Source organism: Festucalex cinctus, chromosome 11 (assembly GCF_051991245.1).
Source record: "Festucalex cinctus isolate MCC-2025b chromosome 11, RoL_Fcin_1.0, whole genome shotgun sequence".
Classification (NCBI taxonomy): domain Eukaryota; kingdom Metazoa; phylum Chordata; class Actinopteri; order Syngnathiformes; family Syngnathidae; genus Festucalex; species Festucalex cinctus.
Window position 1 is genome coordinate 16,099,491 of NC_135421.1, and position 61,242 is coordinate 16,160,732.

At 39.1% G+C, this 61,242-nt stretch overlaps 1 protein-coding gene across 1 annotated transcript; it reads left to right on the forward strand.

The window, feature by feature from the left end:
* Nucleotides 1-17,375: 17,375 nt before the first annotated feature.
* col5a2a (collagen, type V, alpha 2a) lies at nucleotides 17,376-60,688 on the forward strand. Its single transcript, XM_077537313.1, has 54 exons — nucleotides 17,376-17,591; nucleotides 45,518-45,766; nucleotides 46,638-46,657; nucleotides 46,738-46,770; nucleotides 46,863-46,895; nucleotides 47,009-47,062; nucleotides 47,266-47,358; nucleotides 47,447-47,518; nucleotides 47,652-47,696; nucleotides 47,952-48,005; nucleotides 48,083-48,136; nucleotides 48,230-48,283; nucleotides 48,370-48,423; nucleotides 48,529-48,582; nucleotides 48,720-48,764; nucleotides 48,864-48,917; nucleotides 49,037-49,081; nucleotides 49,289-49,342; nucleotides 49,434-49,532; nucleotides 49,666-49,710; nucleotides 49,793-49,891; nucleotides 49,977-50,030; nucleotides 50,150-50,257; nucleotides 50,466-50,519; nucleotides 50,622-50,720; nucleotides 50,829-50,882; nucleotides 50,965-51,063; nucleotides 51,138-51,191; nucleotides 51,282-51,335; nucleotides 51,420-51,473; nucleotides 51,610-51,663; nucleotides 51,794-51,838; nucleotides 51,919-52,017; nucleotides 53,054-53,161; nucleotides 53,293-53,346; nucleotides 53,924-53,977; nucleotides 54,058-54,111; nucleotides 54,201-54,254; nucleotides 54,369-54,476; nucleotides 54,589-54,642; nucleotides 54,945-54,998; nucleotides 55,162-55,323; nucleotides 55,582-55,689; nucleotides 55,780-55,887; nucleotides 55,980-56,033; nucleotides 56,108-56,215; nucleotides 56,432-56,485; nucleotides 56,563-56,670; nucleotides 56,760-56,813; nucleotides 56,890-56,997; nucleotides 57,218-57,527; nucleotides 57,745-57,926; nucleotides 59,127-59,369; nucleotides 60,202-60,688. The coding sequence occupies exons 1-54, from the start codon at nucleotides 17,507-17,509 to the stop codon at nucleotides 60,346-60,348; spliced, it is 4,509 nt and encodes a 1,502-aa protein (XP_077393439.1). The 5' UTR covers nucleotides 17,376-17,506; the 3' UTR covers nucleotides 60,349-60,688.
* Nucleotides 60,689-61,242: the final 554 nt, after the last annotated feature.

Here is a 61,242-nt window from a genome sequence, read left to right on the forward strand (position 1 = left end):
AAAAAAAAACCACTCAATTATAATTTAGGTTGTTTGACTGCATTACACATGAAAACAATTATTGTTAAAAAGCTGACAGTGTTTAAAAAAGCAGAGCAAACACTCCACAGCTGGATGGTCATCACGATGGGAGGAACGCATTCCCATCACTTTGAAGAATGTCAGAAATGAACCCTCCAGTTATGTTTGTTTGAGAGGAACAACAATAACGTCCTGGGTCAAAGTGACCCAGGACGTGATTTGTCATCCAAACGTGTCGTGAATATGTATTATCCAAATTCAGTACTTCGTTTTAAACCAGTTTGTTGTGTTCATTTCTCTGGAACAGCAATAATGTTTCTGGGTCAAAATGACCCGGAGGCATATTTGAGTGTCACAAACTCTTTTGTTGACACACACTTGCTAATAACACAGACAAACCTTAATATCAACCTGTGTGTTAGGTTTGTTTCTCTGAATTAGTAATAAGTTAACATCCTGGGTCTATCTGACCCGGGGGCCATGTGTAATTATCCAAAAGTATCAGGATTGGGGTTTTTGTAGGTAATCCTGCCCAACAAAACTGATACTCATTTGCACTGTTGTGATACTTTTTCATACTTTATTTTTTTTTTCTCAGGAAAAGCAATAATAATCCGGGGTCATTTTGACCCAAGTTTTACTTATCAAAAAACGTTCCAGAAATGTGAAAAAAAATGCAACATTTTTTTTTTTTTTTTAGGTGTTAGGCTTGTTTCTCTGTATTAATTATAAGTTAACATCCTGGGTCAATTTGACCCGTGGTCATGTGTAATTATCCAAAAGTATCAGAATTGTGGTTTTTGCATGTAATCCTGCCTAACTAACAAAACCAATACTCATTTGCATTGTTGTGATTCTTTTTCCTTTTTTCTCAGGAAAAGCAATAATAATCCGGGGTCATTTTGACCCAAGTTTTACTTATCAAAAAACGTTCCAGAAATGTGAAAAAAAATTCAACATTTTTTTTTTTTTTTTTTAGGTGTTAGGCTTGTTTCTCTGTATTAATTATAAGTTAACATCCTGGGTCAATTTGACCCGTGGTCATGTGTAATTATCCAAAAGTATCAGAATTGTGGTTTTTGCATGTAATCCTGCCTAACTAACAAAACCAATACTCATTTGCGCTGTTGTGATTCTTTTTCTTTTTTTCCAGGAAAAGCAATAATAATCCGGGGTCATTTTGACCCGAATTTTACTTAATTATCAAAAACGTTTTAGAAATGTAAAAAAAAAAAATAATAATTCAACAGACTTTTTTTTTTTTTTTTTTTTTTTTTTTTTAGGTGTTAGGTTTGTTTCCCTGTATTAGTTACAAGTTAACATCCTGGGTCAATATGACCCGGGGTCATGTGTAATTTTCCAAAAGTATCCAAATTGTGTTTTTTGTAATCCTGCCTAACTAACAAAACCAATATGAATTTACATTACTGTTGTGATTTTTATTTATTTATTTTTTTAGCTCAGGAACAGCAATAATAACCCGGGGTCATTTTGACCCGAGTTTTACTTAATTATCAAAAACGTTTAAAAAATGTAAAAAAAAAAAAAAAATACATTCAACAGACTTTTTTTTTTTTTTTTTTTTAAATCTCTGTTTAAGTCCACTTAAAATTTCAACTACTATAATTGAATTTTCAAATGGGTCAATTTGACCCACAACACTGCACATTTGAATGGTTGTGTGCTCTTTTTCAACAAACTAGCTTCCTTCCTTGATCTTTGGTGTTTTTACATCAGTGGTTTTTGCCACCTCTGGTCCCCCATCCGAGTCAGGCAGGTAAGTATTACTCTGTCAGGTGATTACAGGTCTCCCTGAAAGAAAATGGCCCTTCAAGCCCACTGCTCATTCGGGCCATAATCTTCCATCCACCCGTACGTGCATACACACCAACCAAGCATAACCGAGAAATTTGTGTGCCCCCGCTTAAAGAGGCGTGACTCATTGAAGGCTGCACAAAGTAAATCCTGGAGCAAGGGAAAGATTTTTCTTTTCCTCACACTTGTGAATGTAAAAGAAATCCATTTGGAAAATAGCACCGCTGAAATGTGAAAAATACCTCCCGTAGTGGATGCGTGCAGTAGATGAAGTGATTTGTTTAGTTTACTGCGATCTCAGAAGTGGAAATAGTGCAAGCGCCGAGTGATATTTTTCGTCAATCAATATGATATAATGTTGACATTCTGCCGTCAATGTCAAATGGTAAGGAATCGTGACGGACATTGGTGTGTTCTGCACCGTCATGTTGCCGGGTGGTTGGTACCGTATTTGGTAAGGGAACGCCCACATTTTTATATTTACTCCACCCAGAGTGCGTAAATGACACATTTTGAGCAGATGGAAGAAGTCGAGCGGCTGCCATCACTGTCCAGTCATTCTTTTTTTTTTACAGCGTTGACTGTACACAATGATTTTTAGTTTAGCTTCGTTCTCAGCTAGCCGGTTTGATGATATGAAGACATGTGTTTTGTTCCCAGCTAAACAGCTGTTTCTCGTGAAAATATTTCTGACCCAGCCAAAGATTCAACACGGGCCTGAACATTTTGGCCGCTGAGCTTTCGAAGACGAGGAAGACTGCATTGAAATTCTCTTGCATTCAACTTCAACCGCTTCTGATTCAGTGCTGGGATGAACATTTCTCAAGTGAAAAAATAAAAATGTTGTAGTTGAAAGTTTTGTCTGAGACGATCCTGTTTTTTGAGTCTTGGGTCCCGCATCCCAGTGGATTTTGCCAACCTCATTCTTTTGTCCCAATATTACGCAGGTTCCGTCCCGGCGTCATGTTTCTTTTTTCATTTGTACTGTATGTCAATCACCCAGTTGTCAAAGGGATTCATACAATAAACCCATAAAAAAAAGTGAATTGAACAGTTAAATTCTTTTCTATTTTCTTCTACATTCACATTTGCGTCGTCCGCACATAATCAGTAGCAAGCAATAGATTTTGACCAGAGCTAGAATTATGCTGCATTCGAGGATGGTCGGAAGTCGGACATTTCCGAGTTCAAACCAGGAAGTGTGTATGGGAACGCCCCCTTGAACTCGGAAATTCCACTTCCGAAGTCGGAAAAAAAGAACGACCCGACTTCACCGACGGACTACAAGTAACGTTACTCTTCAATGGTTTCCACTTTGGAAACACTGACTGTGCGTGAATGGTAAAACACAATTTACTCGAGTATAAAAGTAGATAGCTTTCTTCATTCATAAATATTCGACATAACTTCACGTAACGTACGTGACAGGATGCCGCTATCTCCCTGCATGAAATTATACTATTTAATTGTATGGAATGCTGATGAAATGCGATTAAAACAATAAATGAAGCAAAATTGCCAATTTATCACTATCCGCCACGTTGGTTGTTTACTTTTGCCTCGAACGCTTTCAGGTCGGAACTGGGAAAAACCAACTAGGATATATCCGACTTCTGACCATTCTCAAATGCAGCACTACTTCCTGCTTTCACAGGAAATGTAGTCCTACTATCAACTCGCCGGTCATGCAATGCAAGCTAAGCTTTCTACTGGTATATTTCCAAATGTTATAATGTGTGACCGGCGCTAGGTAACAGGCACAGCCAGCTTCCAATAATAGCTATCGGGACAGAGCAAAAAAAAAAAAAAAGATAATGGTGAATAGGGATGTCACGATAAGGGCAATATCGTGATATCGTGATATTAAAACTGCCACAATATCGTGGTCGTCATGTTCACAATATTTAAAAGGAACACTTCTGTTCAAAAAGTCAGGTTGATTTCCATTTGTGCAGTTCCAGCACCCTCTAGTGGCGAGTTTATTAGTGCAATTTAATTTTCATTAGGTATGTTTTGGCCTTCTATGTTTAAAATCTATGCTAATTGTCAGATGAAGGGGAACCTAATTGGTTGTGAAGCGATCAATGTGTGCTTGCATGACCAAGTAAGTGTCTCAATATTGTTATTAGAGATTGTAGGTGGTTTATATGCATTGCTGTTATGTACAAAAGCACAATATTGTGCTTCTTTTTTTTTTAGTATGAGCTCTTTTTTATAATATTGTGACCTTTTTTTAAATATCGCCAACGCCCCCACAATATCGTGATAATTATTGTATCGTGAACTTCATATCGTGATAATATCGTATCGTGATGTTTGGATATCGTTACATCCCTAATGGTGAATGCATTAACTGTTTAGCGCCGTTGAACCGTCACTCAAGATAGCATTTAGCATTAGCGATTGTGAAAGTTTCACGTGTATATACAGGAATGTATATATGATTGACTGGCAAGTCACAGATTTTTCTTCAATTGGTTGGGCCTGTTGGAACTCGCAACTTTTGAAATAGGAAAGTGCGGAGAGTCTAACGGGGTATAACAGAACACGTTTGTTCAGGTGATGGATTACTGACGGAGTCCCCGTGTTGAAGCACCATCAGCGAAATAAAGGGAAGAGGATTTCATCTCATTCCATTGGCAATCATATTTCAGGACATTCATATCGAACCGAACGATAATATGTTGAAAGTAAACACGCCTGTGCTGGAAAATGGCGCAGGACATAAGCCAAAGCCGACATTTTGAAGGGAAGTTGGCAGGCTCGAGACCACAAGTGTTCAGATGCTGAAAAATCATAACTCATGGGAGCTCGCGTCAACTGATTCGAACTTCTTAAAGAAACAGTTCCACAATGTAAACGTGACTAAGTTGTGACTTCTGAATGTTAGTCTCATTCAACCATAAAACTGGACCGTGATTCTTGGGTGAAAAAAGTTGTGTGGCTTCAAGCGAGGACCAGCGTAACAAACCTTCCGCTGTCCAGATGAGTTTGTGCTTGTGCCCGGCACGGAACACACTCGTTTATCTGAACAAAGATAAACAAAGAGTTGAATTACTGGCTTACAAGAATCCCAGATGTGAGGTTTTGCCACCACTTTGGGATATATGACTCAGCAGTTTAAAGGGTTAAAGCGATCCAATCTCAGCAGACTGTGGGGGATTCCAGGCCGGTTGCATCTACAGGAAACAACGATAATGACTCTGCCTTTCCCAGTCTAATGTGGTGAATAGATTTAAGCAATGAGGTCATTGTTTGACTTGAGCTTCAGCGTACATTCGGTGCACACGAAGGTAAAAAGCCAGAATAGCAGATTTTGTGGGATTTCACTTTGTTTTTAATTACTGTTGATGAACTACAGACCAAAGACAAAATAATGTGTATTGTAAATTACTTCAATCGTGTGTGCGTGTGCACCTACTTATATATCATTATGGGAGTTGAAGATCCACCTGAAAAAAATCGGATATAGTGGGACTCCGATTAGCGAACCCCGATGTAGCAGGGGATTAATGTATTGCATTTGACATACTCTAAATCTCAAAAGACAAATTCAGCCTTGAACATTACAACTGAACGTAGTCTCACATTTTTAACTGCATATTCTCCAAGTCAGAGACAACAACGTTGGATGTCAGAAGCAGGATTCAAAGATCGACCATAGAGAAACGTCTTCTCAGGAGTTCCTGCCTCTTAGCTAGAGTGACCAGATTTTCAAAATGAAAACCCGGGACATGATCATTCCGCTGACAATCAAATATGCCCTAAATTTTCACCAGGAATTATTTACAACAAATTTAATTGCTCGTCAATCTGGTGACTGTTGGTTGTGTTATTTTAGCTAATGCTAAATGCTATCCTGGTTGATAGTTCGACAACGCTAAACAAGGCTATGCACTCACTATTATTCAACCTTAATTGCTCTCCCCTGGCAGCTATTGTTAGCTAGCTGTGCTATTTACCTTGCACCAGTCCCACATTGTAAATTTGAAAATATTCCGTCTTAAAAGTTCAGCCTGCTTGGATCTGACCGACAACAGCATTAATCCAGTAGGACTACATTTTCCACGATTCTTTGATACAGAAGCAGGAAGTAGTTCTAGTTCTGCCATGACCAAAACGAGTCTGTTAGCGATTAGGTGTAGTTACATTAGTCCGAACAATTGAGGTGGTGACTGGACTAACAAACAAAGAATAAAACAGGACGCCAGGACGGAACCTGCGTAATAGTGAGACAAAGAAATGGGATTGGCTGGTGAAATCCACAAGGACTTGTACTCAAAAGTCTGGTCAGCCTACTCATATGCTGCATTCGAGGATGGTCGGAAGTCAGATTTATCCAAGTTAGTTTTTCCCAATTCCGACCTGAAAGCGTTCGAGGCGAAAGTAAACAACCAAAATGGCGGATAGTGATAAATTGTTTTTTACTTTGGTCCTCAAAACTCATTTTGACAATTTTGCTTCATTTATTGTTTTTATCTTATTTCATAAGCATTCCACACAGTTCAGTAGTTCACCGTATAATTTCATGCCGGGAGATAGCGGCATACTGTCAGATACGTTGCGTTAATGTGAAGTTATGTCGAATATTTATGAATGAAGAAACTATCTAGATTTATACTTAAGTAAATTGTCTTTTACCGTTCCCAAAGGAGAAACCATTGTAGAGAGACGTCACTTGTAGTCCGTTGGTGAATTCGGAGTCCTTTTTTTTCCCCCCGACTTCGCAAGTGGAATTTCCAAGTTCAAGGGTGCATTCATACTTCCTGGTTTGAACTCGGAAAAGTCCGAGTTCCGACGATCTTCAAATGCAGCATACGTTCCAGATTTGAGAATGGGGGCTTGCCAATAGTCGGGCATGAAACAGTTTGTTGTAGATGTGGAAAACATTTTCCACAACATTTGGCTTGAAACACACATCGGATCCATCAATTTCAACCTAACAAACCAAATGTGCTTTTTTCACACTATGGGACAACTCACTTAGCTTTTCCTTTTTTTTGCAGCTAACAAGTCCGTACACGATAAGAAAGTGAGCTCCACGAATTATTGTCAAGGAAGATTAATGCGCTGCCAGTGCCGCACTAGTGAAATAAAGAGATAAGACACAGACGCGCGTCACTGCAGGCGCTGCTGCTCGCGCTCCTTACCTGTACCGACTCCATGCCGACAGAGTTAAATGAATGCCTAAGTGAGGAGCTGTCATTACTCACCGATCAGCTATTTGCAACATTACCTGCCTGAGGTCAGGTTTGCTTCCCCGTCACTCAGCTCTATTCCAAGGCAAGTTTCAGGCCTCCGTCCGGATGCAATAATGGTTGTCTGAACAGGCCCGTCGGAGACAAAGACCATATCATTGCAAACGTTTATGTAGACTGTTGTTACGGGACAAAGGATGGTGGGAGGAGAGATCAAATGTCAAACTGCTCAGTATCCTTTGTGATTAAAAAGAATGAAGCAGCAAGAAGACATTTCGTGTTTCTTTTTGAATCTCTGCCAATAATAAAGCATAATTATGCTGATTTTTTTTTTTTTGGGTACAGAAGCGGCATTGTATTTTTGCATTGAGCAATGAATGCGCCTTGCAGATTTTAACAACCTTTCCTTGGAGAATGAGACATCTTTACTTTAGACCTCAAAGAGTGATGAATTACACATTCCAGTTAGGACTGGAGGAAACCCCTCCCAGACACACCGGGGGGACGTCTGCCCATCTGCAGAAGCGACTGGAATATAACCGTCATGATCCCACCCACCTCCAAACACCCCGCCCCCTGCCGACCGTCTTTGGCCGTGAAAACCAAAGAACACACGATCCCACCAATAAAAACGTGACATCACTGGAATACTCAATTTCGTTGCTAGATGCGTTTTGAGTCACTTGAATACAGAAGTTATCCCTCCATTCAACGAGAGAGTTAACATGAAATCCACATACAGTACTTGCATTAGCAAAAAAAACTACAGATGTGGGTTGACTTCATCCAGAACGCATTGTAAGAGGAGACGCCGTTATTACTGAAGCTCCATGAGGCCTGGACTTTTTCTGCCTCCGTTTGCAGAATTGCTTCCAAGCTTGTGGTTTTCAACGCGCTTGGATGAGTTCTGCATTTGCGACTCACTCCACCATTTTCAGCTAATTGAGCCGGTGTTGTGCAAAAGTGTCTCATTGCGGAAGCTGTTGTGATGATAAGGGAAAGGGGTTTCATTGAATTTAAGTTAGTGGAAGCTTAGATTTGGGTAGACTGGTTAACAGGTTTTGTTATGGCCTCGGTTAATTTATATTAGATTGATACTAGAGAGAAAAAGTCAGAGGAAGAATTGCAGATGTGGTCTTTGGGTTAACCCTAACCCCTAACCTAACCATTTGGTTTGCGATGGAGTTCCGTATCGATGGCCTTGGCCATGGTACCTTCTTCTTCCCGGAATTGTACATAACTTGTAACGTGCTGTAGTCTAGGCTCCGTCGTAACACATATTTAGCAACGAGTTCATTGTGTGCCGTTTGTAGTCTTAAAAGTTTGATTTAAGTTAGCCTCGTCATAAACGAACCTTTACCCACGCCCCAATTGTGCCATGACTAGCCTGAGATATCTCACTCTTATATCTCCACACTCATAATCAAACTACAGGTTTGTGAATCTAAAACACAGAAGCTTTTTCTCTCGTGGTTGGTTTTCTCTTGTTAGTTTGCTTAAGTTGTCTGAAAAATCCTCAGCTCAGAGTATGTAAGATTCACCCGGTATACCTCAAGGCAAAGATTTTCATGCTTAACTAGTGGCCTTAACATAGCATGGAAACAGGAAAGAATATCATGAATGGCAAGTTGGAACGGCTCCTTTTTTTTAAGTGAGCTGAGGTTGTGTTCCAACAAGCGGGGGATCATTCTCCTCGGATTTCCGAGGAAAGTCTAAAGTCAAGTCTATCATCAGTCAAACTTTCGATTGAGTAGTAACATTCCAGTTTTAGATCTGGTTATAGAACATTGCCCAATAACTCAGGCATTGGAAGCTTCCAACCTTTGATTGGTTTACAAACTGCAATATCACAAACATCTAGTTGTGGGAATGCTGAAAACCATCCATCCATCCATCCATCCATCCATCCATCCATCCATCCATCCATCCATCCATCCATCCATCCATCCATCCATCTTCTTGACCGCTTATTCCTCACAAGGGTCGCGGGGGGTGCTGGAGCCTATCAGCTGGCTCTGGGCAGTAGACGGGGGACACCCTGGACTGGTTGCCAACCAATCACAGTGCTGAAAAGCAACATATGTTTTTCTTATTCTTTATTATTTCATTCACATTTTATTCTCCACACTTTTTCGATGTGCAAAAACTCCCACATAATACATCCAATTTACATTGTTCAAATTTCAACTTGCTTCAAAAATTCACGCCATCTTGGGTATATATCATCTGTTTCGACATAACTTACAGTAATCGCACAATTTAACATTAAATATACACTTTTTCCCATTTATTTTCAATGGGACTAACATTGAACTTTTTCCAAGTCCCACTTTCCACGCTCACTTCCATACATACAACTTCTCATCATTACCAGCTCTCTGATACTGCTCAGCAAATCTCACTTGGGAAATGTTTTATTAGCTTTCAGCATTCCCATGCAATTTCTGCAGAAATTGCACATTGTCTAGTTTGACAAATAAAATACCGTTCGGATGCGTGTTCATGTGTGTGTTAAAGTCTCGACATTGTGGACCCTTAAATGCACTGAAGTCAAGTCAGTGCTTTCAGCGCATGTGTTTAAAACCTCAATCTCATTGTGTTGTCGTCTCAAAGCACTCAAGTGTGACCACTATGCAACTTTAATCACTTTTAGTTTCAACCCATCCTTACTCCCCTTTTCTTGTGCCTCCCAAGCGCTCCATCTGAAAAGTAAACAAGTCCATCTCGCCAAGGCAAGACTCCCATCCCCCCCTCAAAGATAGCTGGCCAATGACTCATGCTCTGTGGGCTCAGTCCTCCTCACATTTTCCACAAGGTGCAAATCATTTCCTCTCTGCCATGTAAAACAAAACCTACATGTGGATATGCATTATTAAAACCATTATCCCCATTATTGTCTGGTTGATCCATTTGAAAGACAAAAACTGGCTGGTTGCAAATACAGTACAAGGAAAAGCTATACTTTCCATACACTCACCTGCCCTAACTGCAGCAATACCTGCACCATCCAAAAAATCTTATTCAGCTACAGCAGTGCAAAATATAAGATACAACTCTTTGTAATGCAGTGCTACAACTTGGACCTTTTTTCATCATTAGGTTGACACAAAAATGGATCAATTGACTCTTTTTGCTTATCTTCCATTTCTTCCTCCCACATTGCTGAGGAAATCCGTTCCATTGGTCGTTCGCCGATAGCTTGGAGGAGCTTCCCAAGTCTGTGAATGATGACTGCAGTGTTATGGGTAAGCGATATCATTTGTCACCCAGCATTCCTGTTTGTCGCCGTGAATGGGAAGTATGCCGGGACTTGTTCTGTTAACTTTCCGACACCCTCTGCTAGCGCATCCGTCATTATTATAAAGCGGCTAGCATTGCTCTGAGTAGGAAAGGGGCCAAGAAAACATGAGCTGACTGCATGCAAATGTCTTTTTATGGGAGTCGACTAAAATGTGAACGCGATGTCACACTTTATTTAAAGGAGTAGAGGAAGATTAGACTTTAACCCAAAGACACCAACAGGAAGTGGATCGCCTTGAGCAACAATCATATGAATTTGGTGCTTCCGATGGGATGAAGACAAATTCCCCCCAGAGACTTGAACAAAAAGTACACAGGCAACACCAGAAGGCGCAAACCACTTGTTAGCAAAATGACGATCAGGCCGGAAATTTCTGACCGGCAGATGAGTTTCGAGAAGTTGAGTAGAAAAGTTTGAGAGAGTTGAACCTTGAATAAAGCGATTGGAAGGCTAAAGCTTTGAGGTCTTGCTCATGATCCAAAACATAAATGTTCATCTGTGTAAGTCAGTGGAGGTCACGTCATGGGCAACTTATTCCGCAGTGAAGATGTAACACGTGATACCAGCAGCAAAATGATGTTCAGATTTTTTCTGCTAATTCAAAGACAAACAAACTGATTGGCTTATCATGTAGCAAGATAATTCCCACAGCAACAAAGAGTTCTAGTTCACTAGAGGAAAGAAGTGAAAGGAACAAGTCAATTTAATCAAACCTGCATGCATTCTTGGGTCTCACCACCCAAAACAAACAATGGAAAGAGGCTGTGGTGAAAATCAGAACGCATCACAAAAGAAGAATCTTACATTTTCGAAAATTGTGGGTATGTACTACAAATAATGCCATCTAAGTTATGTATAAGGAGAAGGTGCATGTACAGGTAAATATATAGAAGAAATCTGCAATGCAGATATCGTCACTATTGCAATATTTTTGGAGTAAAGTCCCTTGACTCAATAGCGCACCTTGAAAACAATTCATTTCTCAATAGTGCAAAGCCGAGGTGTGCAATATGAGACCTTCGTAATAGTAACCGAATAATGGACACATCAATGGTGTCAAATCCAGGTCCAGAAAGTAAAAACTTTCACCGTTTTGGCTTGAGCCACATCTGCTTCTACTCAACCGGCAGGTAAACAAGCTGCCGGCAGCTTGTTTAGTAGAAACACTTGTGGCTAAAACCAAACTATGGCAGGTTTGTACTTTCTGGACCCGGATTTTGACACCTTGCTCTGGTACACATTGACTAGCCACAACATTAGAAACACACAGATATTGCTGAAAACATGTTTTATTTACGTTGTATATTCCAAATGACGATTCATTTCTTCTTTCCCAAGTTGTGTTTTGTTATTGTCTCTATTTTATGTACCTCAGATGTCTTATCGGGGGGGAAGGTTGGAGTGGGAGTACGATGACTTCAGCAGATGAGAAAAAGAAACTGCGTGTTCAGAAATCACATCCTTGGCAGTTTAAACTCGGTGAAACATGTAACACAAGCGGCAGAAAGTTTCCATGAAGAAGTCACAGCTAACCTTCTCCCTTGTAGGCATTTTCATTTTCCGATTAGAAAGACACATATAAAGCTTCACTGTACTTTTCATTCCATTCAAAAGAAGGTCATGACATTTCACCAAGGGTCAAACTTGGGGTTTTGTCAGAAAACTGATTCAAAGTAATTTTTATCCCCATCTTTCAACTTTGGAAATGGACTTTTTACCTGACCTTTGCCGGTTTGCTCTTTGCCCGTTTTCTCTCCCATAATCGTTTCGAAGGTTACAAAAAAACAAACAAAAACAAAACCCTGACAAGAGTAGCACAGGCCAAAGAAAATGCAATTGTATTTGGGGCTGTTCTTATAAAAATAGCATTTTTTTTTTTTTCTGCTACTGACCCAAGCTCCACAGAGAACCCCTTTATGTTTTCTTATACATTCTTTGCCGCACAGTCCAATAGTTTAGTAGTATACACAGACTCATTAATTTTACATATTCCTAAACGTTTTTTTGATTTGTGGGGTTTTTGATATGGTCCACCGGTCTCGTGAGATTAAGTGATGATCGTTTTATGAAGGTATTCATGGTATTTTTTCTAAGTATTGTTTGAATATTTATTTTTTATTTTTTTTGGTGTTCCTATTTCATTGTCAGGGTGTACATCGCATTATTTCGAATGATCCAAAAATCATTTCCTGCGTGTCCGTTTTCTTCAAAAAATGAGACTGAATAAAGACTCAATTTTGTATTGTTTCTCCAAATTTCATCAAGAATACAATTCATGACAATTCAAGATTATCCCGGGCATGTTCTCTCAGAAGAGTCCAGCGTCGTTCTTCGGTTCTCGATGTCTTTTTATGCGGTCTGCTTTAGGGATGTAATGATATCCAAACACCACGATACGATATTATCACGATATGAAGGTCACGGTACGATAATTATCACGATATTGTGGGGGCGTTGGCGATATTTAAAAAAGATCTCAATATTGTAAAAAAAAGAGAGCTCATACTAAAAAAAAAAGGCACAATATTGTGTTTTTGTACATAACAGCAATGCATATAAACCACCTACAATCTCTAATAACAATATCGAGGCACTAATTTGGTAATGCAAGCACACATTGATCGCTTCACAAGAAAATTAGGCTCCCCTTCATCTGACAAATAGCATAGATTTTAAACATAGAAGGCCAAAACATCCCTAATGAAAATTAAATTGCACTAATAAACTAGCCATTAGAGGGTGCTAGAACTGCACAAATGGAAATCAACCTGACTTTTTTTTAACAGATGCGTTCCTTTTAAATATTGTCAACATGACGACGACGATATTGTGGAAGTTTTAATATCACGATATCACGATATTGCCCTTATCGTGACATCCCTAGTCTGCTTGTGGGAGCCCGTCGATCTGGTCATGATGACAAGGTCAAGCTGACCCATCAGAAGGCCCAGGAATGCCAGTTGTTCTGCCATCGAGTACACTGATTGGTTGAATACTCCTAGCCTGTTTTCCGCACCTGTTAAACAGAATTGCAGAAACAGCTCACCGTGCCCTAAATAGATGTTGAATAAACAGTGGCACTTCTGCAATAAACTGTCAAGGACTAACCTCGATCAGCGGTATATGCCATATTTCCAACAGTATCAATGTGGTAAGCACTGAAATTAGTCCCTGCAAACATTTGAGTGAGCATACAAGGGCAGAAGTTTAGGACCGAATTCTGTTCCTACGGCAGTGACGAAACTCAGACGTCCGTAGCCCAGATGTAAGTCAGAACATGTCGTAGTCTTTCACGCGGGGTTTTTGGTGTTGATGCCTCGGCCCGTAAAGGTTCTTGATAGAAGTGCGAGGGAGAGTCCATAGAGGATCCAGTTACAGCAATCTTGACAAGAGGTGACGAAACTCTGGACCAGGAAGGCGGAATGAGGCTTGGGGAAAGGGGCGGAGTCAGTTGATGCTGCATTGATTGAAGAATGCTGACTGGGTTATGTTGTTGTAATAGTATGCTGTTCAAGATGACACTCAAAATGGGCAAGTGAGGATTGGGATTTCAAAACTGTCAACTTTAGATTTGGTATCAGAGAGGACTTTCGCTGCATAACTCAAGCACTTTAACCTGCCTCCAGCACTTCTCTTCCGTCTTTGTGAACATGAGTTTGCTGGCAGTCTTTGCAAAGCTGCAATGTGTCTTTTTTTTTTTTTTTTTTTTTTAGATGCGGCGTCTTTCCAGGGGAAACGCAACTGATGTTTCACGAGAGGACTGTCACTGGAGGAACTCTGGATTGGCTGATTTTGGGTTTGGGGGTGGGGCTGACTTGGAAAAGAAAACAAAACAGCTGTCATTCTCATTACTTCGCTTGACTCCCCCGCCCCTCCTCTCTTTTAGACACAAACACACAATCATGCAAGCAAATTGTTTCCTGACAACCGGCTCACGGATGGTGTGGAAAGTTTAACAAGATTTTTTTTTTGCTGAATCATTGTAAGATCAATAACTGTATCACTCTGCAGAATCCTAGTTGGAGTGTTGTTTTGAGGATGCCACTGGTAAACTTTAGAGGCAGGGGATTCGAGTCACGTGACTTGAGTTGACAGTAACTTCACCGATTTGTTATTCATGAGGCTTGACTTGAGCTGTTGACATTTCAAAAGCTGCACTTTGAAGACACTGTTACTTTTACATTTTTTAACAAAAAGTTATTTTTTTGTGTGTGTAGTGTGTAAACCTGTTAACTTCCAGGTAACCTGGCAATAGCCAGATAGATATTGCGCTTCACTCAAGTGAGTTCTCCGCAATCTGGTACTTCTCCACGGTAATTTGCTCGGGAAAGGCGGGACATTCTGTACAATAATTTGAGCTGATTGTACAATCACGGCCACGGGTGAAAATTTCGTCTTGATTCTTGTTGGGAGGGTGCACAAACATTTTATCAGCTAGAAATGCACAAAGCGCCTCAAACTGTTCAACATTCAACAAGGAAATGATGAGTAATTCTGCAAAAATATAATTAATTGTAGTGTCCATTCATCCATGTTAGGTTTGTTTGTTAGCCCCAGCGTCGGTGTTGGCTTCCTGGTTTCGTCACAGTTGCATGTCCCACCCCAAACACAATGTCGCTCTGTGATTGGTCCGAACAACCAGTGGTGGAAATCAACGGGAGCAGTACAAGATGTATTCTCCGGAGTTTGTGAATTAATCTTGCGAGAGCAAGGTTAACCTCCACGATGCAATGATACAAAGTGCAGAGGTCATTTCATGAAGCAAGTATCATGGAGCGAGTTCCAAAGATTACACCTGCATCCAGTTAGCTGGTCGAGCATGAACTAACCTAACATTGATTGTGTGTTTATTTGAGAAGACAATCAAGATGTAGACAATACAGACTGGTTTGTGAATGAGTTTGTGTAGCTAACTAGGTAGCTAGCGCAAGCACAGATACTGCTGAGTGCAAATATGCTAATTTGTGACTGAACAAGATTGTATGACGACTTCCTTAATACAAGTAATGATTTGATTTTGCTTGTTTGACATTCAGTGAGGACTTGACTTGCTTGTAAACTGCCACAGTAACGTGGGATTCACTTAAAACTCAAAGGCTAACACTTGAATAGCAAGTTTTAAAACCATATTCCGCAGTATTCTCGTCCATCGGTGATACATCAGATAAAGAGAAATCAATGGCATGTTCGCAAGTCGTGGCATGCTTGACATGAACTGCTTCATCAAACCAGGTGACATGCTTCACGATGCTTCACGTTCAAATCCATTTTTAAAATGTTCAACCCTCTGAGTTAGTAATTTTCAACTAAAACAGGGAATTTTATGTCAGCGCATCGGACTGTGTCACGGATTGATTTGGCATCACCTCATGTAAAGCGTATTCAATGTCCCCAGTACTCAAAGTCAAGGGGTGAAGACCTGCACGTTTTAAATTTAACACCCTGGATTCCTATATCTTGACCACCTACCATGACGACCACCCACGGTGACTATCACAGCGCTTGTTAGCTTGACGTTTACCTCACATTCAACAACATGCTTGATTGTCAGCTCGAGGCCATAGTTCTATAGTCTGCTGTGTTTGTGCGCAATAAACTTAAAAAAAAAAAAAAAAAAAAGCTCACTGTTTGTTGTTTGGTGCAGCAAAATACCCCATTAAAAAGTTCTTTGTGTGCTTTTAGGACCCTGAGCCTTTTTCAATGGGTGTTTTTTCGATTCAGTTACGTTGTTGCTAGCTCGCAAGAACAACAACAAAACCCGTTAGCCTAGAGTTACTTGTTAACCTGATTGGTTACGTTATAATGGCTCGGCAGAGGAGCCTTTTTGGAAAAAAAACTGGCTGAATAAATTCATGGAGAATTATGGGGAAAGAATAGAAGACAAGAAAACGGACAAGAGCACGGTGAAAAAGAAAAATACTGCTTGGCAGCTGTCTTGACAGTTGGCCCCGTCTTCCTGTTCAACTTCAAAATGTTTTCCATGGTAAACTTAAATCTCACCAAAAAAATCCTCATCATAAAATAATAATAATAATAATAATAATAATAATAATAATAATAATAATAATAATAATAATAATAATAATAATAATAACTTTGTTTTTGCTCTATCCACCTCAAAAAGTTAGCATGTTAATGCTAATGGTAAGTTAGCATGCTAATGCTAATGGTAAATTAGCATGCTAATGCTAAGTTAGTATGTTAATGCTAATGCTAAGTTAGCATGTTAATGTTAATGCTAGCTTTGCATGCTAATGTTAAGTTAGCATATTAATGCTAGCTTAGCATGCTAATGTTAAGTTAGCTTGTGAAATTCAAAGCATTCAACAGTTTTATTTCACTTTAGGGATGATTTTGAGTCCATTAGCTACTTGATTCATCAAACATTATTCCATTTTGATCACCACATTTTTGTTTTTCTGCTCTAATTTCTTCATTTATAGGCCGATTCACACTTAAATTTAAACTTTCAATTGTTCAGCTCTTTACAGGTCATTCTGCATCATTCCATGCCATTCAATATCATTCCACGCACTTTCCCCAGAAATTGCGTTCTCGAGTTTAATCTGGTTTTATAGTTAAAACTTGTTGCTGCAATCTAGCCTAAATGTCTGTTTACATTTCTTTCTGAAGAGCAGCAACAATGTTTAAAGGTCAGTTGAACCCGGGATAAAGTTTAGTTATCCAAATGTTTCAGAAACAAACATTGTTTCTATCTATACTCTTTTAAATAACTTTATACATATGGAGGATGGTTTACTTGTTTTATTGTTGCATGATATATTACAATGATAAACTTTTGTTTCCTTATTTATTAAATGTATCAATTTCAATCCCAAATGATCAATAGCTGTAAAGTGTTGAACATGCGTGTAGTTCTCGCAGCCAGTGTGAGAGAGGGATGGGAGAAGGCTGACAAAAAGGGGGAGGAAAATTAGGCTGGCCAGCATTCTTCTCATTTAAAGCTGTAAGTACTCAAAAAAAAAAAAAAAAAAAAAGGCACTCACTCGCGCACGCAGTCTGGGCTGGGTCTGCTTTCTGCTTTACAAGGAGACGCTCTTTGCTATCCATGCAGTGATAACCTCTTCTTTTTCTCCCCTCTTTTTTTTTAAATCCCTTTCCCCCCTACTTTTTCACTCACACAGGGGACTCTCATGTCTTTCTTGTAGACATGATGGACTTTGTACACTTAAGGATTTTCCTGTTTTTGGTGGTCTCCATCTCTCGGGTTTTGATTGTAACATGTCAGGATGATGGTAAGTGGAACCAACACCCCCCCTCCCCTCCTTTTTTTTTTTTGCTTGCTGTTTATTTGAACTCCTGATTGAAAAAGCTGTCTCTAAACTGACCGAGCGTTGTGCTTGTTTTCGTTTCAAACAAGACTTTTCACGCCTGGTTGTTAATGCGGGACAACAATCTCGGATGATGACTTTTGTTGGATACGCTGGGCAAAAAAAAACAAAAAACAAAAAAACTTCACAGTTGGCTTGGAATAGAGAATATGTCCAATTAATAGGGAGTGAAGGGTTCGAATTTTGGAGATATGTTGGGCATGCGATGAGCAAATGCGGACATCTGTCAGTGATTGCGAGTGACGTCACCTTTTGGAGGAAAAAAAAAAGTGCAAAGAAGGAAACGAGCACCTTTTGCGGTTTTCCATGACTCCTGCACAACTTCCATTGGAACATTCATTTTGTGTTACCACAAGACGACCCCCCCCCCCCCCCCCCCCCTGCACTACATTGTGCATCTGCAAAGACAATTTCTGGCGTCTGAGAGGGAACACGGACTCACTGCTATGTTAATTTGGGGCAGATGTGAAGGGACTTGAGGATTGGGGGGGGGGGTTGATCCTGCATGTCGGAGTCTCTGAGTCACAGGAAGGCCCAAGAGGACACTTTGGGCTGCTAAAGTCTTCAGCTGGCAACCCGATGAGTTGGAACACCTGAGTTGTTCTTGTTTTGAGTTGACCTGTACGTGCTTCCCCCGCCGTTTTTTTTTTTAATTTTACCTCCTGACGTCACACAATGATGATGTCACTGAGCGTTGCAGCTCATTTGATTGGCTCCTACTATGCTGGTTGAATATTTCTTTTGATCAGATTTTCACTTGCCGTTAAATGATCACGTTGACGGACGTTTTTTTTTTTTTTTTTTTTTTTACATCAAACTGATGAACACGGCAGAGCGCCACCTTGTGGTCAATGTTAGACTATTTAATGATGCACGATTGCCGTTCATTTATTTACCCTTTCTTGTTAACTTGTTCACTCCCAGCTTTTATTGGATTTTGACTGATTTTGCAAGGCGCACAGAATATTGTGTTCTACTGCTATAAAAACATGGAACCTATCAAAAGAAAGAGTTTCTTCTTTCATCGGGAAAAAAAAAGTATATTTCTCTCTGTTTCCGTTTTTTTGCAGCAATTAGTATGAGAATATAGCTAAGTTTCATCATTTGTTCACAATTATTTTGAACTGTGGGCAAAAGCTTGTTTTTCAACATGACCCTGGTTGATCTCATATATTCTGCTGCCACCTGCTGGCCGTTTTTGTAACCATTTTTTTTTCATCCGTTGGCTGCAGTTGAGAGGCTGCATCAAAGCCTTCTGTATGCTCTAGCATAAAAAAAAACAAAAAAAAAAAACGTATAGCTACGTCATTGGGACATTTAAAACATTTAAAATAAGTCGTATTTATACGTTTTTGGGAACAAATGAGTTAAGATTGCTTCTTGGTTTGATCCGAGTCTAATGATCCAAAAGTATTGGAACCAACAAGACCACAATACAATAAAAAATAAAATTAAATAATAAAAAAAAAATCTTATTACTGTATTTTACTTCATTGCAAACAAATTTTCTGCATATTGTTAGCATCAGGCGGAAACCTCCAAATTTGGTCAGTTTCACATTTGTTCTCACTAAACAATGTTATTGGTCACTTTTCCCATTGGTCTGTTATTCACAAATTATTTTGAAATTTGTTGAAAAAATTGCTCTCTTTGAGAATCAACAGTTTCCTAAAAGTTTTTTGGAGGTGCAAAAGAGAATTGTTGAACCAACTTAAGATTACAAATTGAATTGTTGACCAATTTAAAAAAAAACAAAATGCTTCAATTGGTAACAGACGATTGAATTAAGTTAATCCAAAGTGAATATATTAAGTTTAATTAATTATGGGTTCACTAAACTGAAGATATTCACCTGAATTACCATAAGTTAGTCCAAAGTGACTCCCATCCAAAGTGTTAAAGTTTAGTGAAGTCACTTCACTTTGTAATCTTAAGTTGGTTCAACAATTCTCTTTTTTTTCTGCGAGATGTTGATGGAGAAAAAGTTGCAAACTGAAAAACTAATCTCAAGTTTAAAGTGGGTGAGTCTGACCCACAACATCACAGGAGGGTTAACCAAATTGAAATTTTATATATATTTCTTTTTTTTTTTTTTGAGGCACCATCTTTGCAGTATTTGTATTTGTATATATATGTATATATTTTTTTTCATGATTTTAGGCACCGTCAATTGCAGTATTTGTACAGACAAGCCGTAAAGCATTAGCTTCAGTGAGAAACAATAATAATAATTAAAAAAAATAAAAAAATAAAAAATCACATTTTAGTCAACTGAAGATTCCCAACATGTTTTTTTTTTCCCAACCTTGAAGCGCAACAAAGCTGCCTCTGTCGCTTCTTGTTCACTTTGACCTTGAAGTATCGTTCCACGGAAATTTGCTTTTTTTTTTTTCTCCTGTAGGAAAATATGTTTCACTTTTTTGAATTCGGTTGATCCACCACTGCGGACGCTTATTATTATTATTATTATTGGATGGAAAGAATATGAAAAAAAAAATGACTAAAGTTGTTGCAGCAGTTGGATGATGGCACTTTTGTAGATGGAAAATTTTGGTGGTGCGGTTGGCTGTCGATGAGGCCTGCTAGCTGACACATTTCTGTCCTAATCGTTTTGGACAGAAAAGTCAGCAAGAAAAAGAAGAAGAAAAAAAAAGTTGTCTGGAGGGCAAGTGGGTTTTTGCTGGAAAGATTTGCGAGGAACCTGGTGGGATTGGAGAAAGACGCTTTGAAGGTTCAGATCACGTGGGATGGAAGCCGTATGCTTGCACATGTGTGGACCGTTTGTATGCACGTGATTGTTTTTTTATTTGAGGGCGGGGTTCGGGGGGGCGAGAAAGTGGCATCACAATTTTTTATTTTTTTTTTTTTGCAAGGCCAACAGAATATTGTGTTTTGCTATGAAAACATGGAGCCTACCAAAAGAAAGATTAAAGTCTCTTCTTTTATCAGGGGGAAAAAAAGAGAGGATATTTCTATCTGTTTCCGTTTTGCAGCAATTAGCATTGGAATATAGCGAAGTTTCATCAATCACAAATCTGCTTAGAACTGTGGGGAAATCAGCTTGTTTTCATCATGGCGCTGGTTGATCTCTTATACTCTGCTGCCACCTGATGGACGGTTTTGTAATTACTACAATTTTCTTCACCCGTTCTCAGCAGTTGAGAGGCTGCATCAAAGCCTTCTGTATGCCAAAGCATAAAACATAAAAAATAAAAAAAACAAACGTATAAATACGTCTTTTGGACAGTTAAAACATTTAAAATAGAACGTATTTATACGTCTTTGGGACAGTTAAAACATTTAAAATAGAACATATTTATACGTTTTTGGGAGAAAATAAATTAATATTTGTTGATTATTGCTAGCTGACCGATGCTAACATCATGGCTGCGCACATTGAGAGGAGCAAATTTGCAGTCAGTTTTGCCAACTTTGGTCGTTTTATTTTGTCAGACTTCTCTGGCAATTACTAAAGCTAAAAACAACAATAATAATAATAATAATAAGTTTAATTCTCACTCAGAAACAGACCAAGATGAGTAATATAAATATTTTGTTGAAATATTTTTTTTTTGCATTTTTTCCATATGACAGGCACTTAGACGTGGTCTCAGTAAGGTGTAAGTTTAGATGGACTTTTTGCCACCACATGATGTGCCGTCTCTGAAAATATGGAGTCCTTGGTGTCCATTTATAGGTTGGAAAAGCACAAATGTATACACATTTTGGAACTTTTGACCTGACATATTTCATATCAGAGCTTTTAATTGGCCTGAAGCTAAGGTATAGGAGGTGCACATGTATTTTTATTGAAATGATCGGCAAGTTAAGGCTTGTGGACCCCCAGGTTGAGATCCTTAGACTTCGGAGATGTGCTTTAAAGTACAGTTGAGCCTTCATTGGCCTCCTGTTTGAAAATGCCTACAAATAACGTTGGAAGTTGAGATTGTATTCTATTGCTATCAAAACATGGAACCTACCAAAAGAAAGATTAAAGTCTCTTCTTTCATCAGGAGAAAAAAAAAAAGTATATTTCTAATCTTTTCCGTTTTGGAGCAATTAGCATTAGAATATATCTAAGTTTCATCATTATTCACATCTATTTAGAACTGTGCTTGCTTGCTTTCAATCTCTTATACTCTGGTGCCCCCTGCTGGCCGTTTTTGTAATTACTACCATTGCTTCACCCATTCTCTGCAGCTGAGAGACTGCATCAAAGCCTTATCTAGCTCTAGCATTAAAAAAACAAACAAAAAAAAAACAAAAAACATATGAATATCTCTTTGGGACACTTCAAACATTTAAAATAGAACATATTTATACGTTTTTGGGAGCAAATAGGTTAAGGACTAAAGAAATTAGTCAACAATTACTGTTGATATGCTGAAATCAGAGGATTTGGACCATTTTATATTAAAAATGGCTCCAAACGATTACTTGATTATTAAAATAGTTGGCGATGCATTTGATAATCGATTACTTGCTCATTTATCGATTTAATCTTGACTGCTCTACTGCGATGGGTGGATTAAGCCTCCCGTAGCGTTGTGATTGACGTACCACTAGAGGGAGCCCACTGGTGATGCTTGTACCACACATTGCGAATCACCAGCTTCAACAATTTTATTCATATTTTTCTTCCGAGTTGGGATGTAACGATACCGGCGATATCGTGATATTGCGATATTAAAACTGCCACAACATATCTTCCTTGTCATGTCACAATATTAAAAGCAGCAATAGAAATCTGTAAAAAAAAAAAAAAAAAGTCAGGTTGATTTCTATTTGTGCAGTTTCTAGCACCCTCTGGTGGCTAGTTTGTTAGTGCAGTTTAATTTCCACAAGGCATGTTATGGCCCTTCTATGTTTAAAATCCAAATGAAGGGGAGCGTAATATACTTGTGAGTCAATATTAGTAAGTGCCTCTTTATATTATATTTATAGTAGGGATGTAACGATATCTAAACATCACGATACGTTATCATGAAGGTCACGATACGATAATTATCACGGTATTGTGGAGAGGTTGACGATATTTAAAAAACATCACAATATTGTAAAATAAAAAAGAGCTCATACTAAAAAAAAAATATATATATATATATTGTGTTTTTGTAATTTGTGTACACCTTCTACTAACACTTAATTTGATGCACTTACTTGCTAATGCAAGCACACATTATGTTCCCCTTCATCAGACCATTAGCGTAGATTTTAAAGATAGAAAGGCCAAAACATGCCTTGTGAAAATTAAACTGCACTAAAATCCTAGCCACCAGAGGGTGCGAGAACTGCACAAATGGAAATCAACTGAACTTCTTTTTTTAACAGGTGTGCTGCTTTTAATATCGTAACATGACGACGACGATGATATATTGTGGCAGTTTTAATATCGCGATACCGTTATTGTTACGTCCTGAGTTTATATATTTTGTATACATAATATTTTTATAATATTTTTCATTGCTGTAATGTACAAAAGCACAATATTGTGTGTATTTTTTCTTTAGTATGAACTCATTGTTTTACAATGTTGTGACCTTTTATTTTGGATCGCCAACTTCCCCACAATATTGTGATGATTATCACATCATTTCATATCATATATCATATCATTTTTTTCTTTTTTTTTTCTTTTATTATTTTTTTGAACATATAAACAGATGAACAGCAGAAATAAAACAGAAAACAACAACAATCAAAAGAGAAGAAAATCCCAATAAAATAATCATTCAATCAATCATAACTTACATGTTCAAAGGGGAGTAGGAAGAAGTTAAAAACTTATCTAGTCCTACCCCTTTTACTCAATATATTTAAACTTATTTCATTATTAATATAATTTTAATTTACTAATTATTAAAAAAAAAATAAAAAATAAAAAAAGAATAATAAATGATATATATAATCCAAGTTATATATATATATATACATATATACATACATACACACATATATATATATATATATACATATACATATATATACACACATATACACAAGTGCACTTAACATATTCACATTTACCAAAAACATATATACATAAATTTACTAAACATATACCATAATACCTATCTAGATCATTTACACATACTCACATGTACATTTTTCATATTCTGGTCTGACATAGATAATTTTTTTTAACTTTACTTTTAAACATTTTTTTAAACTCCAGCATTGAGTCACAATTTTTCAGAGCAATTTCCAAATGATTCCACAGATCAACACCTTTTACAGATACACACCTTTGCTTAATATTTGTTCTTATTTTGGGTTTTTTGTACACACTTGTACCCCTTATATCATAAGGACTGTGTCTAATTTCAAATAACTTCTGAGTACTGTGGCAGAGTAAATTGTTATAAACTTTATACATTATTTGTGCTATTTTAAAATCCACCAAGTCATAAAATTTCATTGCATTTAATTTAATAAATAGTGGATGTGTTGGTTCTGTATATTTTGATCCATTAATAATTCTTAGAGCTTTCTTTTGCAATTTGAAAACGGTGTTAGTATTTGTTTTATATGCCATTCCCCATAATTCCACACAATAGGTCAAATATGGTAATAATAGTGAACTATATAATATATATAATGATTTCATGTTTAAAACATCCTTACTTTTATAGAGTATCCCTATGATTTTTGACATTTTCCTTTTAACAGTTTCTATGTGTGGCTTCCAACATAATTTATCATCGATAATAACTCCAAGGAATTTATTTTCATTCACCCTTTCTATTTCAATTGAATTCACCATAATTTTAACTTGATGAGTGATTTGTCTAGTGCCAAAAACTATGAACTTGGTTTTATTTAAATTCAATGATAATTTATTTACATCAAACCATTTTTTTATTATATTCAATTCATACTCCACAGTAGTCAGAAGCTGCTTCAGGTCAACCCTAGTCATCAACCCTAGTTGCATCCCTATTTCCCAGCACAAATCGAAGGGTTAAACGAGTTGGCATGTCTTAGCATCATCTGCTTACTGCCGAAAAGAAAAAAAAATCCTTCCTTCAGAGAATTAAACAGCCAAAAGGCTCGAAAACTGCTTTCCCACATCACAAAAAAATCCACATGAGCTCACTCCAAATTGTTTCCAGTTGTTTTTCGCCACATCAGCGACACGGCAACAAAAAAAACGGGCTGATTTTCACCGGCAGGAGAACGCAAGCGGGTCCCATTAGAAGCGCATGCCACGTTTTTCAGCTATAAGATTCGATTTCACGTGTTTTTATGGGTGTTTGCTTGCATACGTTCGCGTTGGGGCTCCCCGTTTGAAATGGACGACGTTACCTTTCGCTCGTCTCAGCGGCGGAAGCAACAAGTCGACGTGAGCGGCGGCCGCGAGGACTTCATGGGAACTACTTAGGAATGAAATGATTGCAGTCAGCAAATGGAGGCCGGGCGGGGGTTGGGGTTCGGGGGGGATGCATTCCAGATGTTATAACCCATCGTCGCTCTGGCCCTATTTGGAAAATATGACAGAATTGGGCCCCCGTCGCCGGGCAGATACGCTCAACTTGAAACGGACGATTTCAGTCGAGTCGACGACTTGCAGGATGCCGTTTCTTAGATGTTCTTTTGATCGTTTAGTTTGGCCTTGAAATGCCACTTTTTTTTTCTTTTTTTTTAAAGAATGAGTTGCTGTGCCCCTCACAACTCTGAAAACATTCAACTAAAGTGACACATTTTTCTTATGGTTGCTTTGACCACATTCAAATGCTGATTTGTGAAATCAAATCACTGCGGTGTCGTCTTACCAAAAATGTTCATGGGTCAGTGTGACCCCCTGCACTACATTTAAAACTCATTTGCTCCCAAAAATGTATAAATGTGTTCTATTTTAAATGTATATTTAAATAAATACGTGTCCCAAAGACGTATTTATACGTTTTTTTTGTTTTTTTTGCCTGCTAGACGATAAAGACGGCTTTGATGCAGCCTCCCAACTGCAGAGAACGGGTGATGAAAATGGTTCTAATTACAAAAACAGCCAGCAGCTGGCAGTAGAGTAAAAGAGATCAACCAAGGCCATGATGAAAACAAGCTGTTTCCCCACAATTTTAAGCAGATCTGTGAATAAAGATGAAACTTAGCTATATTCTAATGCTAATTGAGGCAAAACGGAAACAGAACTATACTTTTTTTTTGCTGATGAACGAAGAGACTCTAATCTTTCTTTTGGTAGGTTCCATGTTTTTATAGCAATAGAACACAATATTCTGTGAGCCTTGCAAAATCAGTCAAAATCCAGTAAAACAGCTGGGAGTGAAGGGGGTTGCTTCACCCAAAATGGCTGCCAGTTAATGAGTTAAATGCTTAAAAATGTAACACAATGCAAATTGTATTTTAAATGAAAAACGAATGCCAAAAACGAGGCCAGCAGAATTTGTTTTCTAATCCATTTTCCATTTCCATTTTCAAATGGGTCAATTTGACCCACAGCATAAGAGCGTTACACAAAATACAACTCGAGGCAATTATGCCAGGCGTGTCAAACATATGATAAGTTTTGTGTACGTAGATCCCGTTTTTTGCGTTTACAGGGTTTTGGCATGATTCTAACTAGAAGTCGGAATGACTCGATTATCACACTTGAGGTTTTTGTGTATATGCGAAACGTGAGAAAATGTCGTCGGATACGTTATTCTGAATAATGCCGAGCAAATGATACGATGACTTTTGAGAGAGAGAGAGAGAACATACTTGTGACAAGTGTGATAATGTCCAGCGTCAGTCAGCAAACACGTCAAGCTCACTTTGCTCAACGCCGCCACAAAATGGTGACTGGGAGGCCATAATTGCAGGTTGTGGCCAAAGTCAAATTCAACATTGGAGCGAACCACTGCGGAGGGTGAAACCAGCGTGGCCGGCGGGCGGCTTGTTGGTGGCCCACGAAGGGTTTGCAATGCGGTTCGGCTCTTCGCGGCATGTTGGACAGAACCTTTTTTTTTTTTTTGCTTCATTCACACAAGGCCTGCTGATCTTTTCAACATTTACATTATCAAGATATTTGCTTCATTCATTAAATTTTTTATTAAAATGTTTTGGATAAAATGTGTTTTGTTTTTTTTAACATTTCAAAAAGTGCTTAATGTGTCACTCGTATAAGACATTAGTCAGTATTCAATATACCGTTGACATTTTTTAAATTTTAATTCAATTGTTGTTTGTATTTCTTGTAAATAATCGAATGACAAATGGTCACAAATAATTTAACTGCCATCTAAGAATAATTTTGTTAAGTTTTTCTACCGAATAATGTGCCTATTTTAAATACTGAAAGAAAAATATCGTAATAAAATAAAAATGTAACCCATGCATGTTAAGTTTAAAAATAATAATAATAATAATTGGCTGATTAATTTATTGTAAATAATTCAATGATAAATTGTCAAGTAAACAACAAATTTAACAAATTGAATTGATATTGTTAAATAACAAATTTATTCATTTGTTTTGAATAATAAAATTAATAATAATAATAATAATAATAAAAAGAAAAAGTTTTTTTTTTACAAATACAACCAGTATTTTTATTTTATTAATTATCTTGCTAATAATTTTATCATATTAACGCATACTTTTTTTAATTTTAAAATTATGCAAATAATCAACTTTCATTTACATAATATGAATAATAATATTACTACTAATAATAATAATAAAATTTGCAAATACATATATAGTTTTTTTTATTTCATTAATTATTTTGTTAAGAATTTTAATAATTAAAATAATAAAACATTAACTTTTTTTTTCCCAAATGGCCATCTGTCCTATTTGAAACTCCAAAACATTTTCACCCCGGTGTGACAAGCTTGTACTGCGATGGACATGAATGGATTTGTCCTGTTCTCAAGTTTTTTTTTGTTTTGTTTTGCTGCAAAGACTTCCAACTGAATTCGATACTCGGCTTGACTGAACCGGAGCACACGTAGCAGAATCCCCCAGAGTTTCGTATATCTCTTCGCCGCATCAATAAAAAAAAGTTACACTTTACAGTATTTTCCCTTTTCTGTCGTGCTGTAATATTGCAGATGTTCCGTGCGCAATGTCGATGATGAAACACGTGCAAAAGACATTTCATTCGGAGCGGGAGGATTCCCTCGTTTCAAGTTGACGTCTTTGCAAGACAATTGGCACAAACGAGGAGCATATAAATCGAAAACATCGACGGCAATCTGGTGCAACCGGATAGATACGATTTCCGTAAGGAAAACCGTTACGAAATGTTGCTGGCATTTGGGGTGCAATTCAACTGAAATTTGCATATGGAACCACAATTTGGCGGTCAATCTTAACAATATTAGTCAATAAATAAAATATCCCTGTATATATTTAATGCAATATTTTCTATTATTATTATTATTTATCTCATTTGCTCCCAAAAACGTATAAATACGTTTTATTTTAAATGTTTTAAGTGCCCCAAAGACGTATTAATATGTTTTGTTGTTTTGTTTTTTTAATGCTAGCTCATACAGCCTCTCAACTGCAAAAAATGGGGTATTAAAAATTGTTGTAATTACAAAAACGGCCAGCAGGTGGCAGCAGAGTATAAGAGATCAACCAGTTTCATGTTGAAAAAAAACTCAATTACTCACAATTCGAAATGGATTTGTGAATATACTTTTTTTTTTTTTTTTTTTGATGAAAAGAGAGACTTTAATCTTTCTTTTGGTAGGTTCCATGTTTTGATGGCAATAGAACACAATATTCTGTGAACCTTGCAAAATCAGCCAGTAAAACAGCCGGGAGTGAAGAAAATGGCTGGGATGAATGAGTTGGTATTATTATCATAATTATTATTTTTATAGATTTTTTTTTTTTTTGATAAAGCATTGGTATTATGAAGCACAAGTTAGTGTGTTATTTGGCTTGGAAAGGAATTATTGAGATGGTCAATTGGTTGGTTAATTATTGAGAATTAGGCCTATCGATTAGTTGATTTGATAGTAGCTAGTTAGTCATTTCTTTGCATGACATACATTGATCTGCATGAGAAATTATATTTGGGAGAGTCAGAATGAGTGATGATGTCATCGTGATGGACCGCGAGTGTGTCCTGTCAAGATGTGAGTTAGTGTGGAGAGAAGGGATTTATTATTTGAACACAAAAGCGTTTCTATGCTGCGGCTGCCAGTCGATGTTCCCGAACAATCGTTTCTCACATTGTGTCGGACCAATGAGATGTCCAAATGTGTCTGCTGGCGTCGGCCGGCCTCCTCCATGACGTCATGGCCATGAATGAATCCAGCTCAAGTTGGACAGGGAGAGAAAAACTTTGGAATAAGAGTAATGTTACCATTAAAAATAAATCTTTATGCAATGAAGTCTGGATTGGGAGAAGCATAATTTATGTTTCGGATTCATTTGAACGCAATGGAAATATTTATAGTTACAAAAAATGTAAAGTTCAGTTGTAAAAGCTCTTCCTCAGAGTGTTCATGAGTTGATGAGATGATCATCTCAAACACCTTCTCTTAAGATCAGATTTATTGATTTACTCAGTAAAAATTGAACAAATAAGAAATACTATATACTACTATAATTCGAAATGCTCTTTGTTGAAATGAAAAGATTTCTTTTTGGTGAAAAAATTTTACTGGAACGCTGAAATAAATGACATAAAATGGCAAAAAATAAATAAATCTGCATTTCAAATAAAATAAGATAACTTCAATTTAAAATACGACGTAACATCCTTGCAATAATTCACTTTCCAAATTTACTGACATAGATGAAAAATGCACCTTCTTGCACAGTTGTGCATTTGTTTTTGTGATTGCGCTGTATTATCAAAATTTTGGGAGAATTTTTTTGGAGATTTTGAAATGTATGTATGTGATAAAATTGGTCACATCATTACAGTTGATCCAAAAGCTGTAATTACAAATTTCATGCATGATAACAAATCTCGAGCCTTTGGGATCAATCTTACGCTCTTATTTGGCAAATTTTATTTGCATAAAAAAAATAATTCACAAATCACTTCCTAAGTTTCATATTTTTTTTGGTGGAATTTAATTTATGTATTGATACCTTAAAGTTCACAAGAAAAAAAAAGTACATATACATTTAAAATTCTTGGTGAATTGTATTTTATTGACCTTAATTTATTTATTTTTTTTGTGCCTTGTGTTACTTTCTTTATCTTCATTGTTTAATTACATTTTTTGTTGTTGTTTTTTAACGTAGAATTGTTGATTGATTTTTGTTTTCAATACTGTGGATGTAAACAAGGTGGATCTGATGTTTGTTGCAATGCTGTGAATGTTAAATGCAAAGTTTCAATAAAAAAAAAAAAAAAAAAGGAAACTAAAAACAACAATAGTTGGCCAGGGAGAACTCGATGCTCGCTTTGAATCCAGCAGCTCTCACCGTCCTTTTCTCTTCGTTTCTCGGGAACAACATGAATGTGGCGCGCTCTCAGCTGTTAAAATTTCAAACCGACCGACTGTCAGTCACGTTTCGTCACACTTGTCCCGTCGACATCAAAAATCCCTTGTCGGAGCTCGACATTTTCGAGTCTTGATTTCTGTTTTGTGGTAGCGACTTGTAACATTTGACTGACGTGGTCATCATTTGATGGTATGACAGAAAGTCGAATGTGGGAATGTGGACGTCTTCGAGGAATGCGTGGTAAAAACAGTTGGGTCAAAAATAACCCACCTTGGGTCATGAACTTTTGACTTTTGACCCAAATTTGTTTGGCTTAAATGCATAACCCAAAAAGCTGGGTCAGTCCCAAAAGTTAGTTTAGTTGCTTTCTAAAAAAAAAAAAAAAAAAAAAAAAAAAAACGCTGCTCTTTTAATCTAACTTTTTGGTTTAAATAAATAGCTCAAAAAGTTTTTTTTGTTTTTTTTTGTATTATTATTATTTATTTATTTTTGTGGCTTATTCATTTAACCAAACCAAAATGTTGTCAGGACCTTTTTCACACTTTTTTTTTTTTTTTTTTTGAACTGACCTTTGAACTGTTTTACAGTGATGTGGTTTACCTTTGAAAGAAAGAATAGAAAGAAAGAAAATGTGTCAGAAAGTAGATCTCGCCTTACAAAATGATGTCATAGGTTTGAAATGTTAGCCCGTTTAGTTGACTGCAAATCTTCTTTCTGTCGTATGTAAACACGTTCATTGAACTTTCTGCCATCTAGTGGATGAGCGTTTAATTGTGCGGCCTATATGTCGCTTAAGTGGAATTTCCTTTGGGATTATTACCGATTGTTGCATACGACAGCTTTTGATTCTGCTTGGAAGGAAGCGTTGCTGCTGCGGTACACGCAGATGTGCATGACATGTTGTGTAAAGTATGCAGTGTTTGTGAGAGGGGGAGGGGCTTCCAACAAATGCGAGGCTGCACAATCTGCAAATTAACACGACGCAGACACGGACGTTTTGAAAGCATACGGACTCCGTAGTTGCATATTTTGTGTTTTATTTCGTGTGTGTGATTTATGATCAGCATTTGGTTGATCAATGAGTCCAAAAATGTATCATGTGCCTCGTCCAAAAGTCAATTGTGATGGACTCCGGCTCGCCCGCCACAGTATTGACAAGGGATGTAACGATATCCAAATATCACAATATGAACCTCACGATACGATAATCATCACGATATTGTGGGCAGGTTGGCGATACTGTATTTAAAAAAGGTCACAATATTGTAAAAAAAAAAAAAAAAAAAAGACCTCATACTAAAAGAAAAAGCATAATATTGTGCTTTTGTACATAACAGCAATACATATGAACTAGTTAGTGTAGATTTGAAACATAGAAGGGCCAAAACATCCCTAATGAAAATTAAAATGCACTAAAAAAGTAGCCACCAGAGGGTGCTAGAACTGGACAAATGAAAATCAACCAGATTTATTTTTTTATTTTTTTATTTTTTTTTAACAGATGTGTAGCTTAAGTATCGTGAACTTGACTACCACGATATTTTGATATCGCAATATCACGATATTGATTATCGTCAGGGCTGGACTGGCACAGAAAAATGGGCCCTGGCATTTTGACTTATGTCCACCAGCGCAGCTGTCAACTAACACATTGTTCTGCCACTGATATTTTGACAGATGTTAGTTCAGTTTGCTGTCCATATTGAAAATGACTGAATGGACGAGTCCCTCTAAATTGTGGGCTAGGCTCTTGGGATAAAATGGAGGAAAAGAATAAACTAGAAAGCACAGCATCAGCCCCCAAAAGACACCGGCCCACCGGGCATCTGCCCTGTATGCCAGATGGCCAGTGCAGCCCTTATTAGCGTTACAACCCTGATTTTGACAACAAAGAAACAATAAAATGATGATACAACTTTAGGAGTTCTGAAGATTTTTGTTTGCCTTGACTTGAGAGCAAACATTTGAGATACAAGCACTGCACGGAGGGCAGTGAACGTGACTCAACTCACAAGACGCGTCAGCTTGACAGACAATTCTTAAAAAAAAAATAAAAAAAAGCTCCCTGTTGAGGTTTAGTACGGCAAAACAAAACAAAAACAATCCAGCCTTGTGTGTTTCACTCAATCAGATAACTTTGCCTTTAATTGAAGTCAGTATCGCACCTCAATTCGTGGCCAACGTTTCATCAGGGTTCGTTAAAGGTTGAAAACGGTGACAAAGACGTTTACAGATTTTCTTTCTTTCTTGCCTTGGTTTAGCTAGTGCTGGCTTGCAGATTATTTGAACATGTTTCAAAATGTCGTGGAAACCTTTACGACCATTAAAACTGTTTGCGAACGTCTGGCCAATGTCTTTGCAACAGTTTACAACCTTTTAACAAACCCTGATGAAAAACCAAATATTCATTATGTTTGCAAACATTCGCAAGCCTCGCCGCTCAGGGAGATACATACCTTTAGCTTAATGCTAACAAACGACGCAAAACGTCATAGACAGGCTAACAATAAGCATTAATGTTAGTTGTAAAACTCATCTTCTTGTGTCTCTGTCTGTGTTATGCTGCCCCCGTGTGGCCAAGGTTCACACACCGGAAGGAGCAGCACAACTTCCAGTGAACTAATGTAAAAAAAAAAAAAAAAGTGGAAAAAATCATTAAATTTTCTTTTACATCTATTTAATTATGTTAGTATGGTATATTTTACTGTATAAAATATTAATAAAAGCATATAAACTCATAAAAAATAATAAATAAAAATAAAAGCAGTTATATAAAATATTAAACTAAATTTATAACATTAGTACCACATTTTTGGTTTTCTTGTCTGATGTTTTAGATTTATGGTGTGTTTTTTTTTTAAAGATGAAATTAACTACATTTATTTATCATAAAAGCTAAGTGAGAATATAAATCCCTTTCGTATTTCAACCTTACTTTTTATAATATTTAGCAGCTCATTCATAGTATACATTAAATCTATTAATGAGCTTCATGAACAGGATATTAAAAAAATAAAAAAAAGTTCAAGATAAATGCTGAAAACAAAAATGCATGCAAAATTTTTTGCAGTTCTGCGACTTAGCGGTGATCAATTGTTGGTAAGCAGATGGATTTATTTGGGTTCAGCCCAAGGTTATTTTAGTTAGCTAAAACTAACGAAAAAACTAAAACTAAATTTAAAAAAAACAATTTCTTTGACGAAATAAAATAAAAAGGAAAATGCTTTTTTAAAAAAAACGAAAACTAACTGAAACCACATTTTATGTTTACGTACGATAATTACAGCAAAAATGTCCTTTGTTTTAGTCTTTGGTGATTAATTTAATGCATGAGCCTTGGGGGATGATTTTAAATATGAGTTTAAGCAGATTTATTTTGATATTAACCGGAAAAAGGACATTTGACGGTGTGTCGCGCAGAAGTGACGTCATCTCAATAGAATAGTACCGTCAGATGACATCGCTCCCATGCTATTTTTTTTAAATAGTAATACAAATAAAAAAAAACTAAAACTAATACTGAAACTAACTAAAACTAAACTAAAACGAAGCATTCATTCAATAACTCAAACGAATAAAAACTAACAGAACCACCCTGAAAACTAAAACTAAATTTAAAACTCAAAACGAAATCAAAATCTAACTAAAATGGGAAAATTCCAAAACTATAAAAGTCACTTGGTGGTACGCAAATTAAGATGCATCACCTCTCGTCCCGTGTGTCGCCTCGCATTCAGGAAAAAAAAAAAATGCAAGCCACACTTAAGGGAGGGAAAGTGATGAATGGGGTCTTCATATTGACTGAGGCAAGAGAAAGAAGAAGAAGAAGAAGGCCCTGCGACGCCAAAGCACCTTTTTTTTTGCTTCCTGAATGAAGGCCAGCAGAGGATCACGAGATAATGTCCACGTTTATTAGTTCAGTTGTTCAGGAAATTTACGATGGATATCAGTGGGACTTATGCCTCAAACCAGATCTAATTCGATTCCATTTCAGAGATGATCCGGCAGACTTAAGCCAAACTATCCACTTGCGGTTTTCTTTCCAATCCCATCAAGCGCGTCGGCTTTTGTTGCCTAACAACAACAACAACAGCAAGGTTGTCTTTTGGAATCTTTTAAATTCATGGAAATCTCTTCACATTGATGTTTGCTTCTACGGAGAATCAACCATAACGTTGCGGGGTCATTTTGACGCGTCATTCAAAAGTGTAAGAAATTTACGATTCTTATCACCGTATACATATCATATATCATGTTTCACTGAGGATTTTCATGAGTAAAAATGCATCTTAATTTTTTTTCAAGGTAAGTAGGAAAGTCCTACATTTAAAATACATTGGTTTTACAACCCTAGTTTTAGTTTTTTAGTTTTTTTTAGTTTATTCATTTTTTCCTTTCGGACACATTACAGCTTACATCAATCACATCACATCATTTGCAACATTGGCATCCGAAAGAAGGGCTGACGGGTAGAAGCCGAAGCTTATTCGAGACCCGTCCCCATCGACCCATTACTATAACGCATCAATCATATACATTATTTAGAATAGTCATTAATTTTTATCGTTATCCATCCCATACTATCTCAGACACTGCTCGCTCAGTTCATCTTGAATGTCCGTGTGTAGATTGTGGCTAGTCCCAGTCATTTGGAACTGGTGAGTCGGTTCCCAGAGCAGGCCCACCCCGCCAGGCGAGCAGCCAAGGCAAGCGCAATTCTTCTCTTTCACCAGTAGGGTCTTCGCTGACCTCGGATCAGCTTTCAAACATGTTGTGCTTTCCAGAAGAGTAGATCGGCTTGCATTCTGCCCATTGCGATTCAAGCAATTTCAACCTCGATTCTGGTCAGGTAGCACCACTGGTTGCTCGCACGTTGTTGATCTGATGATTCCTGTGCGCTGCCCAGCCTAGCTCACCCAGCAGAGAGGCCCACGTCAGCCGCATTCCAGGAACCATATATTTTACAATGCCTTGCGAAAGTATTTGCCCCCTTTCTGACCTTTTGCCATATTTCAGGCTTAATTATTGTTCAGTATTGTTTGGGAGTTATGCTGCATTCGAGGATGGTTGGAAGTCGGACTTTTCCAAATTCAAACCAAGAAGTGTGTACGAGGACACCCCCGTGAACTCGGAAATTGCACCTGCGAAGTCGGAAAATAAAAAAAAGACCCGACTTCACCGACGGACTACAAGTGACGTCACTCTACAATGGTTTCCCCTTTGGAAACACAGACCATGAATGGTCAAAAACAATTTACTTGAGTATAAAACTAGATATCTTTCTTTATTCATAAATATTCAACGGCATGAAATTATACGGTCAACTACTGAACTGTATGGAATGCTTATGAAATAAGATAACAATAAATGAAGCAAAATTATGAGATGGTAAGTTTGCTGGAGGTAAAAAAATTAGTTTTAAGAACCAAAATAAAAAACAATTTACCACTATCCGCCATTTTGGTTGTTTACTTTCTATTCGAACGCTTTCAGGTCGGAACTGGGAAAAACCAACACGGATATATCCGACTGGTTCCAACCATCCTCGAATGCAGCATAACACCTACGGCAAAATGAAATACAAACAACAAACGTGAATGCAGTCTCGCGCTTTTCAATGATAGCTCCTCAAGGACAACATTCCTGGCCTGCAGGGGCGGGGCTTGGACAGAGAGCTGGGGGGTTATATACGGTAAATTGCGTAGAAGCACTAAATCCAAGCAGCTGCATTTCTTTCTCAGAACTATAAGAATAACAAAATGGAGACCGAAACAGCAAGTGTGAAACGGAGAAAACGGCTTGTGAAAAACACGCCTGTGAAAATAAAAAAAATCAAGGAGGAGGGGCAATGTGGGGGCACGTGTGTTTTGAAGGCAATAAAGAGAATGGGAGTCATGCGAGATAGTTGAAGATATGGACAAAAACCTAAAAAAGAGCCTCTGGCACCCAATTGTCAGCAAGGATGAAGTGGCCTTCAAGAGGTCAGACAAAATGTGCAGGCTGCTTTGCTTGAGGGGATTTCATCTGTTCTCGTAAAAAAAATGACTCACAATTCCTCTTCCGACGAAAACTAACACTGGCTAAACGTGTGTTTCATCCGTTGTCTTTGACATTTCCACATTTGAGACAAGGCATCAAGCAAATTGAGCACCTGAAGGCCCTCTTGGCATGCATTATTCTGAACTAGTGTTGTTCCGATACCGATACTGGTATCGGCAGAGGTGCCGATACTGCATTAAACCAGTGGTATCGGTATCGGTGACTACTCACAAGTAACATGCCGATACCATTAATTCCAACACTAATATATAATTTTGGATGCAGCATCTTGTGTCTTGTTGGTGCACGACATTCACTGGTATGTGACATGTTCACTGCATGCCGATCTAAGATGTCCTATTGGCCCTTGAATGCTCTGAACCAATGGCAGGACAGCTTTTTCATGTTGAGGAAAAAAAAACCTTAAGTATCGGTATGGTATCGGTATCGGCCGATACTGCAAAGCTGGGTATCGGTATCGGTGTCGGGAGACAAAAACGGTATCAGAACAACACTATTCTGAACCCACTTGAGTTCTATGCAGGACATGCCCCCGCTGCAATGTGATTGGCTGCTGCATCATTTGTGGGTTTTTTTTTTACGATATGTTCTGTCAAAGCCAATAGAGGGAAACATGATGAATTCTTTCTTGTCTCAGCAAAAGTATGTTGTACAACTTTTGGGAGAGTGAGGAATCTTTGGCTTTATAGTTCCACGTCTGGCTGTACGCCCTGTTGATGTTCTGGCAGTGCTTTTAGGTGTACTGCAACTGTTTTTTTTTATGGATATGCCAGCTGTATGTAGAATTGTTTACCCTTCACAAATGCAAGAATGCTGTGCGTACTTGAACACAATGTATTGCAACACTTCAAGTTTTGTATGGCGACATTGCCACAGAGTGACAATGCTAACATCGACAACATTTCCCAGCCAATATCGACAAACTGAATTGAATTCTTGACACATTTCATTTTAAAAAAAAAAATGCAGGAGTTTCAGCCCATCGCACATATGCAGGACAGTTTGCAATTTCCCTTATTTGAATCCACATGTTCTGGATCTGATTTGGGAAGGATACGAACACCACATGTTTGACATTTGACCAAAAAAAAAAAAAATCATCTCTCAAGTGGAAGTCAGTTCAGCCTTTTGTTCTAGACAATACCAAAAATTTTGTTGTGTCCTGTTGTTCTTTTTGTGAAATAACTAGTTTGACTTTTCATGTGTAACCGTGTCTTCCTGGATGGAATATTTTTGGTCAAAGAGCAATGCACATCAAACAAAATAACCAGAGAACATTAAAGACACATGCTGCAGTGAACGTGAGAATGCACCGTGTTTTTTTGTTTTGTTTTGTTTTTTCATTGCAAATCCGTGCAATTATTAAACTTGACAAGTTCCGCTCACGTTCGATGGTGTGGGCAAAAATTTATTTGCACCTGGTCACCAACAGAAACTGTGATTTGGCTGAATTCCTTCGAAATCCATCATAGCCTGGAACTTTGCCGAAATGAGCGCTTCAAACAAAATTGACGACTTCCTGCTAACCATCACGCCTGAGTCCTTGAGACTTTTTCGTCCAACCATTTCTTAACACTTACAGTTAACATAAGAGAATCTACTGTAACCCCCCCCCCTTCAGTCACAATACCTCTCCCTCCCCTGGAGGAACTATCAAGGGCGGTGGATTTATCTTTTCAGTTTATCTTTCTTCCTCAGAAGAAGAAAGCAATTCCGAGAGGATAACCCAAAAAATAAATAAAAGGAATGAAGCCTTGCAGTGGTACAAGCCTAACAGAACAGGGCAAGAGACGGAATGGTCCCTCATGAAACCGAAACCGTGTCAACATGTGAGGCATCATAAATTTACACGAGCATTCCTATGCAATTCAGTTAGCCTCCCGGTTTGGGAGCTGACAGCCAAGCAAAAGAGGGTTCAGCATTTAGTGTCTCTCCGGCTTGTATTTTACTTTTTTGGATGCGGTTCCAGTTTTGAGTGCATGGATGGATGGATGGTATCTATGTTTAAAATTTCAAGTTTTTGTCTCAAATCTCCTCAAAAGTGCACTTTGCAATTGCCTACAGGCACATTCTCGTGCATTTTCCAGTTAAAAACACAAGTTGGTGCACATCTGCGTTTGGGGCTCTTGTAAGTTGGAGCAGCCTGGACATGTAAGCAGTCCACCATTTTAACTTTCCTGGACGCAGTCTGCACGTCTCCTCCCTTTTCTTGAGAGGCTGAGCCTTTGTTTGAAGAAGCCAAGGCGAGGAGCGTGTTCAAACTCGAGCCGTCCCTTAGCTTGTAAGCCTCATCAACACACAGTAATGCAGCAAAATCCTGAAAGTATTTATGAAGATAAACGGGCAGGAGCTTTTCTTGCTTGCTTCAAAACAAAGCAGAGTTCAGCAAATATCGGAAAACGCTGTGTTTGCGACAAGCTGGCGTTTGACCCTTTGTGGCTCGGGGCATTTTGGGTAAACGGCCTTGTCCGGAATGAAAGCTTTTATTGGAGCTGTACGTCAGTGAACCTTTCACATAAAGGTCTCCCTGCGAGAGCAAAGATTTGTGTGTGGCCGTGACACCTTGGGTCTTAGAGCAGGAAGGAGCAGCTGGTGCGGAGCCACCCGGCAGCAGCTGTAAGTCATCTGACTCAGCTGCGCTCTGCGCGACTTTCCATCGTCTTCGGCGGGGAAAGTTAGTCTCGCAAGCTGGACTGTGGTTAGTGATGGAGATGAGGATTTCTATTTTTTTTTTTTTTTTTTTTTTTTACATTCTGAAACTGGGTCAAATTGACCCAGGAACGTTTTTGCTGTTCCTAAGAAACAAACAAAACCGGAAGGTTAAACGGATACTTGACTCATTGAACAATTTTCAGCATTGAAAAGTTCATATTTTGTCCAGAATGAATTTGATAACTACATTATTTTTCATGTACAATTAATACCTTTATAAGTATTTTTTTCTACTCTACTGATCACCTGTGCTGAGGAAGTAGGAAACGGCCAATCATGGCTCACCTGCTTTCTGGGTTTGGTCAGTAAACTGAGCCATGATTGGTCGTTACCTACTTCCTCAGCACAGGTGATGTCATCATCAGTCGACAGCAAGTAGAAAAATTACTTTTTAAATGTATTAATTGTGCATGAAAAATAATGAAGTTACCACATGAATTATAGGCACAGTGAATGACTAGTTAGCACGTGTGCTGAGGACACAAGATCGAGTCCGGGCTCCGGCCTTCCTGGGTGGAGTTTGCATGTTCTCCCCGTGCCCGCGTGGGTCTTCACCGGGTACTCCGGTCTCCTCCCACATTCCAAAGACATGCATGGTATTAATTGGGCACTCCGAATTGTCCCTAGGTGTGCTTGTGAATGTGGAGGGTTGTTCGTCTCTGTGTGCCCTGCGATGCCAGCTGGGATAGGCTCCAGTGCTCCCGCGACCATTGTGAGGAGTAAGCGGTGAAGAAAATGGATGGAAGGGTGTTAACTTTTTATGAAAAAAAATGTCTCAATGAGTCAAGTATCCCTTTAATGATCGAATATGAAAAACCTATACAAGTTACATTCATTACATTTTTTTAACTCTAAAGTTTGTTTGTTATGATGGATGTCAATGGATGTTTTCTGGCATAAATTTGTATTTACAGTCCTTTTGCCATTCTATCCGATATTAATTACATGCACTTGATGTATGCAAATGCTTGAATCCATTGTTCATGTGTCCATCTGTCCAAATATAGGGTTCAAATAGACCACCCCAAAAAACGTACTAAGTAGCAGCCCATGGAATTCTAGAAAAAAAAACACACTATTTTTACACAATTTTTACCAATTGACACAAAATTGGGTGGACATGATTCATGAAAGTCTCAAGGATCCATGTCCAAAGGTGAGCAGGAAGTCATCCATTGTGATTTGATGCAGTCATTTTTGGGCCAATTTGCTAATTTACCCGGGCTCCAACTTTGATCAAATCAGACCGGGGAATTGGTCCTACTCATCCCCTGTCAAAAGTACGGTTCAGCCAAACTTGGTACTTCACAGCTGACACCCGACACTTTGGGGAATGCAAGCCCAGAAAGTCACAATTTAATGATGACTGCTGGGTTTAGAATTGAATTGTGCTCTTTGATTATGATAATCTTCTGGTCCCACATCCGTTTTGAGATTCTCTTTTGGGGACTAAAAAACTTTTTAAAAAAAAGCACTTGCATGACAACATGACTGGCAACACAAGAGATTTCAGTCTTGTGTGTGTGTGTGTTTTTTTGGGGTCAGGATTCACAATAAGTATTTTTGCATTTAACTCATTCAAACCCCAAAACGTGTAAATATGTTTTTTAATGCTGTGGCCTTCACTCCCAAAAACGTATTTATACGTTTATTTATTTATTTTATGCAAGAGCATACGGAAGGCTTTAATGCAGCTTCTAACATGGAGAGGTGGCTTAAAGCAATGGTTGTTGTTACAAAAAATGGCCAGCAGGTTGCAGCAGAGTATAGGAGCTCAGCCAGGGCCATGTTGCAACAAGCTCTTTTTGTCAGTGTTTTCACCAGGAATGTGAATAATGATGAAACTTAGCTTAGCTTAGCTATTATGCTTAGCTATATATATGCAAAACGGAAACAGATAAAAATATACTTTTTTTCCTGATAGAAGAAGAGACTGTAATTTTCATTTTGGTAGGTTCCATGTTTTTATAGCGGTAGAACACAATATTCTGTGGGCCTTGCAAAATGAGTTCAACATGTCCATTAATGTATGAGCTGTTGATTTGTGGGCTAAATGTGGGATGTCACCCTTCCTGTCCTTCCTGGAACTGTGAGTGTCCTCGAATTAGGTCTCGATCTGGCAGCTATTGTACATTTGTTTTCAATTTTTTTTTTTTTTTTTGTGGATCCTCTCTTGACACATGGCCTTGAGCGTTGTAAATCTCTGTCAATCACTGGTGGTGCGTATGGCTAAGGTTAGAGGCTGCTCGTTGAAAAGAGTTAGGGTGTTGATTAGGGTTAGGTACCGTAAGTATTTTGTTCAACAAGTCCTCCAACAATAACGACCATTTTGGTCATTTTACCATGCACCAAAATACTGAGACTCGAACCCGGATCTTCTGTGCAAAGGAATAATGGTTGGGGTTAGGATGAGGCTTTCAGTGAGGTTGTACAGTACATGTTATGTCTTTTACAAGGTTCACTAATAGTTGAGATTAGGAAAAGGCACAGTGAGGTTGTAGACCGTTAGAAAACATTTACTCAACACTAAGAAAATATGTAGTCGACACTAAAATAATCACTGGATGTCTTTACATGGTACACGAATGGTTGAGATTAGGAAAAGGCACTGTGAGGTTGTACAAAAAATGTACTCAACACTAACAAAACATGTACCGAACATCAAAACAATCACTGAACAAATAGCTCAGTGAGATAAACACTCTTCTTTGGGCTAGAAGTACTGGGTTTGAGACACTCTTTGGTATTTTTGTGCTAAATAACATGGCCGCTTGAGTTCACTAAACTAAAATACGTAACATTTGGTCGTAATTTGGCACCTTGTGGTCATATTTATTGGAGGACTGTCGCATTTTGTTTAAGTGTTGTTGCCGTAGCTAGCTATCCAAAATGGCCGACCAGTTGTACTTGTTTTTTTTTTTTTTTTTTTTTTTTTTGACCAGTTGTACTTTAGCGTCTTCCTGTGCATAAGAAAACATGCCGCAGACTCCATGTTTTTTTTTTGTTCAAGGCGGAGAGGAAAATGGCTTCTCTGTGAGCTGACTGCTGGAAAATCCGCATCATGCTGCTGACACATGGGAAGGAGGATGGCTTTTGTTCGTTTGTCATTAGCAAGCTGCGCTTTCATATGTTTATGGAAAAGTGAGGGACGCTCGGCGGGTGGGTGGGGGGAGTGAATGTCTGTCTACTCCAGATTTGCGGTTGGGTTTTTGAGACCCCACCGAAAACCACGCGATTCTTCCATGAAATAGCAAATGCTCTGGAATACTGAGAATATGTTTAATAAAAAAAAAAAAAAAAAGCCAACAGGAAAATTTTTCAGCTGTGCGGTTAGACATTTTCATGTGATGGCAGTGAATGTCATTAGTTTTCAATACTTGCCAGAATTTGATTGCACAGAAGACACAATCCTGACGTTTTGGGGATCAAAATAATTTTGGGGTAAAACAATGATTAATCCTTCTGTTGTGCGTATTTCTTTAGTACACTGAAAATGCTCATGGGTTATTGTGACCTGCTGTATGTTTTGTCTTTTTTTTTTTTTTTTTTTTTAAACGATTTTCATTCATTTTGAAATTTAAGTCATTTAGACTCACTCTAAATGGCAAGGTCAAAATTGATTCCTATGAAAATTAATTAATTGCCTCGCATTTGTGTGTATGATCCTTTGTTCCATCAGATATCACTTTTGAAATGGGTTGCTTTATCGCAAGCAGCTGGAATTGTCTAGTTTGTGTCAATTGCTGACTTTCTTCATTCTGGTACGACATGGGAAGCGACTGTGCCAGTTTTATTCTCTAATTGTACTAGTTTGTCGCGTAACAACTCCCACATAATACTTCTAATTTACACTGTTCAAATTTCAACTAGCTTCAAAAATTGATGCCTCTCGGGGTATATATCATCTGATTCCGCATTACTTACAGTATTTGCACAATTTAATGTTTAATATCAACTTTCAGCAATTCGTTTTCAATGGGACATATCACTTTCCACGCCCACTTCCATACGTGTAACTTATCATCATTACCTGGTGTCTAATATTGCTTGGTGGCACAGTTGGTAAAGTGTATTGTCCAGTAACCGGGAGGTTATCATTTCATAATTGATCTCTCAATTGACTTCATAAGCATTCCACATGCATTCAAATCTTAGAATTCTGCTATTAGCATTCAACGTTCAGCATTCCCACGCAATTTCTCCAGAAATTGCACTTAGACTAATGTCAATATCAGATTGTGTTTTTGGTTGTGCATGTTAGACGCATTGGTGTGAGTACAACGTGTGTGTGTGGTTGACTGTTGTGGTCTGACCTGACTTACCTGCGGGTAAGGCCCGAGCTGCCCTCTGCTGTTTACGGTGGGGAGAAAGAATCAGGTAAAAAGGCTTCACATTTTCTGACAAAACTTATTCAAAACATATCCTGTCAATTTAAAAAGTCAGATTAATGATGATTTTTATGAATGACAGTTTGTTTGTTTGTTTGTTTGTTTTTTTGTCCAAATTGTGAACTTTTTTGGTCATCAGAGGAGTCTGTCGTACTTACCTACGTGCACTCTAAAAATAGTTGAGTCAAAATGGGCCCAAATTGCATCAAAAAGGGAACAAACCAACTTTTTGGCGTTATTTATTTAAATTAACCCATCGTTTTGGGTTATTCATTTAAGCCCAAATAATGGTCCAAAACAGCACCCCATGTATTATTATTATTATTATTATTATTATTATTATTATTATTATTAACGATTTTTTTGTTTATTTTAAACTTCAACTTGTATTTTATAATTGTGATGTGTTTATGTTTATATGTTCAGTAAACTCAATCAATCAATCAATCAATCAATCAATTTATTATTAGTATTATTAGTATTTTGATTTTATTTTTTGCACAAACAAAACAAAAGTCAAGTTGTTTCGTATAAACCATGTTTGGGTTATTTATTGAAACCAATTTTTCATGTGAGTAAATAAGCCAAAACAAACAACCTGAAACAACACAAATGTTGAATAACCCAAAAAGTTGGGTCAAATGAATAAATCACAAAAGAATCAAAACACCACAATTTTTTTGGGGTTGTTTTGTGGGTTATTCACATGAGCCAACTGGTTAGATTCAATGAATAACCTAAAAAGTTGGGACGGTTCCCTTTTTACATGCTTTTTAATTGAATACTATGACGTAAAGTTTATGAACTTCTAAACACTTGATCAGGTTTTTCTCTTGCACGCTTCAACGAATTCAGTTGAGAGACGAAGCATTCGGGAGGAAATGATGTCATGTCTAACGGCCGGAGACATTGCTGAAACAAAGTATCACATTTTCCACAAGTTCATTTGTCGTGTTTGTGGTTGTCGCGTGCTGCAGTCAGGTTCCGTCTGTTCGATGTGAGCGTGGGTGGCCGAATCGAGACAGCTTTTGTTTTTATTGCACTACAATCTGCCTGTGTCACGTTTTTTGATCATTTGACAGAATTGATTGTAAAACACAAGAAGCCAAGTTGTGACTTTTCTGCTCTTAAGTGGCAAACACTCGCACAAAAAGATGGCAAAGAACTGAATGAATTGTCATTCTTCTTTGACATCAATTTTGGGTTAGCCTTGGCAGTTCTGAGCACTCTCGTATGGCGTTCCGCAGGGTTCAATTCTGGAGCCTCTGCTGTTTTTATTATATCTGCTGCTCTTGGGGTCATCTTCAGAAAATATGGTATCTCCTTCCGCTGCTATGTCCCGCCAAACAAAAAGATACTTTCTCATCGAGGCCACTTTTGTACTGCCTGGAGGGAAAGAAAATTTCACTCGTGGAGGCAGCACTTCATGATCACAGACTCATGGCCGAATACAAGCACCCCCAAAACCCCTCATTGGCAACTTACATGAATAATTGTGTGTGCCTATTGACAAGCAACATACTAATCTGCGCTAACACTAAGTATGTCACGATATCCAAACATCACGATACGATAATTATCACGACATTGTGGGGTGGTTGGCGATATTTAAAAAAGGTGACAATATTATAAAAAAAAAAGAGCTCATACTAAAAAAAAAAAAGCACAATATTGTGCTTTTGTACACAACAGCAATGCATATAAACCACCTATGATCTTTAATAACAATATTGAGGCGCTTATTTGTTAATGCATGCACACATTGAGTTCCCCCACATATTGACTCAGTTCACAGGCATATTACGTTCCCCTTCATCTGACAATTAGCGTACATTTATAAACATAGAAGGGCCAAAACATCCCTAATGAAAATTAACACAAAAAAACTAGCCACCAGAGGGTGCTATAACTGCACAAATGGAAAGCAACCTGTTTTTTGTTTTTGTTTTTTTTTGACAGATGTGTTGCTTTTAAATATCATGAGCTTGACGACGATATTGTTGCAGTTTTAATATCACGGTATCATGATATTGCCCTTATCGTTACATCCCGAGCTAACACTGCAGCTTTTGCTGACCTTTTGCCTTTTATATGGTTGTTGTCTAACTGTAGCTTGAAAGTGGCCGAAATTTTTCCCAAACTAGCTTTCAAGTCATGAGTGGAGACAAGAAGCTTTTTCAAATGTCGCATTCCTCCTCTCTCACGCTGGGCTGATAAACAATGAGTTTGATCCACTTTTTCCTGTGCTCACAGGAGACGATGGCAGCTGCAAAGCAGATGGCCAAGTGTACCCCAACAGAGACATCTGGAAGCCCGAGCCGTGCCGACTCTGCGTGTGCGACAACGGCCAGGTCCTCTGCGACAACATCCAGTGCGATGAGCTGACCAACTGTGAGAAGATGGTCGTCCCCGAGGGAGAGTGCTGCCCAATTTGTCAGAGCGAAACACCCAGCCGCGGTGGTGGTGGCGGCGGCGGCGGTGGCGGCGGCGGGGGTTCTTATGGTGAGCCATAAAAGATCTTCAGTTGATCTTTTCAAACAATTTCAAATGTGTTAAAATTTGGGTTTGGGTATTTGGGTCACGACAAATGACAGGGCGGATAATGAAGAAGAAACTCTGAATCCTATTCGTCGACTAGGATGTGGGGACTCGTGGGGGTTGTGCTTAGGCCTTGCGGCTAATAAAGCACTGACTGAAACGCTTGGTCAGTAAGACCCATTCCAAATCTTAACTCATTTGCAAGGCCCACAGAATATTGTGTTCTATTGCAATTAAAAATGGAACCTACCAAAAGAAAGATTAGTCTCTTGTTTCAGCAGGAAAAAACAAGTATAGTTCTGTTTATGTTTTGCAGCAATTAGCATTAAAATATAGTTAAGTTTAATCAAACAAATCTCTTTAAAACTGTGTTTGAGCCCTTTTCTCAGCATGGCCCTGGTTGATCTCTTATACTCTTCTGCCACCTCATGGGCATTTTTGGAATAACTGCCATTGCTTCAACCGTTCTCCTTCAGTTCAGAGGCTGCATCAAATCCTTCTGTATGCTCTAGCATAAAATAAACAACATAAATGCGTCTTTGGGAAACTGGTAATATTTAATATAGAACGTATTTATATGTTTTTGGGAGCAAATGAGTTCAATAAAGGAAAAGGCAAGTTATTTTGTTTTAAAATAATTTTAAAAAATCTCTAACTTGAACCAAAACATAATGAATGACTTTCTTTTACTATGTACCGTTCAAAGAACCGTAAACTGTTTATAATCCTGTTTAAAAGAAGCGAAACACTCCATTTTCACGACAAGTGATTTCTATATACTTTTTTCAGTTTGTAAAACTTAATAATGTATGATTTTGTTTTGTTTTCTTCGTAGGTGGGGGCACAATTTACAGGGTAGGCAACCTCATTTGTACGACGAGCATAGAACAAATTTGGTTTGGTTGATTGTCTCATCTTTCTGTCTTTGTTTCCAGGGCCAGAAAGGAGAGCCTGGTGATGTCCCAATTGTGAGTATGGTTTTTGGTCAAAGTTATATCAGAACTTATCAAACCCGAAAGGGGAAAAAAAACACAACAAATCTAACTCGGTGTCTCTGCAGGTGACTGGTATTCGAGGTCGTCCTGGCCCGATGGTGAGCATCTCGGTTAACAGGCTATTGGCCAGAGATTATGGAATTTAAGAACTCTGTGACATCATCAAACTTCATCATTAGCTTGCTCATTTTTACGTCTTTGGTTTTCCTAGGGACCGCCTGGTGCTCCAGGAGTAAGAGGACCCAGAGGAAACAAAGGAAGGCCCGTAAGTTACACCCATTTCATACAGGAAACTTACCCAAACATTTTCGGACTTAAGTAAGTATATTTTCCACGTCTGCCCTGGAAACAGTAGGTGGGAGGGGGGTGGGGTTACACCCTGGACTGGTCGCTAGTCATTCACAGACCGGAAAGTCTGTTGCACACAAAATGACACAAGTATGAGAACAGTCTTTCTTTTGCTTCCAGGGGCTGCGAGGCTCTCCGGGTTACGACGGAGAACCGGGAGTTCCGGGACAGCCCGGTGAACCCGGACCTCCAGGACACCCGACTCATCCCGGAGTAAGTCATAACCACTACCAGCCACTTACTCCAAACAATCATTTTGCTCGATCTTTCTGTCAACACTAATTGTCCGCTTCAAACGCAGGGCCTTGGGGCGCAAATGGCCGGAGTATTGGAAGGAAAAAATGCACCTCAAAGCATGTTAAGCGGCCAAAGGGTAAGATGTCAGCACAACATTCATATTTCTCCTGAAACGTATGATTGCTGTTCACCCTCCTCCCTGTTGAAATTATTGTTGTTGTTTATACCCTTAACATTTGCAAGGTAATTTGGTCAATTGTTTGTTTTAGGGTGAATCTGGAGCAAGAGGACCTCCTGGGCCAACTGGTTCCCCTGTAAGTCCAATATTTTGACAAATGAATCACCTTTTGGGGGCCTTGGCAACCCCGAAAAAAAAGTCACTAATTGTTGCTAGTGCTACATGTACCGCATTTTTTTTTTTAACAATAAGTCACTCTGGAGCCAAAGTCGCATTTTTAAGGGCAATATACAAAAAAATGAGACCAACAACAGTGGATCTCGGACTTGCATTCAGGGTCCCTGTACCCTAATCAGCTTTCATGAATCTTTGTTTCTCTTGATTCTAACAGGGTCAGTCTGGACCACAAGGACCTTCTGGAGATGTTGGCGATCCAGGGCACATGGTATAACATCCTTTGCACTGTCGATCATCAGATACGCATTTTCCCAGCTGTTTAGAAATGAAAATTTGCATCTTTAGGGTCCGTCTGGGCAAAGAGGACCTGAGGGCCCCCCAGGGAAACCAGGAGAAGACGTACGTCATGCCTGGGCTGTGGGCAGTGAAATATCTCACTGCAAACTGCAGCAGTGTTGCCAGTAATTGTTTACCTCTTACGTCCTCGCATAGGGTGAATCAGGCAAGGCAGGAAATACGGGAGAAGTTGGATTCCCCGGTTCACAAGTAAGATCATTTGTCCCGTGGTGTGACCCTGTTGTATCTTGTTGACCAATCCTTTCTAACTGTAACAATGTTGATTGATATGTTAGGGAGCAAGAGGATTTCCAGGTACACCAGGGCCTCCTGGGCTAAAAGGTCACAGAGTGAGTGAATGTTTTCAGCAGTCTGTTTAACATTCAGTCTAAAGTTTGGAAAATGTTTTTCCTGCATTTATGTCAAATAAGGCAATGTATGATCATTTTTATTAGGGACATGCAGGGCCTCTTGGGCAAAAAGGAGAACATGGAGCCGTTGGATCCAAGGTAAACCAGACTGGTGTTGCTTTATAGTATAATGGAGAACCTTCTCCATAGTAGCAGCAGGCCTGAAAGGGTCATCTTCATTTTTGAGCCTCCAACAACATCATACATGTTTTTTTTTCCTTCTCATGCTTCCTCAGGGTGCCACAGGCCCACCTGGTCCAATGGGAGGACCTGGACCAATGGTCAGTATTTTCTCAAATTCTCCAATGATCTGTATACTCACGAGTCGATTGGCTGTAGATAAAACACTTTGTGTGACCAATCATGTTCTGTCTTTACAGGGTCCTGCTGGGATGCCTGGAGAAAGGGGCCGCCCTGGACCTGGTGGTACAGCGGTATGCAACAAATCAGTCCTGCGGAAATTTTGCTGCCATGATAACTGCAGACCTTACTGAGTATGAGTTCGATGATTCTAAGAGATTTTTGTTGTTGTTGCTTTGTTTTTTTGCCTTAGGGTAAACGTGGTCTACCTGGTAATCTTGGAAAGCCAGGTCCATTGGTAAGTCATTGAGAAAGTTGATATCCAACACAAGCTTTAACAGTGGATTTGTTTCTTAGAATGACTAATCACAGTGCTCAACTCATTCACTGCCATTGACGGAAAAAGACGTCAAATGATGCATTTTTTTTTTTTTGCTGGTCTGGCAATGAATGTGTTAAAAGGAGGTTAATGATAACCGTGTTTGTAATTTGTGTTGGTTTCCAGGGTCCCCTGGGTCTCAGCGGCCCACCTGGGTATCCAGGAACACCAGGCATGAAGGCAAGCATAGTCAAAGCATCCCTCCAATGATATGCTCAAAGAGATTTTTTTTTTTTTTTTTTTTTATCTCATCTGTGTTTGTGTATCATAGGGACAACCCGGCCCCACAGGTGTTCGGGGTCCGGAGGGTCCTCAGGGGCAAAGAGGAGAGACTGGTCATCTGGGAAGACCTGGAGCTATTGGCCTCAGGGTAATATTTTCTTCATGTCACACCACAGGAAACACTTGCAAATGTCCTTTTATTTAGTCAATTATAAAGACATATATGTATATGCAATATTGGTATGACGTAATACCCGAATGGTTGTATTCTGCATCCAAAGGGACCCATGGGTACAGATGGTGGCCCAGGAGCCAAAGGACCAGTGGTATGTAAAACAACATAATTGAAATAATAATAATGATAATAATAATAAAAAACATTGGGATTACAAGGCTGAATGACCACAGGGAAACCTTGGCCCACAAGGCCCAGGTGGGCATCTTGGACCCGCCGGCCCTCCAGGACCTCAGGGAAGCACCGGCCAGCCTGGCATTAAAGGACAACTGGTACATTGGCTCCATAAGTGTGGATTTCAATTTCAAAAATTGTTGCTAGTGACAGCTTTTAATTCATATTCTGTCTTCATTAAAGGGAGATGTTGGCGTGCCAGGATTTAAGGGAGAGGCTGGACCCAAAGGAGAAGTTGTAAGATGACAATAAGCAGTACATTGTATTGTTGCTACAAATGCAATGTCACAGAAGTAAGAACGTGTTAGGTTCTTGCATTCTGTCATTCATTTGTCCCCAATGTGTCATTTTTCTAGGGTCCCCATGGATCCCAGGGAGTGATTGGACCTCAGGGTGAGGAAGGGAAGCGGGGACTTCGAGGAGACCCTGGAACTGTTGGGCCCCCTGGTCCTGTTGGTGAGCGAGTGAGTCATCGTTTATCCTCAAGCCGTAACTTTCGACATTTAGAAGTCTGTATATTAGGGACCTGTAATGTTAAAATCCATGTGGTCAATGACTTAGCGCCACCACTGAAAAGCTACACTGTAGTTTTATTATCAAAGGGTGAGTCGAGGACCTATTTTGTCTTGATGGATATCGAGCCATGGTATTTGAACCAGGCTCTGTTTACAGGGTTCCCCAGGCAATCGAGGATTCCCAGGTGCTGATGGTCTGCCTGGACCAAAGGTACAGTTAATTATTCTTTCTGATTAGAGGACTTCAATACGAGATATTTTATTCACATTTCTATATGTAATATGTAATAAAATGCCGTGTTGATCTCTGAAGGGTTCTCAAGGAGATCGTGGAACATCAGGCCCCTCAGGACCAAAAGGTTCCTTAGGAGATCCAGGTCGTACAGGAGAACCTGGTCTACCAGGTGCAAGGGTAACACTGACAACTTTGACATTTAACTTGTTAGAGACAGTCTAAATTAGTTCACGCACTTATGTCTCAAACGTTTCTCTTGCTAACCTTGGAATCTCCTCATCAAAGGGTCTTACTGGTACTCCTGGAGTCCAGGGGGCAGAAGGAAAGCCGGGGCCACTGGTACGGCAAAGTACTTTATCCTTTTTGACACCAAATACATGAATTGGGTTCAGTAAGGGTTAAATATTTGCACGTCATTTAGGGTGCGCCTGGTGAAGATGGCCGCCCAGGCCCCGCTGGCTCCATTGGCAACAGAGGGCCTGCAGGAACTATGGGAATTCCTGGCCCTAAAGGATTTAATGTAAGGCCCGCTTTACCACAGCGATTTCACATACACGTTGGTCTCTAATTCCATATATGTTTTGAATTTAAAAGGGTGATCCAGGAAAGACAGGGGAACAAGGATCTGCGGGAGTACCTGGTCAAAGGGTGAGGAATCTTATATTCTAATGTCAAGTAAAAAATATATTATCAAACTTTTAATATTTGCAGGAATGATATTTGTCTTTTGTCCTTTAGGGTCCTCCTGGAAAAGATGGAGAGGTTGGGCCAGCTGGCCCACCTGGCCCATCCGTAAGAACTGTCACCTTAAATATCAAAAATATGTTTTCTGTCCACCGCTGTGATAACTGACGAACGGGCTAACTCAATCAACAGGGTGTTGCAGGTGACAGAGGAGAACAGGGACCTCCAGGTGTAAATGGATTCCAGGTGTGTCATTTTTTGTGTCAAGTATGAAATTAAACTGCAGAAAGCATCTCACAGTTTTATGATGGGAGCTCCATGTCAGAAGATATGATATTAATTAGAACGTATAAGGTATTGATGCGTCTATTGTTTTTATCAGGGTTTGCCAGGAAATCAAGGTCCTCCTGGAGAATCTGGGAAACCAGGTGACCTAGTGAGTATCAAAAAAAGTTAGAAATTGATGAAAAGTTGTTCCTTATCTATTAGTGGTTCCAATAATAAAATATTCTAAGATGGAGTGATAAAAAGGTGTGTTTAGCAAGCATGTGATCTTATTCTTTTAGGGCATTCCTGGAGAGCTTGGTGCTGTTGGTCAAATTGGACCGAGGGTAGGTAGAGTCCACTTCTCTGCATGATGTATATCTGTGATTAACTATGAATATGAGAGCTACTGTGGTTTCTTCCGCAGGGTGAGCGTGGAATTCCAGGGGAAAGGGGCGAGTTGGGTCCAATTGGTCTACAGGGACCCAAGGGAATCCCTGGAGCTCCTGGTCCTGATGGCCCGAAGGTAAAACACACTGTAGCACAGTCAGTTAATATGTAATGTGTAACTGTTGAAAAAAAAAAGATTCTTAAATATAGTTCGGTGTGACTGATAAAATAGTTGGTTAATGTATTAAGCCGTATACCATTGAGGGATTAATGTTTGCGATGCTAGCGAATGTAGATTTTACGGCAGGGTTCGTTTGGCTTTCCTCAACATTCTCAAAATAGTCCTAATGGTACTCTAAACAGTCGTAATGGTCTTCATTGTCGCAAGGAAATTTTGAACAATTTTGAACTAAATTTCCTTGCGACAAGAAAGAGCTTTAAGACCGTTTAAGAAACTATAAAGACTGTTTAACTCTTTGACCGCCAAAAACGTTTAATAACGATTAGTAAAATCACAATGTATGCTGCCATAAACGTTAAATGACGTCGTCTACGTTTTTTTAATTAGTATTATTTTTTAATCAATGGGTAGTACAACGTCTAAATACAGCGCTGCCTGGTTAATGGGTTGTGGAATCAAAAACACTCACTATCTATGGCCAGCAGATGGCAGCATTATGTCTCTTTTCAATGGGCTGCCGGTGTATGGAATTACCATGAAATGTGACGGAATCTGATTAAATCTGATGAATGCTGGTAATCGGCGAAATCGGCTGACACTGTGGGGCTTGTTTTTTTTTTTTTTGATAACGTGTAGCAGTAAAAGAGTTAAGAAACTATTAAAATTACTTTGAGAATGTTTAGGAAACACTGCAACTTCTCTTCATAGGCAAGATCAGTTGAAACCACTACACTTGCTAAACACCCATTTCGTCTTGAATGATTGTCGATAGATTCCCAGTGGATGCTTTACAATCTGCACTTTAGCCAAAAGAGAAAATTACACAAACACAGTCAAGTTTGTCGAGGAACAAATGTGATTGTGTGTTTAGTGAGCTGTTTTGTTGACGTTTAGGAATGAATAAAAGAGCCACTAGGATTTGATATGGAAATGACCATCATCCAGCTATGAGCTAAAACAAACAAATAACAATCTCTGCGTGTCCCTGAAGGGTAGTCCTGGTCCTCCTGGTGCCCTTGGTGATGTGGGTCCTCCAGGTCTTCAGGGGATGCCGGGAGAAAGGGGCATCTCTGGACCATCTGGGCCGAAAGGTGACAGAGTAAGTTTTTTGTTTTTGTCCTTTTTCTCTTGTAAAGAGTTAAAACCTCATGTTAGAATGAATGAATGAATATTGTGACTTGAATAGAACCCAACATGGACAATCCCAAACTTGTGGTGTCTTTTGTACAGGGATCCATCGGTGAGAAAGGATCAGAAGGGACGCCTGGAAATGACGGCGCAAGGGTGAGCAATTGGGTTTTATTGAGCATAAAATCGGTTCGGCGCAAGCAAGAATAGCGAAGTAGAATTTGTAAACCAAAAACACCTCATTCTCCTCCAAAAGTACTGAAAAATGAGGCTATTTATTTGTGATTTTTGCTCTAGACAGAAAACATTTGAGTTTGATTTCACACTTTATTTCCACAGTTTTATTTCCACACTTAGAAAGGACGGTACTCCTCTTTAGCGTGTAAAATGTATACTCTTTCGGGTTTAAGTCTGGATATTGACTTGGCCGAAGTAAAACTTTGGAGTCTTTTCACCTGATGAACTCATTTACAATTTGACGAAAGTGTTTTGGGTCATATTGCTGCACAATTAAGGATCTTATAACCAATCCGGTTGCATTTTACTTTAAATCGGTCTATATGATTTTTCTGTAAACTCCAGAGTTCATTTAGCTTCTTTTATAAATGGAAAGATAACGAGCCAATCCCAGAAGAAACCATGCAAGCCCAAGTCATGATATTATCTCAACTGCGATTTACCACTGAACTGACGACGATAAACCTAAATGTCTGTGTGTTTCCTCTGTTTCCAGGGTGCACCTGGACCTGTTGGCCCATTAGGACCTGCAGGGCCCAGTGGTGAAAAGGTATTGTTTTTTGAAACCTAAGCCTGCTTTTCAAACAACAATCTATCAAGGGCGATTTTAATAAGTATGACACATTTCAGGGAGAACCTGGACCTAAAGGACCTGCTGGACCTCCAGGTTCTAGAGGAGTACCTGTGAGTAAACGTGACCAGTGTTTTAATTGTATATGTGCAATACACTGTATAGTCCTGGTTACTGCAGACTATTTAATCATCCTCTGCAGGGAGCAAGAGGTGACCCTGGCCCAATCGGTGCAGTTGGTTTTGCTGGACCACCTGTGAGTTCTCATCTGTTACATCAAGAACGCAGGGACACAAACCTAAGATAGATGTAGGAATGCTTTTCAGTGATTAGAAATAGTTCTAGTCCCTCTTGTACTATTCTATGACAGGGTCCTGATGGCCAACCTGGAGTAAAAGGAGAGACAGGTGAACCTGGCCAGAAAGGAGATGCTGGATCCCCTGGACCTCAAGGCTTAGCTGGTGCTCACGGTCCTCCTGTACGTTGTAAAAAAATAATAGGTTCTATGAAAAATGCCTTGCAACAGCGTTTGTAAATGTTATTCAAAGCATTTTTGCATAACAGTGAAATGATTTTGTTTCCCTTTATAGGGGCCAATTGGTGTTGCTGGACTAAAAGGCGGAAGAGGAACACAGGGAGCACCAGTATGGATATTTCATAATAAATGTTTTATCAGAGACCTTAAAGCCATCAATGAGCAAAGGGACAGACTGGACTAGACTAGACCAGACTAAACTATAGACCAGACTAGTAGACTCAACTAGACTAGTCTAGACCATACTAGACTATAGACTAGACCAGTAGAGTAGACTAGACTATACTAGACTAGACTAGACTAGACTAGACTAGACTAGTAGACTAGAATGGACTAGACTCCCCTCCTGGGATTACTTAAGTTAACATTTACCTTTTTGAAGCGTGATCTCATGTCATGTTTTGTTCCTAGGGTCCCACTGGTTTCCCTGGATCTGCAGGAAGAGTTGGCCCACCAGGTCCAACTGTAAGTATGGTCATCAGTGTAACATATTCTGACAAACTATATTTCAGAGACTAATCTGCTTTAGTGGAGGAAGTATACCTCATATGATATATTTTCTTAATATGTTTCCAAGTAAGGACGCATAGAGCATAGTAAAGTTTTTTTGCGCAACTGATCCCCTCAGGGTCCAATCGGTGAACCTGGACCAATAGGAGCCCCTGGAAAAGAGGGTCCTGCCGGTCTTCGTGGTGACCATGGAGCAAATGGAAAGCAAGGAGAGCGAGGACCACCAGGACCTCCAGGAAGCCTAGGGGACAAGGGAGATTCTGGAGAAGACGGCCCCACGGTTGTACTGACTCTTTTGTTGAGAAAACACTCATGATGGAATTGGACATCTTCGCTTTGCACGTTCTCGACATTATAAGATGTTATGCCATCCAGGATTTTTTGTTTTGAATCTGAATTGAGATATGAGACATTTAGAGTTCAGGGTACAAAGAAAGCACATTTCGATACTCTTTCCAGTTAAAACCCACACAAATCTCAATGAGTTAACATTGAAGTTTCTCAGTATTTAATATTGGTTTTATGAATTCTGTAATAGGGCCCTGATGGTCCTCCAGGACCAGCAGGAACTACAGGCCAGAGAGGCATCGTGGGTCTTCCAGGTCTGCGAGGAGAACGGGGCATGCCAGGTCTCCCAGGGCCAGCGGTCAGTATCCTTTTTAGTCATAACTCTTCCATACAAATGCATTCAACACTTTCTAATAGTCCTTTTTTTTTTTTTTTTTTTTACTTTTAGGGACCACCAGGAAAACAAGGAGCCCCTGGATCAACTGGAGACAAAGGCCCTCCAGGACCAGTTGGCCTTCCAGGTGCCAATGGGCCACGTGGTGATCCTGGTCCTGATGTTAGTAGCTTTTAAATCTACAACTATGCTTGCCATTTGACCTAACTCCAAGTGTGTTTCTTGTGCCTTAATGCTTGTGTCTTGTTCCTCAGGGCCCTGCCGGCTCTGATGGGCCACCAGGCAAAGAAGGAGTTCTTGGACAGCGGGTAAGAGCAAAACATGACGGAAATTGTAAATTGCTTTAGATGTTGCAAGAAACTGATTGCGGGTACTTTTCCAGGGAGACAGAGGGGATCATGGTCCAGAGGGTTTGGCTGGTCCTCAGGGACTTCCTGGTCCTCCAGGTCCTGTCGGTGTAGCTGGGGAAGCTGGAAAACGAGGGCATGCTGTAAGCATTTTTATACTATTTGTTTGTACCGTGTTTACCCAGATTATGAACCTGGCTGACACACTTACAAAGAAGAAATAAGTGCATTCTGGGGACACGTTGGAGCGTGAATGAACTTGGCGCTACATGCTGGAAGGGCTTGGGCACTAATAATGTGGGAGTAGAGATGTTGGCAGACACATTTAGTCCCTGAGGCCTTTTTCTTGATTTTTGCAGGGTTCCAGAGGTCCCGTCGGTCCTCCCGGTTCAGCAGGAAAGAGAGGCCTAGTGGTGAGTTCTTAGCTGACTTGAGGTAGACGTCCTTGGAAGGGCGTCCTTCAGGCTTAATAGCATAACTTGTATCTCAGGGACCTCAAGGACCACGTGGAGATAACGGTGATTTAGGTGATCATGGAGAGAGAGGGCAGAAGGGTCATCGTGGGTTTACCGGGTTGCAGGGTCTTCCTGGACCTCCAGTAAGTCAATGTAGTTATTCTATTCCGACAAGCTGTTTTAAGAAGAAAAATGGAAGCCAGACAACAAAACAAATCTGTTCTTTGTTTAGGGCACAACAGGTGAACAGGGAGCTTCCGGAATTGTTGGACCAAACGGTGCACGGGTAAATACAACACTTGCTCTCATTTCTTATTTTTTGTTTTCTTTTAGGACTTAAAAGGTAACTGTTTGTATTTCAGGGGCCACCTGGTCCTATCGGGCCCTCTGGAAAAGAAGGATACATTGGACAGCCTGGGCCGATGGGACCTCCTGGAACACGTGGAATCTCGGGAGAAATTGGACCAGAGGTATTATCTCATTAGCCAATTAAGAAAGAGACGTTACCCTGGTAACATTTGCTGCTTTGACTTGGGAGGAACTCGTAAAAATAAAAACTCCCAGACTTATTAAATCGCTGAACATCTTTTCAGCAGATGTTTGGTGGGCTCAGTTTTTGTGTGCATCTTGTGTTTATGAAATCAAGCAAAGAAAATAAAGTATAAATAAGGAGGGTTTCTTGATACACAGGGACCCCCAGGAGAACCAGGACCCCCAGGTCTTCCTGGACCCCCGGGACCTCCTGTGGCAGCTATGGATGATCTGTTTGGAGGTCCTTACGACTACGAAGATGCCCCCCCTCCTCCGCCGGAGTTCAGTGAGGATGAGGCTCTACCCAACACCAACGCCTCCACCATCTTACCGGTGGATCCTGGCGTGCAGGCCACCCTGAAAGCCCTCAGCAGCCAGATTGACAGCATGAAGAGCCCAGACGGCAGCCGGAAGCACCCTGCCAGGACCTGTGATGACCTCAAGCGATGCTACCCAACTAAAAAGAGCGGTGAGTGATGAAAGATTGTACTTCCAAATAACTGAGGCGAAGTTATAAAACCTGAACCCTCTCTTACAAGCTAAAGATATATCCATGCTAACTGGGAGGGCCGCCGGTGAATGTTAAAAGCAACATAGGCTAACTCGGTGATGTCGCAGAAGTACATAATGTTTCAAAGCAACACTAATTGCCTGTATGAACAAATTTGGGGTACTCTGTCATGCAGGAGAATTCTGGGTAGACCCCAACCAAGGCAGTGCAGAGGACGCCATCAAAGTGTACTGCAACCTGGACACCGGGGAGACGTGTATCTCCGCCAACCCGGCCAGCCTACCTCGTAAGAACTGGTGGAGCTCTTCCAAGAACAAACCTGTGTGGTTTGGTGCTGACATCAACAGAGGAACACAAGTGAGTGCTTACATTTGAAAGGAAGATGCATTTTTCTTTTTTCGCTGTTAAAAACAATTTTATCGGGTGTCTTCAGAACGTATTTGCGGAATGCCTTCGTCTTCGTCAAAGTACCACAAGGATTTTATGTTGTGGAAATTAGCCTGGTTTGAGGGCGAGACATTTTCAGAAACAGGCAGCTATCAAAAGGATTTACTTAGCTGCCATTTTACATTTCCATGTCACAGACCCAACTACAGTAAACCCGACCACCTCCTTTGCGGGTTCCGTGTTCACGTATTTTTTTTATTTGTTTATTTTTTTGGGTACAATTTATAGCTATATTTTTTATAGTCCCCCGTTTATTTTGGGTGTAATTCCACTGTCGACCACTAGATGACGGCACACCATTTTGCCACATTATAAATTTGAAAGAAGAAGAATGAAAACAGGAAGTATTTTATCTCACTTTAGTTTTTGCTGAAGATTACAGTGGTCAGCAGCAAATCTTAATCAGAGATGGCCTTAACACTTTGATGCTGTTTTCCCAAAATGTCTCGAGCAAATCAGTTTATATATATATATATATATATATATATATATATATATATATATATATATATATATATATATATATATATATATATATATATATATATATTTATTTTATTTTTTTTTAATTTTTTTTTCTCGTTAAAGTTTGACCTATAAAAGCTAGCACAAATACAAATTTTACCAGTTGTAATTTACAGCGATGACGTTTCAAAATAAAATTCCAACTTTTGTTGAGCCTAATTAATTCATAAAGATTACTAAATATATTACAATATTACATATTATTATTATTATTATTATTATTATTATTATTATTATTATTATTATGAAAACCTAATATGCTATATAAAGAAAACGGGGGTAGATTTGGAGTCAACGCAAAAATCAAAGTAAAAAAAGTTTACTTGTGTCTCTGATGAAAAAGCGAAAAATGTAGTAAAAATGTGTTGATCAGTGTTATTGAATATTAACTCCTCTTCAATCCTGCGTCTTACACCTACAGAAAGCTGTAGGTTCATTTTACAGTGTACATCTCTGGTGCTGATTTTGGGGTGGTCTGGAACGTAGTACCCTCAATGGATTACTTTGTTTTTGAGCAATTCAAAGGGACATTGTCGTTTAATAATTACTTACTCTTAATTATTGTATCGTGGTATACATTTGCAGTTCACGTACGGCAACAAAGAGCAGTCGCCAAACGCCCTGAGAGTGCAGATGACCTTCATGCGCTTGCTGTCCAAAGAAGCGTCTCAGTCCATAACCTACCACTGCAAGAACTCTGTGGGCTACAAGGACCAGAAGACGGGCAACCTGAAGAAGGCCGTACTCCTCAAAGCCTCCAACGACCTGGAGCTCAAAGCGGAAGGAAACAACCGCTTCAGATACACCGTGGTGGAAGACTCCTGCACCGTAAGTTTCCGTCATCGGCCTTCCGGCGCCGTCTCCGAGCTTGCGTGCAGTCGTATTCATAGCATTTAAAAATATACGGCATACGGAATTAAAATCCTACTCATACTATAATGTTAAGCTAATGCTAAGTTAACATGCTAAACTAATGCTAATTTAGCAGGCTAAGTTAGCATACTAAGTTTGCATGTTAAGTTAGCATGCTAATGCTAAGTTAGCATGCTAAGCTAATGTTAAATTAGCATGCTTAGCTAATGCTTAGTTAATGCTTAGCTAATGCTAATTTAGCATGCTAGGTTAGCATGCTAAGCTACTGCTGATGCTAAGCTAATGCTAAGTTAGCATGCTAAGCTAATGCTAAGCTAATGATTAGCTAATGCTTAGCTAATGCTAATTTAGCATGCTAAGAGCACGCTAAGCTAAGGCTAAAGCTCAGCTTTAAACAAAACAATTATCGGCTTATCGGTTATCGACATTGGAACGTTCTAAATTATTGATTTATAGATATCGGTTGAATAGCATTATCGTGCATCCCTAATAAAAACATATTTCTAAATGCACTAATACACAACTTATATAGAAATATTACTACTCCTACTACTACTACTATTACTACTAGTAATTACTAGTTATGTAATTACTTTGTAATTTTAACATAATTTTTACTTCAATTTCTTTCATAGGCATTCAGCTTAGGATTCAGCTATTAGCATTCAGCTTTCTGAATTCCCACGCAATTTCTCCAGAGATTGCACTTTTATACATTTATACATTTTATACATACATTGAGTATTATAAGTATTGCCGAGTATGACCTTTTTACTTCTTTTTCCAGCAAGCAAATGGCAACTGGGGCAAGACAGTGTTTGAGTACAGGACACAGAAAACTGCCAGACTTCCCATTGTGGATCTCGCCCCCGTGGACATTGGTGGCCCCAATCAAGAGTTTGGCATCGATATCGGGCCAGTGTGCTTCTTATAAATAAAAAAAAAGAAAAAAAGAAAAAGAAAACGTCATAGGGTATATGCACATCCCGAGACTTTTGAACTGACAGCTGACCCTGATCAGCCCCATTGTACATACGAGTACTGAGGACTTTTCTGGCCCTGTGGCGAGATATTTATTGTGCCTTTCAACTTCAGAACACATCCAAAGATTTCAAAGTTCCTCGTAGAATGTTTGGAATTGTACTTAAAAATTAGGTCATTCGAATCGTTCCCTTTTTGTTTTACGATGTATGTCTTCACTTCTTGCCTCATTGAGGTCCAAAGTTTTCCCTCTAAAACATAAATTTCCAAATAAAAGATTTATAAATTGGAAATGTTTATTATCTTGTTTATCCCAACGTGGATTTCATATGCCACTGAAAGGAATGGACATATTTTGCAGTTCCCCTTCGAAATGTCCCAAGAATTACGGCCAGAAAATGTGCCGGATCTTAGCCTGTTTCGAGGGGGCGGAGTCAAGCTTTCGTTACCCAGGGGGTGGATCGAGGGGACTGAATATGAAGGGGAGCCCAGAGATTGCGGGGGGGGGTGAACCCTTTAGAAAGAAGCGCAATTTCACTCATGGATGCAGCACTTCATGCACTTGCTAAAAGATTCGTTTATCACCCAAATGCACACCCCCACTCTGTCCACAAGTTCACTCATGCTAATGCTAATCTGCGTGCCCAACTCATTGCAGCTATGCTTACCTTGACGTGATAGTGCTGTCGTTCGGAAATGACATATCTTCACCCAGCCTAAACGCAAAGTCATGGGCGTGGTAACGGAATCAAAATGACTCACACGGAGACAGAAAATGATGTTTGATTTCACACTTGATGGCTTGAATGTTTGTATAAAAGCAATTCAAAATTATGATTTTTTTATT

Coding starts and splice junctions, on each gene's coding strand:
- col5a2a (XM_077537313.1), top strand. CDS start 17,507: ATGATGGACTTTGTACACTTAAGGATTTTCCTGTTTTTGGTGGTCTCC. Junction 55,324..55,581: donor CTGGAGAAGACGGCCCCACG/GTTGTACTGACT, acceptor ATTCTGTAATAG/GGCCCTGATGGTCCTCCAGG. Junction 56,486..56,562: donor CAGGAAAGAGAGGCCTAGTG/GTGAGTTCTTAG, acceptor CTTGTATCTCAG/GGACCTCAAGGACCACGTGG.